Source organism: Humulus lupulus, chromosome 1 (genome assembly GCF_963169125.1).
Source record: "Humulus lupulus chromosome 1, drHumLupu1.1, whole genome shotgun sequence".
Taxonomy (NCBI): domain Eukaryota; kingdom Viridiplantae; phylum Streptophyta; class Magnoliopsida; order Rosales; family Cannabaceae; genus Humulus; species Humulus lupulus.
In genome coordinates, this window is record NC_084793.1 from 14083739 (window position 1) to 14155827 (window position 72089).

The window sequence follows — 72089 nt, forward strand, 5'->3', positions numbered from 1 at the left end:
GGAAGAAGGCGTACAAAAAGCGGTCTACTATGTTAGCAAGAGGCTGATTGGGGCAGAACTAAGATATCCACCCATTGAAAGGTTAGCATATTGCTTAATCCTGGCCTTAAGGAAGCTGCGTCCTTACATCCAAGCCCATTCAATCACAGTTTTAACCGACCAGCCCCTTCGGCAAGTCCTCCAAAAACTCGAGGCGGCTGGGCGCTTATTAAAATGGGCAGTCGAACTAGGGCAGTTCGATATCACATATTCACCGCGAGCAGCGGTAAAAGGACAAGTCTTGGCTGATCTTATTGAAGAGTTCACAGAACTCCCATACAGCGAGCAGTGCGAACAGCCTAGTGCGCCTGAGCCTCAAGAGAAAGCTCCTTCCTGGAAGTTATTCATGGATGGGTCGTCCAATGAATCCCACGCAGGAGCGGGAGTGATATTGATAACGCCGGAAGGGCATCGATTTCACTGCGCCATTAGGTTCGACTTCATCGCGTCAAATAATGAAGCCGAATACGAAGCCCTCCTCGCTGGACTGAGAATGGCCAAAGACATGGGTATAAAGACGCTTGATATTTACAGCGATTCACAGCTGGTGGTGAATCAAGTTCTAGGGGAATATCAAGCGGGGGGCTTAAAAATGGTGGCTTACTTGAATAAAACCAAAGACATGCTAGCCCAGCTCACGAAGTATACCCTCCAGCAAATACCGCGGGATCAAAATTCAAACGCAGACGCCTTAGCCAAACTCGCGAGCGCGAAAGATGCTGACACTTTGAACATTGTGCCAGTAGAAAGATTAAGTGAGCCAAGCATACAAGCGGTTAAAGCTAGTATGGAAATTCGAATGGAGGATACATGGATGGCACCTTACTTGGAGTATCTGACAAACGGTGTGCTACCAACATATTGAAACAAAGCCAGAACTCTACAAAGGCAGGCCGCTAGGTACATACTGATCGATGGTGTTATGTACCGGAGAGGATATTCAATGCCACTACTCAGATGCGTTACACCAGAAAAAGCTAAGGAACTAATGAAAGAGGTGCATGAAGGCTTCTGTGGAGATCACGCTGGGGGGCAGAGTTTGGCAAAGAAAATTCTAAGGCAAGGCTACTTCTGGCCGACTATGAATGAAGATTCGATGGAGTTTGTACGAAGATGCAATAAATGTCAAAGGTTCTCCAAAATTCCACGAGCAGCTCCAAACGAGTTGAAACAGATGCAGAGTCCGTGGCCTTTTGCGGTATGGGGGATAGATTTGATTGGATCCCTGCCCACGGGAAAAGGTGGAGTGAAGTATGCAGTTGTGGCAGTCGACTACTTCACCAAATGGGCCGAAGCTGAACCACTCGCTACCATAACAACCAAGAAAGTTCTTGACTTTGTCATCAAGAACATCGTTTGCCGGTATGGTTTGCCCCGAAAGATCGTTTCAGACAACGGAACCCAATTTGACAGTGACTTATTCACCGACTTCTGCGAAAGGCACGAAGTTATTAAAATCTTTTCGTCAGTTGCGCATCCCCAAGAAAACGGGCAGGTCGAGGCCGTGAATAAAACTCTTAAGGACACCCTGAAGAAGAGGCTTGAAGACGCTAAAGGAGCATGGCCAGAGCAGCTGCCTGAAGTCCTCTGGTCGTATAGAACGTCTCACCGAACAGCGACAGGTCATACCCCATTTTCCTTAGCCTACGAATATGAGGCTATGTTACCTGTTGAGTTAGATTCCCCCTCACATCGATGTATAACATACGACCAGGACCAGAATAGCCAACTGATGATGGAGTCCCCAGACTCAATTGATGAGCTACGAGAAAAAGCCCAACTCCGAGTTGCTGCGTACCAGCAAAAGGTCGCCTGGTACTTTAACTCAAAAGTAAAAGAAAGAAAATTCAATGTCGGTGACTTGGTGCTACGACGAGTTTTCTTAAATACCCGCGACCCCACTGCTGGAGTACTCAGACCTAATTGGGAAGGACCTTACCAGATTGAAGAAGTCCTTCATCCGGGCACCTACAAACTTGCACGCCTAAACGGAGATCTCGTTCCACGTTATTGGAATGGAGAACACCTGCGCAAGTACTATCAGTGAACATTCCTTTCTAAAGGACTGGCTTGTATTAAATTTTACTTTTGACAAGTTTCGCAAAAAGTGTTAGCCACGTTGTATGGCTAATCGCTTATATATGTAAGATCTTTTTTTTAGGATCACTCGTAAAGACATGTTTAGTCCATTTTTAATACGAGATTATAAGGGACTGTGCGCAGCCAGTCATTCTTGCCAACCTTTGTAAATTTATTTTTACAAGTATTTGTTCACTACGTGTGTTGTTTTGCTGTATTACAAGTATTACGTTTCCTACCGAGCAGAAATGTTCGAACAGGTCGTGGTCAAGGCAAGTGACCCAGGACCTAAAGCTCCTCGATCACTTGGGGGGCAGATAAGGCACATCGATAACAAAGCATACCATTAGGTATGTAAACACATGAACAAAATAAGTGAAAGCATGCTAGGGTACTTAGAGTATTTTTCAAAATTCATATTTTGTTAAATCAAACCAAAGTACTATGCTAAGTTCGGTCATACGGACATATGTTATAGTAAATGAAAATATTGTAACATTATAATGCAATCTTTTACACTGCAAGCATCATTGCTTGGATGTAACTGTTCGAATAAAAGGAAAGTTTGCTGCCCATGCAGCAAATCCAAAAAAGATAGTCTTTACATCACGACCCGTGGGTCGTGTAATTGAAGAAAAATAAAAAGAAAATAAGTTTAAGGAGCAAGAGGGTCTTGCTCAGCAGTCTGATTGGCCTCATCCTCAACAACTCCTCCTTCCTCTCCGCCAGCGGCCGGCTGGATGCTTGGGGAAGCAGGGATCCTTGCTCTTTCCTCCTCTTCGGCCAATCAAGCAGTGCAGCGAGCCAGTTCAGCATTCATGATATCTTCTGAAAGGTAGTCGAAGTTGGCACCCTGGTTGTGTTTCCAGAAGTTATAGAAACACCGAAGCGTCGCATTCTTATACCTTTCCAGATTCTTGGCATTGTCAAGCTTCAGCTGCTCTATTTGGCTCTCAAGATCAGCCACGACCTTGTCCTTTGCAAGATTCTCCTCTTTGAGTCTCTTGCATTCGCGATATTGGACTCGGCTGGCCTCCTGATACTCCTCCCTCTGCTTCCTCAAAGCTGCCATCGAAGCTTCGACCTCTGCCAGCTTTGCCACCGCAACGTCCTTTTGCTGGGTGACCGCCTCCAACTCCTCGGCATGCCTGGCTTCTGCAGCCTGAAGCTCCTCCGCAGCTTTCGCCTGGTACCTCTAGATGGCCTTTGCCCGAACCTGGTCGATGGTAGCCTGGGCACGAGTACGAGCAGTAGTTGCGGTCAGCAAGGCCTGTGGACAAAGGATAAAGTTAGAATATGTTGCAAAGAATAAAAGACTAAGGCCAAAGAGATAAGAAGCACTTACGCTGGCCATTTCGTTTAGGGCCCTGTTCAGAATTTGGTCGACCCCCATTTTCTCTGCCTCAGCCATCGCATCCTTACAACGATCATACTTCACGATGTGTGCAAGGCGGTCCTTGGCCGCTCGCAGGGCGCGGTTCAAGAGTTTGGCCCCAAGAGCTTCGTCCCGCTGGGTTTGTTCTTTGGCGGCTGTAGGTGGAGGGTTCGTCGTAGCAGGCGGGGTTTCCTTCTCGACAGGAACCGAAGGCTGGGCAGAAGTTTGCCCAGTTGGCGCATCCTTGGGAGGATCTTCTGTTCGACTCTTCTTGGCAGGAGGTCCTTAGCTCGATTCGCCGTTATGCCTCCTGGACATCTTTCGCCGAACCAGAGGAACTTCTACTTCCTCCTCGGTCTGATATAAATCGAAGACGTTGGGAGTGGCCATATCTGCAAGCAAGTAAACATATGAAAATGATAAGATAAAGGCAGATAAGAACGCTTGATAAAACAGGAAAGAGGTCACAAAGTTTAATACCCGAGCTACAACTACTGGTCGCTATATTATTGACTCTATTAGTCACACACTCACTGTCTGGCATGAAGAAGTTTGACCCTAGATTTGGAGTATACGTAAAGTTGCCCTCCCCGTCAAACAAGTGATAGGGAATTGGCAAGCTATTTAAAAGAAAAATAACTGTACCGTTTTCATCGGAGAATTCCCCCAAGTTCACAACGGATTATGTTGCCTTTTGTTTCCCCTTGCCTTGGGGTGCAGAAGGCCTTTCTGCGGAAGGATTGCCAGTGGGTTCCCTGATTGTAACCCCCGTCGGCCTCCTTCGCGGAGGGGACGCAGGGGGTTGCTGCTCGGGAACCCCTTCGGCAGTGGCATCGGCTACCACGGGTCCTCTTGTTTCATGGCGAGGAGCCAGGAGGCCAGATAGCCTCAAATTTTCATCAGTAACCAGGGACTTGACGCTTTTTTCTGCGTCTGTCATCCTGGCCAATGCGGTGGACCTCAACACCATGTCTGGTGTTGGGGTCAGACGTAACCATGGGCCTGAAAGACAAAGTGTACTTTAAGAAAAATGAAAGGAAATTCGTTGATGAAAAGTATCGACCAGTAAAAACAGCATTTACCTCCTCAGGCGAAGGCCAGGTTGTTGCTGCTCATGTCCAGAGTAAGGAAGTACTCCTTGCTGTACTGCCCCACGTTGGATATGTGCGTGGTGTCTCTCAGGAACGTCCAGTTTGTCTCCTGGTGACAAAGATGGAAGAAGTCTGTCCCATACTGTTGAGGGTTGGACTTGAGGTCGAAGAGATAATTGACCTCATGGGGGGTAGGTTCTGGCCATTTTTTAAGTTTATACAGGATATAGAGTGCGACCAGCATTCTATATCCATTTGGAGTAATTTGGAAGGGGGCGACACCAAAATAGTTGGCCACCCCCTGATAAAAAGGATGTAGAGGGAGGGTAGCCCCCGCCTCTATATGATACCTAGAACAAGCACTGTATACACCTCCGGGAAGGTTAACCCTTTGGTCTGCAGCAGGAATCTTGAGATTGACCCCTATGAGAGGATACTTCCTAAGGTAGTTGGCAAGCATCCGAGGAGTGACTTGGCTGGTCGGGGAGAGATACCACTCGACATCAGGCAGATTCTGATGACGATGGCGGGCTCTAGTTTGGATATTAGGGTCAGGAACGGGATTTTCTCGATCGCTGGTCGAAGGAACCCTAGCCTGTGAATCAGGCTGGGCAGGAGAGTTTGGGCTATCTTCGGAGTCAGGTCTTTTCTTGCCTAAGGATTTAGAACGGGCCATTTGAGGAGGAGATGGGCGAGGTCTAGGAGAAGATCGTGAAAAAGGGATCTCGTGAATTCTGTCAGTCAGTTGTTCTTCGCCTTCGAGCAGCTGGGCAAGAAGATCGTCGTCGATGGGCCGTTCACCTCCCCACAAATCTGGCATTAAAGTCTGCAAACAGAAGAATGAGGAGGTGAGGATAGAGAATTTTTAAGGCTTTTTAGAATAACGCTGGTCGAGTATAAAAGTTAAGCTTTTATACAGCAGCATTCTAACAAAAAGCTAAAATTTTCCACACAAACAGTTTGAGAAATAGATCAAAGGGTGAAAGCAAAAAGTTTTTCATAAAAGCTTTTTCAACTCCCCTTAGGGTGGGAAAAACCTATTTTTCCGGCTGGCCTAAAAATCGAATCTTTACTTCGGTTTTACGTCCTAAAAAGTATGATCTCAACTATCAAACTAACTCATAACATTTTTTCACCCACAAGACATTCTACTGACAAGCATCTCAACCCAGAAGTAGATAAACTCAACAGTTAAACATACAGGAACATGCATTACAATAATACGAAACAAAAAGATTCAAAGACTTACCAGAAAGAAGGTCGAGAAGATTGGCAAAAGTTTTCGAAGATCAGGGAACTCTCGGACTGAGTTTTGAGAACACAAAGGGACGGTCTCCAGAAGAAAACGGAAGCTCTGGTTTTAGCGTTTCTTGAAAGAGTAATGGCGTGTGTAAAAAGAAAAAGGGTTCTTCGGAGATGTTATATATAAGTTTGTCTGTGGCATTAAAAGGGATTAATCATCAGTTTCCCCTTTTTCGAAGCATGGGGAAGTGGGATAGCCGTCGAATTATTGCTGGGGAAGCGAAAAGTCATGATTAGACAAGAGTAGGTTGCTTTTTCCAAGAACACACGAAGGGTTCTGACACGTATGGCGGGGTCACCGAAGGGTCGTTTCCTCAAAAGTTAATTTATTGCTCGTAATAAATAAACTTGGGGGGCAAATGTTATCCAAAAAACTGGCATAGATGACGTGGCAAGTGATTCCTGGACACGTGGTTGACACTTGGAGGAACTCTGCTAGGATATCGACCAGAAGGCACATTATAAGCAGTAGGCGGCCTAGTCTTACCTGCGACCAGTCTGGTCGATGGTTCCGCATGCAACATGATGTTTCCATAAAGATCTTTGTAAATCCTGAAATTGACTCCCACAATCTCCTGAATATCCGATTATTTAGGAGAGAATATCTGTAACAAATTCATGTAATCCCCCTTGAGCCTATAAATAGAGAAAGATAGCTCAAGGAAGGGACTTTTGGCTTTCGAATCATTTGAGACTAGAGTAATTATATTTGAGATATTGTATTGTTCTTCGGAGGTTAGTGAAACTCATTGAACCCTAGTTCTTTGATCACTCCTTTGATCCTCACATCAATAACAATCTAAGTGGACGTAGGTTATTACCAGATTCTGGGGCCGAACCACTATAAAATATCGTGTTCTTATTATTTTCGTCATCACATTCTTTTCAACGCATTCATCCACGTCAAGCGTATTTTGACTCTGTGTCAGTTGACCAAAATCAGGGTCAACAGTTACCAATGATTAATTAGATGTTTATGGAAATAAAAAGGAGATTTGGGAGTTATTTGAGTTGTTAGAGCCGTTCAAGAAAATTGGCAGCCAACCCTCCTGGCTGCGGCCACGGACAATTCTGGCTGCGGCCGTGGCTCTCTGTCACCTAGGCCGCGCCCACCAATGCCTTTGGCTGTGGCCACTGGATCTTTTTCAGCACACAATTTTGTGCTATTTTTTCCAAACAATTCCCAATTGATTTTGTAACCCCCAAACACATTATTGGGGTTAAAACTAAATCTCCAACAACCATTTCACTTATGGCTTTGAGAAATTCACCTCAAAATTGTGTAACAACAAATTTACACAATAATGGGTAATATGTAGGAGTTACAAATTTGTTACTGAAATTGTAACTCTCAAATATATTACACATTTGTATTACACACTATACAAAATGTTGTAACTCCCATTTGTATGTTACAACATGTGACACTCTTTGTCACATTTATTTTATTTAAAACATTATATTATAAAGCAATATAACATTCCCCCACTAGATTAAATAGTTATCTATTGTAACAATTATTTAATCAATCAACATTATATTTTAAAAATAAAACATATACACCACTTGATTAAATAATAACTCTCTCTCTTATAGAAGTCATTACATTGGTGCATAAAGTAAAGTGTTCTTCAACTTGAACTTTACTATAGTGTAATCACCACAAAATTTGTTGAAAATTTGGTTGCACTAGGAATTGAACCATTTTTCCATGATAACACATACACCTTTGCCATGTTCACTTGAGACCTCTATGTCTCACTTTGCACCGTTAATGGCCATGTGCACTTTCCATTCATGGATGTTCTTGAGAATACTCCAAATTCTTATAATAGGCGACACCACTCCTAGGTCCATATAGGTAGAATTCTTACAGTATTTTGTTACAAAAAATACTTGTCTTCAAAGGCTGAATTCTATTAAAAAACCTCTTTGTTTTAGCCCTCAATTTGGTAACTCACAAGTACTCAACATCTTAGATGAGACTGTTTTGAGTACAACTAATATTCACTTGATTGACTTGTTATTACCTAGTGTTAAGATAGGTTACCATCAATCGTGAATCTCTTTAGGGAGTTTAAGTCCCATCCCTCGAGATAATGTAGCCACTAAATCTCTCATTAGTGGCTTAGTAAAAGGATCCGCCAAGTTTTCACTTGTTCTCACATAGGATATTGGGATGACTCCTCTTTGAATTAATTCTCTTACACATCCATGTCTTAGACTAATGTGTCTAAACTTCCCATTATACACTCTGCTGTATGCTTAAGCCAATGTTGCTTGGCTATCACAATGTATCGATATGGTGGATACATTCTCTATGATTAGGGGTATCTCCATCAAAAGATCCCCTAACCATTCGACCTCTTTGCCGGTAGCAGCTAGAGCTATGAACTCTGCGTCAATAGTAGAATGAGATATACATGTTTGTTTCTTGGAACCCCAAGAAATCGCACCCTCACCAAGTGTAAATACCCAACCAGTGGTGGACAAGTTGTCCCCAAGATTAGATATCCAGCTTGCATCTGTGTATCCTTCTAAGATTTAATGAAATTTGGAGTAGTGAAGACTTAGTCCTTTGGATTTCTTGAGATAACCTAGGACTCTCCCAATAGCCTTCCAGTGATCTACACTTGGATTACTTGTAAGCCTACTAAGTTTACTTACCACAAATGCTATATTAGGTCTAGTACATTGAGCGGTGTACATAAGACTCCCTTTAGCACTTGCGTACTCCAATTAAGCCACCGCTCTTCCTTCATTCTTCTCTAATTTTACACTATGGTCGAATGGAGTATTGGTATCTTTAACCTTGAGATGGTTAAATTTGTTCAATACTTTCTCAATATAGTGGGCTTGCCCCAACACAAAACCCCTACTATGTTTCTTCACTTTAATACCAAGTATGGTGTCAAATTTTCCAAGATTTTTCATCTCGAAGGTTGATGATAGAAACCTCCTCGTTTCTTCTATCCATTTCATGCTATCACTTAGAATAAGCATGTCATCCACATATAAGTAAACAATGATCATATATCCCTTACAAGTTTTGGAATGCAAACACTTGTCTCCATTGTTATGCCTAAACCCATTATACATGATGGCTTGATCGAATTTCTCATGCCATTGCTTAGGAGCTTGTTTCAATCCATATAAGGATTTTACAAGTCTACACTTCATATCTTGGTAGGACAAACCCTTCAGGTTGTTCCATATAACCTCCTAATTGAGGTCACCATTAAGAAATGCTGTCTTGACATCCATTTGATGAACATACAGGTTGTGTATATAAGTCAAAGCGAACAAAATTCTTATAGAAGTTGTTCTTGCAACATGTGCATATGTATCGAAATAATCAATACCCTCTTTTTGCCTAAACCCCTTAGCTACTAATCTAGCTTTAAAGGTTTGGATAATGTCATTAGTGTGGTATTTCCTCCTAAATACCCACTTACACCCAATTGGTTTAGACCCCAATGCGAGGTCTACCAATTCCCAAGTGTTGTTGGAAAGAATGGAATCCATATCATCATTGATGTCTTTTTTCCAAAATGCACTATCTCTAGATTGCATGACTTCTCTATAAGTCTTACGATCATACTCAACAAGAAGTACAATATGAATTTTCCTAATGAATTCCTCTCTATTTCCTTCTACCATGTAGAAAGAAATTCGTTGAGAATCTATCTCATCCAATCCTAGACTTTTCTCCTTTCTAACCCTTTGACTTCTTCTAAGTTCAATGAGTTGTTTTATATTCCTTTGAGAATTCTCCTCTTGAGAATCATTTTTGGATGTAGATGCTTGAGAATTGTTCTCATATAACAAATTCTCCTTTAGAGATGTTGAAGCTTGAGAATTGTTGTCATATAATATGTTCTCAAAGAATTCAACTTCTCTAGATTCAATCACAACATTAGACTCTAAGTCTAACAGCCTACAAGCTTTTCTATTGTTGGCATAACCAACAAAAGCACACTTTATGGCTCTTGAACCTAACTTTGATCTATGAGGTTCGTTTTTCTTGCAATATGCAAGACACCCCCACACTTTGAAGTACCACAAGTTGAGTTTTCTTCCTTTCCACAACTCATATGGATATATCTCATTTTTCTTCATCGGTATTCGATTAAGAATGTGACAAGCGGTTAACAACGCTTCACCCCATAAGTTGAAGTTCAACTTAGAAAACACAAACATTGAATTTATCATCTCTAGATAAGTTCTATTTTTCCTTTCGACAATACCATTTTGTTGTGGTGTATATGTCATTTTCTTCACAAAATGCATTGAATTCATTAGAGAAGTACTCTCATCCTCTATCATTTCTTAGCACCTTAATATTTTTATTGAGTTGATTTTCAACTTCTAATTTATATACTTTAAAAGCATCAAAAGTCTCATCTTTGTCCTTTAAAAGAAACACATAGGTATATCTACTGAAATCATCTATAAATGTAAGAAAATACATTTTACCACCTCTATTTAAAATACCATTTAATTCACAAAGATCACCATGGATTAAATCTAGTAAATTTGATGACCTTTCTACACTTGGAAATGATTTCTTAATCATTTTTGCCTTAACACAAGTTTCACATTTTCCATAGTTTTTAATATTGCATGCAATCATACTACATTTTACTACTCTTTTCATGGTTGGAAAACCTATATGAGATAGTCTAAGATGCTACAAAAATAAAGAATCATACTCAACAATATAAGCGGAATTAATATTTTTATTGATAACATTGAAAGTTACATCATTGGTGCACAACTTAACCATACCCTCACAAGAGTACCCCTTTCCCAAAAATACATTGGATTTGGTAAGAATAAGTTTACTGGACTCAAAAATGGCTTTAATGACGATTTTGCCAAGAAAATCACCACTTACCAAGTTTCTACTCATTTTGGAAACATAAAGCACATTCACTAATGTGACTTTCTTGCTGGAGGTGAAAAAGACTTCAATGGTACATTTTCCAAGTACCTTAGATTTGCCCTCATTGTCCATTTGAATCTTATGGTTGCCCTTTGACTCTTCAAATGTCTTGAACAATGATTTGTCATAGGTGACATGGACTGTGGCACATGTGTCATACCACCATCCCTTCACTTTGCCTTGGACCGCATTCACCTCACTAAGGGTAACAACTATATTCTCCTCTTGAGTTACATTTACCTTAGGTCCTTGTTGGTCTTTTCTATACCTACATTCTCTAGCATAGTGACCATTTTTTCCACACACAAAGTAATGACCTTTTTCGCCTTTAAACTTGTTTGGGTTGGTTTTTGGACCCAAATATGTCTCATTACCTTTTTTTCCTTTCCTTTTGTTTTTGGAATGTTTTGGTTGTGAAACCACATTTGCTTTGGAAGTCTCTTCATTAGACCTCTCCACAAGTTTGTCTCTACATATTGATTCTTCCTCGATTCGAATATGTTTTTGGATTTCATCCAAAGAATAATCCTCATTTTTATGAAGGATTATTTTCCTATAGCTCCTCCAAGTTGGTGGTAATTTTGCCACTATAGCATCAACTTGAAAGGCCTTGAGATGCTCAATTTTCAAAACTTTCAATTTGTTAACAATTATTTGTAGCTCATGTATTTGAGGAAGAATAGGTTCATCACAAAAAAAAAAAAAAAATTAAAATCAATATATTGAGAAATCAAAAACTTTTTGGTACCTTCCTCTTCTGCCTTGAATTTTGTCTCAAGTGCATCCCATATTTCTTTTGCCGACTTGGTCTCGGTGTAGAGGTCATATAGCCTATCAGATAGAGCTTTGAGGATATGACCCCTACAAAGGAGATTGCACTCCTCCCTTTTCCTTCTTTTCTCCACCACCTCGGGAGTGTCCTTGTCGGATGGCTTTGGGAGAGGTTCAAGTGTGGACTCTAGGATGTAGGCGATCTTGAGAGTGGTCAAGAGAAACCTCACCTTGTCTTGCCACCTAGTGAAATTGGATCCATCAAACCTATCCAACCTCACTAGGTCTTGGTTCATGATTTTGATAGTCTCACCTTCCATTGAAACAAACAAGGGGTTAAGCTTTTGAATGTTAGAAAGTTATAAATTGCCTCAATGGAAATGGTAAAAACCCCTTACAACTCTAAGCAAAATATACAAATAAACAATGATTGATTAAATAAGGTTACAACTCTGTAACAAAAGATACATGTAAATATAGAAAATGGTAGAAGAAGATAGTAATGGAAAATACAACTCTATGACAAATGTTACAAATAAACTAGAAGTAGTAGTAGAAAAGATGTAGATGAGATTACAACTCTAAAACAAAAGATACAAGTAAGAGTAAATAGAGAATAATAGTAGAAGATAAAAAACAATAGAATAAAAGAAAAGAACAAGAACCATGAAAGAACACTCTCACTCACACCACCAAAGTAAAGAGTATTGAGAATCACCAACTTGAATAAGGTTTGATACCTTTGTCCAAAATCTTAGTTCCCCTAACTCAAGCACTAAGGGAACTTTCACAATTTAGAAATAACTCTCTGGAATTATCAAGCCTTTAGGTGTTTTTTAGCCAAGTGCTCTAATTGATAGAAAATTGTGTCCTACAAGTAAGCAATAGACTCCTATCTATAGAGTTTAGAGACATAATTTGAATTTCAAATTCCACCAACCCTCATGGCTGTTACTAATGATTAATTTGATGTTTATGGAATTAAAAAAAAAAAAGAGATTTGAGAGTTATTTGAGTTGTTAGAGCCGTTAAATTTTTTTTTAAAAAAACTGAAAATTGGCAGCCAACCCTCTTGGCTGTGACCACGGGCATTTCTGGCCGTGGTCGTGGCTCTCTGTCACCCAGGCTGCGGCCACTGACCCTTTTTTAGCACACAATTTTGTGCTATTTTTTCCAAACGATGATTTCAAACAATTCCCAATTGATTTTGTAACCCGCAAACACATTATTGGGGTTAAAACCAAGTCTTCAACATCCATTTCACTTTTGACTTTGAAAAATTCAACTCAAAATTGTGTAACAACAAATTTACATAATAATGTGTTATATTTGGGAGTTACAAATTTGTTACTGAAATTGTAACTCTCAAATATGCCACACATTTGTATTACACACTATACAAAATGTTGTAACTCACATTTGTATGTTACAACATGTGACACTCTTTTGTCAGATTTATTTAATCTAAAACATTATATTATAAAGTAATATAACACTTAATGTATATAAAAGCACTTCCAATAGTTTCTCTATTTTATTCTTCATAATACATCACTAGATTTTTTTTTCTTTTACTTCAAACTTTTATTATATAATACGATATCTTAACTTTTCCATTTCTTCTCTACTATACATTGACAAAATAGAAATAAATATTATTTGAAGTATTAATAGTACTTTACACGGTAGATTGAGACAAAAGTTATGTAAAATGAAGCATTAATAAAGTATCTAATGGATGACTCTTTAACTATATTTTTGAATGCGTAGCTATTTTAGGTCATTGGCCATGCTCTAATAAATAATTTTTAGGGTAAGTATTATGGTTACGTCTAATATTTATCAATCAATAGTTACATTAATTTTAATCATTAAATCATTATTGAATGATTGTGATTAATTTAGTAGTTAACTAAAAATATTCAATGAATAACCTGTAACTTGATAATAATTTAATTATATATTATTTTCTTATAAAACATAAATTAAGATTTGTTTTATTTTCAAAAAAAATAATTATAATCACTAATTAGCAAAAAGAAAATTTAATCAAAATGTTGTTAGTGCAAATTAAATCTAAATTCAAAGTACTAAAGTGTTTGCACCCAATAATCCCTCTATATCCCCAAAGTCGGTGCAACACTATTTTTATTTATTTTTTGGGTTTTATCTCTATTAATTAGCATGTATTTTGAGGACCCAGCTGCTTTGTAGAGCTTCTTTCTGGTTTCATTTCATGAAATTATAACATATAATTTCATATGTATACAAAGAAAGAAGAAAAACTATATATCGAATATTTATAAATATGACATATAAAAATAAAATAAATAAATATGGGGCTGGACATTTTCGAGTAATGTAGAAATGAAAAAAAAAAATCAATTGTTGTCAAGATTGTTATTTACTCTAGCCATTTATGTGATTTGATGATTGGTTTTATATTAATTATTTTTTTATTCTTTCATGTTTGTTTGTTTTTTTAGAACTTTCTTCATGTTGAATTTGCTACTGAGTACTGGGTTTATGTTTACGTTTGAGTACTGTGAATTTGGATTCAATTTGATATTTGCACTAATTAACAATGTAGAAAAAAATAATTCAGAATATAGAATTAGGAATATATTTAATTTGGCTAACTTGTGGCCAAGAATAGAACTAAAAAAAATATATTTTTTATTTTATTTTATTTTTTTAGTAAAATTTAATATTTATCTTATGGTGTAAGTTAATTATTTATAGTTAAATATTATAAATTTAAATAGGAGTAAAATATCAAATATACAATAATTGAAGGACGTAAAAAAATTAATAAATTATGAATTACATATTTATTATACTAATAAATAATTAGTTTAATTCTTAAAATAGATACTGCAATAGTAGGACACTAAAAATGTAACAACCATGGTTATGTAACCATTGAAAATTTCTTCATTATTTTTAATATTTAATTAGATATTATATATAATTATTAAAAAATTAAGGAATATTAATGGATTTTTAATGTTTTTTATGTAATAAATTTTATTTGAAATGAATTATTTAATAAGTATAATTTTAATTATGGTAGAATATTGAGTTTGTTATTATGAAGATATATTTATAGTGCATATACTTACATATAATTATATAAAATGACTTCTTACAATCACATTCACTTTGAATTGGATTAATGAATTAGAATCATAATAAGCTATTTACTTTACTAACAAAAAATGAAATCAGAGTCATTTGTATTCCCATTAATGTGTTTACTTCGGTTTATAATATGTTGAAATAAGTTCCAAATTACAAAAATACCCTTAAATAAAATTAATACAAAAATAAATTTAAATTTTAATATAAGGACAGATTTATCAATGTATTATTTAAAAAAGATAATGAGAATGAGAATGACAATCCTAATTACTTGAAATTGCCAATCCCATTCCCTAATCCCAAATTTATGTGGGACCCACACAATTCATTCCTATTATCTAATCCAATAAGTAAACACAGCATAAGTGGTATCTAAAGTATGAATACAACCTAAAATTAAGTTTTTTTTTAGCAACCTAAAATTAAGTTAATAATTCCTTTATTTGTTTTATTTTATTATCAACAAAAGTATTGGTAAGTACGATTTTTCTTCATCATTTGTTTGTTAAAGCAAATTAATATAATTTTCTAGCTAACCTACGGTAATAGTAATTAACCATCCCGATCCTAACTATTGCCATTGCCCATTGATTTGATTTATGATTATATATCTATAGACATATGATAGCGACTATATAAATATATGCACTGTTAATTGGTACTATTTATGAAGAGTTAATATAATGTTAATCATTGAATTAAGATGAATGATTTATATTTATAGTTGTTAATTAATATTTTTAAAAATAAATTTTAATTTTTTTAAATTTTTGAAAAGACTACTTGATGAAAAACGTGTATTTATTATGAAAATATAATATTATAAATTTTTCATTTTTCAAATATATATTAATTTCTAAATATAGTAAGAGTTTTTTATTAATTGGAAATACTATTAATTATGACAAAAAATAAATTTAAATTCAAAATTAATGTAGAAAAAAATATATTGTTGATAACTTGCTATATCAAATTGATGTCACATCATAATAATTAGTACCATATTTATATATTCATGAGAGTAGTAACTATTAAAAAGTCTTTCCTGTATATATAAATAACTGTATAAATGGGTTAAATTAAAATAATAAAACGATAGAACTTCTGCTCAACCTCACATCAAAATAGTACTTACTCCCATTAAAACTGGTACTACAATATTCCCTCACGTACGTCGATATATATAGATCGATTTTAATTAAAGCAAGAGCTAAAATCCATAGATTTTTTTTCATATACATATATGTACATGTCCATATATATTTATATAAAGAATAATGGAGTACAAAAGTTTAATTTACTTTAATATTTTAAGTGTAACTATCAATAGGTTGTTATGTCTATTAGCCCCATAAATTTAAAATCTTAGAAAGAGAAAAATAGTACTAAATAATTATACAATAATATATACATTCTTCTCTCGTTTCTCCGGTCTATCAAATTAAAAAGAGAAAGACCTTTATATAAGTATTATCTTTTTCATTCTATGGCACAAAATAAATATTCAATATTTATTCTATTCTCGGCACAATTAACCAAATTCGATTTATATATATATATATATTTGTTTGAAAATTGGTGAAAATATTTTAAGTTATTTTGTATTCTGGTCTACTTTTAATAATTTTTTGCAAAATGATTTCTGTTTAAAATTTGACTAGTTGTTTAAATTTTTCGATCAGTTGGCTAAAATTTTTGATTTGCTGTTTGAATTTTTCGACCAGCTGTCTAAATTTTCGACTAATTGTTTAAATTAAAAAAAATTATTTTATAAATAATTATTAAAACTAGACTAGAGTGCAAAATAATCTCGTATTTATATTACTAGTTCGATCGTTTGGCACAATAACGAAATATCTTAGCATGAGTTACTATGGATGACACCTAATAGCTGAGTCAGAAGCGATTAAGTGGTCCTAAACCATAGTTAAGATGTCAAATATATTGTATATATATATATATAAATATTAAATGTGGAGAGAAAGATATATTATATATATATTGTTAATTAATTATTCTGAGCATAAAGACTAATTATGAGTCGGTTAAAGAGTCTAATTCTAAAAGCTTACACTTAGTGTGATGAGGCAACCCCCTTGGCCCACCCATGTTAGTTTCTTCACTTTGCTCTTCTCACCCTATCTTTTGTTCCTGTAAGCGATTCTCATTTGTTTATGTCTGTCACTACTGTCTTGTTTTTTTTTAATTATTAATTAATAATATATAATTCCTTTTAATTAAAAGGAATCAAAGGGATGAGGAGTCTGTTCGCAGGTATCATGAGACGCAGAGTTGTCTAGTTGAGGTGCTTACACAAAAAGAGATCTTTTGGCGGCAACGCTCAAAGCAACTTTGGTTACAGGCTGGAGATCAAAATACCAAGTTCTTTCATGCGTGTGCCAGTACCAGGAAACACACGAATCAACTTTCTTCCCTTAAAGATGATCGTGGTTCGTGGGTGGGTTGGGATAATGGTTTGGATGGTGTCATCTGTGATTACTTCAGGAAGATCTTCACTGCTTCCCACACTGATTGGGAGCATGTCACTAGTTGTGTCCCAGCGAGCATCTCAGAAGAGGTAAATTTGGAGCTACTTGCCCCAGTTGAGGAGGGAGAAGTAAAGGCAGCCTTGTTCCAGATGCACCCCGACAAGTCACCGGGCCCGGATGGTTTCAACCCAGGTTTCTATCAGAAATACTGGGACATTGTCGGTGCTGATGTGGTGCGGTTAGTACAACATTTCTTTATGTTTACTGAGTTCCCAGATCATTTAAGTGATACTCATGTTGTACTCATTCCTAAGAAACCTAAACCTGAAACTATGGGGGATCTTAGACCTATTGCTTTGTGTAATGTTATTTACAAGATTGTATCCAAAGTGGTGGCTAATAGATTGAAGAAAATTTTACATAATATTATATCTGAGACCCAGAGTGCTTTTATTCCTGGTAGATTGATTACAGATAACATTATGGTCTCTTTTGAAGTCATGCATTATCTGAAGAGGAAGGCATCCGGAAAGGATGGTTATATGGCAATCAAGCTTGATATGAGTAAGGCATATGACAGAGTTGAATGGGGATTTCTTCAGGCAATGTTAAGCAAGATGGGCTTCAGTGAGCATTGGATCAGGATTGTAATGAGGTGTGTCAGCTCAGTTTCATATAAGATCATCTCTGGTAATCATGAGTTGGGGCCGATCATTCCAAGTAGGGGTCTGCGACAAGGAGACCCATTATCACCTTATCTCTTCATTATTTGCGCAGAAGGTCTTTCCGCTCTGATCTCGGACTATCAAAGGCGAGGGAAGATTAAGGGATGTAAAGTGGCAAGGAGGGCCCCTGCCATTTCCCATATGTTTTTTGCTAATGATAGCTACCTGTACTGCAAAGCCACTGAGATTTCAACAAGTAGTGTGATGGAGATTCTGGACTACTTCCAACTGGCTTCTGGTCAACAGGTGAATCTAAGTAAATCATCTGTCTTCTTCAGCTTAAATACCAAGCCTGAAATCAAATCCATAATTTGCTCCGTGCTAAAGATAAGTGAAGTAGGGGAAGCTAGCTCATACTTGGTTCTCCCTAATATCTTAGGCAGGAACAAGACCACTATTCTGGGTTTCTTGAAAGAGAAAATGAGGAGAAGAATTCAAAGCTGGGAAGGAAAATTTCTCTCTAAAGCTGGCAAGGAGTTGTTACTGAAGACAGTGGCCCAATCATTACCAAGCTATGCCATGAATGTCTTCCTTTTGCCAGTAGGCTTGTGCAATGAAATGGAGCAATTGATGTGCCAGTACTGGTGGCGGTCATCCTCTAAGAACAATAGAGGCATTCATTGGAAGAGTTGGGAGAAACTGACACTTCATAAATCTCGTGGGGGTATGGGCTTCAGAAACCTTCGTGAGTTCAATTTGGCCTTACTCAGTAAACAAGGGTGGCGGCTATTGTGTCAGCCCCATACCTTGGTGGCGAAGGTTTTTTCTGCAAGGTATTTTGGAGATGGCGATTTTTTAGCAGCAGAATTGGGGAGTAATCCCAGATATATTTGGCGCAGTATATTCGAAACAAAGGAGCTTGTTCGTGCTGGAGCGAGAATTCGAGTTGGGAACGGGTTGCAAATTAATATTGAACAAGATCCTTGGTTACCCTGTGTTGAGAACCCAAGAGTTAGTACTATCCGCCCGGAGTTAGCCAATCAGAAAGTTGCCTCTTTGTTGGACACTGGGAGAGTTGCCTGGGACGAAGACTTGGTGCGAGATTTGTTTAATAATAGGGATGCGCTTCTCATCTTAAGCATTCCTCTAAGTTCAAGTCGTCTTGATTCGTGGTTTTGGGCTTTTGAGTCCTCTGGCCAGTTTTCAGTTAAGAGCACTTATCGATATCTACAACTTGGGAAGGATGATGGGGCTCATACTATTCAGGAGTGCTTTTGGAAAAAACTCTGGAAACTCCGTGTCCCTCCTAAGGTTAAAGATTTGCTATGGCGGGCATCCACAAATTGCCTTCCCACTAAAGCACAGCTAGGGCGATGTAGACACAATTTGCCCAATGTGCCATTCTTCCAGGGAGTTAACCAGTCATTGCTTGGTGGAGTGCCCTATAGCTAGGGCGTGCTGGGACCGTACTGGTATTGGTGTCATCACTCAAGTTCATGACACATTTGCTGAGTGGCTAGAAACTTTATTACAGACTCTTGATGACGACCAGTTGAAGATTGTGGCTATGATCTGTTGGGCACTATGGAGGGTGCGCAATGATAGTGTGTTGAAGGGTAAATGTGCGAGGGTGAACATGGTTTGTAATCTAGCCCATAGCACCCTAGTTCAGTGGACTAGAGCTCAGGATAAGTTTGAGGCTCCAACCGCAGCTTTCTTGACCAGTGATGATGGGGCAGAGAAGTGGATTAAGCCTGCGCCTGGAGTGATCAAAATCAATGTTGATGCAGCTTTGTCCATCGAGGCCTCAACTTATAGCTTTGCTTGTGTTGCTCGTGATGATCAAGGTCACTTTATTGAGGCCATAACTTGTTGTAGACAGGGAGTCGTGTCTCCTGAGATGGCAGAAGTTATGGGGGTGAGGGAAGCACTGAGCTGGCTCAAGAAGAAATATTGGAGCCATGTAGTGATTGAGACTGACTGCCTTACAGTGATTCAATCTCTCCGCAGTTCAATCTCAATAGATTCTTATTTTGGGGGCATTATTTCTTATTGTAAACAATTGATGGAAGATAAGAATATTAGTATTGTTTTTGTTAAGCGATCTGCGAATGGTGTTGCTCATGTTGTTGCAAGAGCATCCCTTTCACATGCTGATCGTATTATCAGGAGTGTTGATTTGACTCCTGCCATTGTGGATGTAATTTTGAAGGATATTTGCTAATAAAACTCCTTTTTGTTTCAAAAAAAAAAAAAAAAACCATTAATTTTTTAATTAATGTCATTAAATTGAGAAAGGGAAAACAATATATATCTCATATTGACCCACATGTCCTCATACTTTCATATATATAAAACTAAACAAACACAAAGCAAACATATATATAACATAAGCTATAAAAGTAATCTTTATTTTTGTCTGGTTGTTCCCGTGGGAATTTTCATCAGAACCGAACGACAAATTTAACAATAATATTTTAGAGTGTTAATTAAGCAGATGCATTTTAAAAAAAAAATAATATGTGTCTCTTGCACGAGCTATATAATCAAATGTATTAACTTTATGTTCCATCACCTAATTAAACACTGATGTAACATAGTTGTGTTTTCTATTTTTTGTACTTATGGAAATTATAAACCAATTATTTTTGCATGATGATAAATTATAGTTATAATAGAAATTCTGTCAATTTTTGAGAAATTATGAATAATTTACAGTTCTAAAATTAGAGTTCAAATAATTAGTTGCACGCATGATTAATTTTTTTTATATGCATAGAAAACAAACTATTTGAATTCAGATTTAGGCACTGTAAATTATTCGACATTTCCTGAAAAAATTGGCGGGATGCTTACTATAATTATCATGTACGCTGTCATATAAAAAAATTGATTATAATTTCCCAAAGTATCGAAAATAAAAATATTCGTATGGTAGGGGAAAAAGTAATGCCCCTACATAAGAAGCTCCATATACAAATATATATAGAAAAATTCTATTGTAAGGGCTTCAAAAAGAGCCCCATCGGTGGAGCTTTTGTGTATTCCTGACCAATGAACAGTTTTCAGAGTGATTTTTTTTTTGACCGTGTATTTTGCAGTTATTTAGAGCATCCTACATATTTTCATAAAATTCCAAATAATTTACAGTGCCGAAAACTAGGTTCAAACATATTGTTTTCCATGCGCATAAAAAAATTAGTCATGCGTGCAACAACCTGTTTTGAACCTAGTTTTCGACATTGTAAATTATTAGGAATTTTCTGAAAATTTGCAAGGATGCTCTAAATAACTACAAAATACACGGTCATAAAAAAATCGCATCGAAAACTGTTCACGGGTCAGGAATACACAAGAGTTCCACCGGTATGACTCTTTTTGAAGCCCATATAGTAGAATTTCCCTATATATATGGAATTTCTTTGGTGCAACCCATATAGTAGAATTTCCCTATACATAAACAGTTTTCGACGCGATTTTTTTTTATGATTGTGTATATTATAGTTATTTAGAGCATCTTTCAAATTTTCAGAAAATTCTAAATAATTTAGAGTACTGAAAACATTGTTCAAATATATTATTTTTCACTCGCATTAAAGAAATAGTTACGCGTGCAATAACATGTTTGAACCTTGTTTTCGGTATTATAAATTATTCAAAGTTTTTAAAAAATTTGCAGATGTTCTAAATAACTACAATATACATGGTCATAAAAAAAATTTGTGCCAAAAATTGTTCATGAGTGGCAAACAAAAAAATGTGGAGCTCTTTTTGTGAGTTGCACCATAGAAATACCATATATATATATATATATATATATATATATATCTTTAAAAAAAATAAATCATCAAACGAAACACTATACCAAAAATCTACACAAAATTCAATCAACGCAGTATATATATACCTCTTATTGCATGCATACAAATTAGCTGATAGAGAATATATATTATTCAATGGAAATATTAACCAAAATACAACTCTATGCAAAAATATAATAGCACATAATGTGTTTGATTAAGATAAATGTTATAATTCAATTACTAAAAATACAAATAAATAGAAAGATGTAGAAAAAGAGGTATTCAAATTCAAAACAATAAAAATACAAGTAAAAGAAGAACAAAAGAATAAAAAAAACAATATTAAGAACACAAATTCTTACACAACTAAAGTGTAGAGTAGTGAGGATCACCAACTTGAACAAAGTTCAAAATCTTTGTCCAAAAACGTATTTATCCTATTCTCTAAGCACTACGGGATCTTACAAGGAAATAGCTCTAGGGAATTATTAAGCATTTTGATGTATTTTCCAGCCAAGTGCTTTGTAGATAGAAAATAATGTGTCTTACAAGTGAGCATTAGACTCCTATTTATAGAGTTTTGAGACACTCATTGAATTTCAAATTCCACCAACCCCCATTACTATTACCAAAGTTTAATTGGAAGTTTATAGAATTAAAATGAAGATTTGGGAGTCACTTGGGATGTTAAAACCGTTTAAATTGGAGAAAAGTCAAAATTGGATTTGGCTGCCAACACCCGATGTAACGCCCTGGTTACTCCTGATAATTTTACAAAATAGACAAAGGAGATTTGAGAGATAATCAAAATGGAGGCTAGGTTTTCATTATGTCAAAAGAGATGAAAATAAGAGTACAAGAGCAACAAAATATATAACCAAAATAATGAGAGGCTAAAAGACTAAACTACCATTACATAATAATAAAACTTATATTATTAACATCCCCCCTCAAACTCACGATGCATTTGCGGGAAGCATCGAGAGTTTGCTAACTAAGAAACGAAAACGAGAACGAGAAATAGTGTGAGCCTTCGTAAACAAGTCAGCAATCTGCATAGCAGAAGTGACAAATGGTAAAGTGATGGTCCCATTCTGATAGTGGTGACGATTAAGATGACAATCTATCTCAATATGTTTCGTGCGCTCATGAAAAATGGAGTTGCGAGTAATCTGAATAGCACTAACATTGTCACAATGCATCAGAGTGGGATCTGAGAGAATAACACCCATATCAGCAAGTAACCAACGCAACCAAAAAATTTCAGCAGTAGTGGAGGCCATGGCACGATATTCTGCTTCTGTAGACGATCGAGAGACAACAATCTGTTTTTTACTCTTCCAAGAAATAAGAGAATCTCCCAAAAATATACAAAAACCAGTGGTAGATTTGCGATCAGTACAATCACCACCCCAATATGCATCTGAGTAGGCACGTAACTCTAAAGTAGACGTAGATGGAAAAAGCAGACTCTGAAATTGAGTTCCCCGAAGATATCGAAGAATACGAAGCACAGCTGCCCAATGAACGGTAGTGGGAGATGCAACAAACTGACTGACAATGTGAACTGCATAAGCGATGTCTGGTCTGGTGATAGTAAGGTACACTAAGCTACCAACCAGAGTGCGATATAACAAGGCAACACCATCAGATGAAGAATACTTGGCATTAAGCTCAAGAGGGGTATCAACAGTGCGAGCATCAGAGAGACGAGCCTGATCGAGAATATCAGCAATGTACTTAGATTGAGAAAGAAGATAGCCACGAGGAGAGTAAGCTACTTCTATCCCTAAAAAGTACTATAGGGAACCCAAATCTTTCATCTCAAATTCACGAGTCAAGTGAGTTTTCAACTCCGTTATCCCATTCGCATCATCGCCGGTGATAATCATATCATCAACATATAAAGAGAGTAAAGTGCAGCTAGAAGAAGTACACCTAACAAAGATAGCTGAATCATGTGCACTGGGGTGGAAGCCGAGAGAAGTAATCACGATGGAAATTTTTTCAAACCAGGCTCAGGGAGCTTGTTTAAGCCCATAAAGAGCCTTCTTCAATCTGCAAACTTCTCCTGAATTATGAGGAACACCTGGTGGAGGAACCATGTAAACTTCTTCTTGAAGAGTCCCGTTCAAGAAGGTGTTTTTAACGTCCATTTGAGAAATGGACCACTGTCGAGCAGACGCAACAGCAATGAGAGTACGAATAGTGGTATGTTTGGAAATTGGAGCGAAAGTTTCCTCATAATCCATCCCATACTCCTGAGCAAAGCCTTTAGCAACTAAACGAGCTTTGTACCGCTCTACTGACCCATCAGACTTAGTCTTGATCTTGTAAACCCAACGGGAACCAATAGCACGCTTCCCCACAGGAAGAGGAACAATATCCTAAGTACCTGTCTTGTACAACGCAGAGAGTTCTTCAGCCATTGCCTGTTGCCAAAGAGGGTCAAGAATAGCCTCTTTATAGGAAGAGGGCTCAGAGAGTTGGTGAATAGAAGTAAAAAAAGAAGAGAAAGAATCAGAATAAGTGGAGTAGACAAAATTAGGTAACTGTGTGGACTTACGAATTCTATGAGGGTAGCGAGGAGGAGGAGCAGGATCCACAATCTCAGAAGCATCTTGGGAAGTCATAGGGACAGAAGGGACTTCAACAGGCTGAGAACCGACATCTGCAGAGTTAAGAGTATCAACAGTACAAGAATCAAATGGATCAATACGAGTGAGATCAGATTTGTGTAGATTGGGGGTGTCCAATGGAATAGAGTAGAAAGGTATATGCTCAAGAAACACAACATGACGAGAAACATAGAGTTTTGGACTAACAGGATCATAACATCCATATCCTTTTTGACCTTCATCATAACCAAGAAATACACAAAGAGCGGAACGAGAAGTAAGCTTACTACGTTCAACATGAGGACGGAGAACAAAACATGCGGAACCAAAGACTCTCGATGAAGAATAATCAGGAGCGTGACCATAAAGATTTTCAAAGGGAGACAGACCTGAAGTGACAGATGACAGAATTCTATTAATTGAATGAACTGCAGTCAGAATGGCTTCCCCCCAGAACTCACTAGGAACATAAGCAGACAATAAGAGAGAACGAGCAATTTCAACAATGTGTCTGTGTTTTCTTTCGGCAACCCCATTTTGCTCTGGTGTATCGGTACAAGAGGTTTAATGTAAAGTACCATCTAAAGAAAGAAATTCAGAGTAACGATTGGAGGTATATTCACCATCCAGATCACATCGAAAACATTTGATAACAGCATTATGTTGAGTTTTAACAAAAGCACGAAACATATGATATATCGCGAGGAAATCAGAACGATGTTTCATAAGATAGACCCAACAAAAATGAGTATAATCATCAATAAAAGAGACATAGTAACGTGATCCACCTTTTGTTAGAACGGGTGATGGCCCCCACACATCAGAGTGAATCAAATCAAAAGGTGCAAGAGAAACAGAAACACTCTTATAAAAAGGTAAAGCAGAAAATTTTGCCAATTTGCAACCACAACAATCTGAAATATCATGGGTTTGTAACTTTCCTAATGCTCCTGTGGAAGCTAAGTACTTTAAACGTGAACCAGATACATGTCCAAGACGAGAATGCCATAAATAAAAACTAGACGAAGACGAACTTAAACGAAATGAAGACAAATCAACACTAGAAGCTGCAACATCAGGAACTCTCAGCTCATCTAAAATGTAAAGCCCCCCTGCCTACAACCTGTCCCAATCAGCTTCTTGGAATGAGGATCCTGCACATAACAACAAGAATCAGAGAAAATAACTGAGAAACCAGAGTCACATAATTGACCAACAGAGACAAGATTCAAAGTAAGATTTGGAATATGATATACATCAGAGAATGACATTTTTGGAGTGCAAATTGAGCCAATCCCTGCTAATGGCATGGGAGTTCCATCAGCGATCATGACAGATATAGAGGGTGCTGATTTAATGGACAAGAAGGAATTGGAATTAGGTGACATATGATGTGAAGCTCTAGAATCAAGGACCCATATAGAGGAAGATATACCTGGTGTACTACTAGAAGGCAAACCTATGTGTGAGGAGGCTGACATGGCGTGTGGCTGCGAGGCAATGAACTTCTGAAATTGCTCTGTGAGTGTAGCAATAGAGGTACTAGGAGTGCTTCCAGAATCTGCAGGTGGAACAATAGCTTCCATGTTCGAAGAGATAGAGTGAAGAGGTCGATGAGGTTGGTTGCCAGATTTCCAGTGAGGAGACTGATTCGGTGATTGCGCCATGTTCAACAGTTTGGGACATTGAGCCTTCCAGTGTCCCTTTTGCTTGAAAAAACTGCATTCGTCGTAGCTAACCTTGGCTTGAGTCTTGTGTTGATTCTTGGGGGCTGGCCAATGAGGAACTGCAAAGATAGAGGGATTCGGATAAGGAAGAATCCCCTCCCCCCCCCCCCCCCCCCTTAATCAACACGAGACTTCAAGCAAATCTCTTCTGGTAATAACTCATTAACCATCGAATCAACCAACGGAACAGGAGTGCGATGCAGGATTGTTCCACGAAGACCTTCAAACTCATCTCGAAGAGCCATAAAAAATTGAACTAGACGTTGTGTGTCTCTCCGAGAAATGTAAGGGGCAAATGCCCGTAACTCCACTGATTCAGTCAAAGCAAGCTGATCCCACAAATTAGACATAGCAGAATAAAATTTCTGAACGTTCATGCTATTCTATTGAAGGGCCCGAATGTCAATCTCCAACTGATACTGCTTTGCGAAATTAGACTGTGTATACAGCCTTTCCAAGTGCTCCCAAACTTCCTTCGCCGTCTCATATTTCGCCAATTGGATACCGATTGATTGTTGAACTGAGTTGTTGATCCAAGTGATGATTTTCGAATTATTGGCATCCCAAAGATCCAACTGTTCTACAAAACTCTCATCCTTATCGTTCTTCGGTTTCGTGGAAGTTTCAGAAACATAACCCCACATATGTTTCCCTTTCAGAATTTTTTTCATAACATAATGCCAATACAAATAATTCTATCCATTCAATTGCACATTGATGGACTGAAGCGAATCATCTTTTGCGCCAGCCATGTCGAACAATCGAAATCCAAATAAATAGAACCAAGTGCGAAATCCTAGTGCAACCAAATCGAGGGTACTCAAGAACATTGCTCTGATACCATGATAATTTTGCAAAATAGACAAAGGAGATTTGAGAGATAATCAAAATGGAGGCTAGGTTTTCATTATGTCAAAAGAGATGAAAATAAGAGTACAAGAGCAACAAAATAAATAGCCAAAATAATGAGAGGCTAAAAGACTAAACTACCCTTACATAATAATAAAACTTATATTATTAACAACTCCATGGACCATTATTGTGGACTTTAAGCCGTGCTTAACTCGCTAAATGAGTCATTAGGTTATCCAGATCATCAAAGATAGAAAGAACTCAATTTTGACTCCAACTCAAGCTGCCTACTTAGGTGAGGTGCTTGGGCATTAATCTGTAACAAAATTTGAGAAAGGATATTTAGCATCTTGACAAGGAATTTATTTTTCTAAGCAGCAGTCTCCACAAACACCTCAATAGAAAGAAAAGATGAAACAAATTCCTTCTGCATTTTTAATTAGAAGTATAATGCATGTAATGCCCCAAATTTCCTAATAAGGTTTAGGACCTTGATTAGGAGGCCGGGAGGGCCATAATTGATTTATTGTAGTATTTAATGATTATATGCATGTTTACGTGGATTATATTATTATATGATGGTGGATGCATGCATATGGGAGTATTTATTATTATAAGGGTATTTTGGTAATTTGGCCGATGTGGGCGTAATTGTGTATTTTGGGTGCATGGTTGTGATTAATTAACATAGCCACATTATAAGGTGGATTGGTTCGAGCTAATCGACATGAGACGATCATGAGATGTAAGTGTTCGGTCTAGTCATAACGGGTTTAAGTTCGGGGCTCGGGGTGAGTCTCGGGGTGAATTTAATGATTAGACCATTACCGAGAATTAAAGGGTAATGGGATATGATTTATTGGTATTTGGGAATATTGAGAATAGCGGGAATTGGAGAGCGTTAATTATAATTAACGAGATAGGCGGGAAAGGACGGATTTACCCTTGGAAGCCTTTAAAGGGGTTTATTTGGCTTAAGGGTATTATGGTCTTTTGACCTTAAGGATTTATATTAGTTTTGGGGTTTGGAAGGCTGTAGAAAATACAGAACCAAAACAGAGAGCCCCATCCTCATCTCTCCCTTTCTTCCCGTACAAGCTTCTTCCTTCACTTTTCTTTGAATTTTGAAAGCCCAAATTGAGGAGTTGAGCTAGGAGATCAAAGGTGGGAGCTAGGGAATTTGATTCAGACATTTAAGGGGATTCAAAATCGTTTTTAAGGTGAGTTCTAGCCATTGAATTCAGGTTATGCTCTGTTTTCCTTTTGGTTTTCAGCTTGTGGTTTTTGATGTAGAAAGTGGGAATCAAGGGGAGTTTTTGTGTATGTTTGGTTGGGTTTTGATGAGGGGAAGTTATGGGTAATGTTTAGAGTTTTAATTGTGTGTTTGGAGAAGTTTTGGAACTGGTTTGAAGGCTTGGTTCTAGGGGAAAATGCAGGGGAGGTCGAGCTGGTGCGTTGCTGATTTTTGGCTGATCTGGGTAATGAGTCGCGGCCTGGCTTTTGTGTGCCGTGGCCTAAGGTGGCTTCAGAGGCAGAAATGCCTCTGTCAGGGAGATGAGCCGCGGAATGGCTATGGTGAGTCGCGGCCCATCAGGGCATATTTGGCTGAAATTGTGTTTTTAGCTAAGGGATGCTTGCCATAGGCCTCGGGGTTGATCCTACAACTTGGTTAAGTGGGGATTGATGTCCCGGAGGCTAGATATTGGTTTGGGAACTTGTGTTGATCATTTTTATTGATGGTATCCTATATTTGGTTATGACTAGGGGACCGCTAAAGGACTAAAAGTTGTTCGTTCTCAAGGGTCGTTCTTTAAATCATTCTAGCTTGAATCTGAGGTAAGAAAACTGCACCCTGTGTATATGTGACATGCATGGCTATTCTTGATGCATGTGGGATGATTATTAAGTATGACATGCATGGTTATTCTCGATGCATGTTGATTGATTGTTGAACGTGGCATGCATGGCAGTTATTGGTGCATGTAGAATTGTTGGATATATTGCATATGATGCATGAGAAACATGTGATTAGGACATGCTTTGTATACTGGGTATGATATCGTCCAGAGCTTAAGCCTCTGTGTTGTGCATGGTTCAAATTGTGATAGTACCTATTAAGTAAGCATGCTGAATACCTTGTTTATGGATATTAGACATGTGATATATGTTTGGTGGCATGGCTTACCTGTGTATGACACTGGCTTATTAGTCAGAACCGACAATGGTGTTAGATCCGTCTGTGAAGCTGTGACTTATTAGTCAAGTTCACAACGGGCTGAGCACTGGTCGTGTTTCACTGACCCAAGGGTCAGAAGTGGCAGTGCGTTGTAAACTCCAGGTCAAATAAAGATTAGATCTAATCGAGGTTGGCATTGAATGACTCATATGGGGTATTAATGCTGGACCGACCGGAAGGTCAATGAGAACTATAAGCGCTTTCCTGGTCTATGACCAGATGTTTATAGCCAAGGTATATGACCCCGGTGACTGTTTGTCACATGGCTAGGGGACGCTGTCCATAGCACGACTTTAGAGTCGGGAGGAAGGTTATGTTAGTGACTATTCACCATGCACCTGTCCTAATCAAACTTATGAAAGGATCACTTATCAGTTAAGCCCTGGTGACCCTATCGTCACATGGCTAGAGGGAGTGATGCTCATTATTGTGACTTTTGGCTATTGTCACCTATTTTCCTGGACTGATAGTCCTGAATGGTTATTACGATCGTTGTTGATATTATACCATGCTTTACTGTGTTTTCTTGCTGGGCTTCGACTCACGGGTGCTACGTGGTGCAGGTAAAGGCAAGAGGAAGTTGGACCATCTTTGAGTTGGAGAGCTTAGGTGATGACGTATACATATGCAGCTGCTCGTCCGCCACGGCCGAGGTTTAAAGTGGAACTAGGGTTGAACCCTGTTTTGCCGCTTAGAACGGCCTGTAGTAAATATTTTTCTGTAATAGACTCTGAAACTTTATTTTCGGGATCCCAATGTATATATTAAACGTTCTAGTGAAACATTACCTCCTAACCAAAGTTTTTAATCCCTAAATCGCTAATCATACCTAGTTCACGATTTTGGCCAAATGACTCGATTAGCGAGTTTAGCACTGTTTACAAGGCACACCGTAACGGTCCCTAGAGTTTGGGGCGTTACAATGCATGCTATGTTGTGTGTTGTGACCAGAGATCTGCTATGCAGTGGGAGTGGTGAGCAACTGCCAGTGAAACCTTGGAAATAAACAATACATAGCGGTCAGATCTTTGAAACTATTAGGCTGCACAGATTAAGATTTTAGACTGATGTTGATGAAAGGAAGTCTACTTCTAAAAAGGGTGTTTACTCTTGGGGGTGGAGCTATGATTTAGAGATGCGATAGGCTATCTTCCATCTCAGTACCTGTGATTTGGAGAAGTGTTAGGCTATCTGCCATTTCAGATTCCACCTTGGAGGTTGAGTTCATAGCTGCGTCTGTGGAGGCTAAGGAAATAGTCATGTTGAGGAAGTTCTATACAGATCTTGGTGTTATTCCAAAAATTGATAAACCACTCATTTTTTCTAGTAACAATAATGAGGCAATAGAGAATTTGAAAGAACCTCGAAGCCACAAAAGAGTAAAGCATATAGAGAGAAAGTACTACATTATCGGGGATGTGTGACAAAGTACCACTCTTAAGCCAATACCATATAGAGAGAAAGTACCACTCTTAAGCCAATACCATATGACCAGTGCTCATATCACCACTGAACTTGACTGATAAGTCATAGCTTCAAGATCAATACTAAACACCATTGTCGTTCTCTGACTAGTAAGTCAGTACCATACACAGATAAGCAAATCTACTATGCATTTACTATGCAATCAATGTCAATATATAGAGCACTCAACATGTTTCATCAATAACCACGTATGTCACATACTGGGTGCAGTTTTCTTAACTCTGGTTCGATCAAGAAATAATAAAAGAACGACCTTTGAGAACGATCGCTCCTTAAGTTCCTTAGCAGACACCTAGTCATAACCAATATGAAATCCCATCAATAAAAATAAATAATAAAAGGTTCATAATCCAAAACCTGGCTCCCGGGACCTCGAATCATACTAAAATGGTTTGTAGATAGCCTTAGGAAATGGAACCCCCCGAGCCTAAGCCCTTGAAAAACTCCTCCCTGGAACAAAAGGAAGGGGCGAGCCGCGACTTGGCCTAGTGAGTCGCGACGCGCCCCCAAGACAGAGAGAAATCTATCTGGGGTACCAGGGGCAGGCCGTGACTTGGCCTAGTGAGTCGCGGCGCACCTGCCTAACAGAGCCCAGGGGAGGCTCTAGCTTGGGTCTAACCTTAATCTCCTAGCTTGAATCCTTAGGTTAAGCTTCAAAATTCCAAAGGAAATGAGAGAAAGAGGGATGATCGAGAGTTAGAAGGAAAGAGTCTCTGTTTTGGCTGCTGAAATCTTCTACAACCAGCCACTTAAATCTATCCCATGGTCAAAATACCAAAATACGCTTAAACCCATTTAACTCCTAAACATCCACCCAAGGGCAAAATAGTCATTTCCCACTTATCCCAATAATTATAATTAACGTCATCCAATTCCCGTTATTCTCAATATTCTCAAATAATAATTAAATCATATCCCATTACCCGTTCATCCCCGATAATGTACTAAGCATCAAATTACCTCTAGGCTCATCCCAAGCCCGAAAATTAATCCTGTTATGACCAAACCGCTAATTTGCATTCTAAGATCGTCTCATGCTGAATAGCTCGAACATATACGCATCATAATGTGGTCTCATCCATAATTCATAAACATGCACATAAATATACAGATATGCCCTTAACGGGCCAAATTACGAAAATGCCCTTCTAATGATAAGTGAACCCACATGCATGCAATTATCATCATATAATAATATAACTCGCATAATTATGCATTTAATCACATAATTGCATAATAAATCAATTATGACCTTCCTGACCCCCTAATCCAAGCATTAAACCACATGAGGGATTTTTGGACATTACACCTGAGGCTGCGGCCAGGAACATTAGCGGTTGCGGCCACTGGTCCCTACCTCCCAGGCCGCGACCTGGGATGTGGCCGCTGGCTTGTTTCAGCACCCAATTTTTAGTTTTTTCCAAAACGTCACAAACTCTTTCCCCCTTGATTTTATAACATTCATACATATAATGTGAGTTAAAATCACATCTTCAACAACAATATCACATTTTGGCTTTGTGAAATTCAATCTCAAATGTGTAACTCTCAGTCTACACATTATTGAGTAATATTTGAGAGTTACAAATTCGTAACTGATTTTGTAACTTCAAAACATATATATGTTACACTAGGACATACACATATGTCTAATTTCGTAAGTCTCAATCTTATGTTACAAAGTGTCACACATCACATTTGTGAGACAAATCATGTTTGTCACATTATTTAATCTAACATTATATTATAATGAAATAATATAACACTAGCTAGAAATTTATGTATGTATATGTATTAATTTAATAATATTTTGATACAATGAAATTAAATAGCATTAATTTCAGTTGTGGTGAGAGAATTTCAGGTTTGGAAACTGTCACGTTCCCTAATACAAGCCACATAATCTGGTCCATGATGGGTTACTTTTTTCACCAAGAATTAAAGTATCTTTGTCTTCACAAGTATGATAATATATATATATATATATATATATATATATATTTTGCTAGCTAGCTAGCTAGGAATTAATGGATGGGAGATAGTAACCTTACATATGTCGAATTTTCTTCTTATTCTCCTATATATGGATTATTGATAAAGTGAAGAAGAAGATGACGATAATTATTATCATGAATAAATATATGCTGATATATCTTTTCTAAAAATAAAATGCTGGTTTGCCCATTTCTAGGAATATGTCGTAGACCATGAATTTGTATACAAAATACAATCAATACATATCTTATTCATTAATTAATGGTATATGTCACCATGCATGCATTTAGAGAATTTTCAAGATTATATACATTTATAGTACTCTCTATTTCTTTCACCCTTTTGACACAAACACTTGTAAATGTTTCAACAATTGACAAGAGCTAGTAAGCAAATAAGGTGGATTTCTTTATAAACTTTTTTCTTTTCTGGCCTGTTTGGGATTGGGTTGATTTTTGCGAATATTTGGCTCTATTTTTAATAGCAACTCATGAAACATTATTATTCTAATCTAAATAATAGAGGCTGATATACAGTACTCTCTAGCTAGCTAGTAGTGGTTAATTTTAGTAAATCTCAATAACTTTTTACGACCAAATTAAGAAATGAGTAATATTATCATTAATTTCCTGGATGGCTTTCAGAATTTCAATCAATACAATCCCAGTCTAGCTAATATAATTAAATTTGCACATTTGTATTTAATATTAGAAGTTGAAAATAGCAATAAATACTTTAAATGTTGCTTTAATTAGTTAAATAAATTAACTTGTTTCACATACAATTAAGCATTTTTTTATAGAGATATATATCATTTGTGTTTAATATACACATCTATATCTCTTCTTTGTAAAAAAATGTATAGATAACAGAAATTTTTAGTTTTAACAGTTTTTTTATTTTTTTAATATTAACTTTAGTAGAATATTCTTATATTTAACATAATATTCTTATATTTAATGGTAGATTGTAATCATCACTTAAACTTAAATAAATTAAAATAAAATATTTTTGAGATATTTTACAATGATAACTATTTAAAAATAATAGATAAAATAAATAATTAAACAAATTAAAATATGATATTTTTGAGATATTTTACAATGATAATTATCTAAAAATAATAAAATCATGCGTTTTATAACTTAAAATAAATTTGAATTAAACTTAAACTTAAACTCAATTATTAGAATAATATCATATTAAACATATAATATAATTTACTGTTAAATAGCAACAAATTGGTTTTAAAAAAAACTAGCAAGAAATTTAAATTTAAAATCCATGTACAATATTTAACTCTACATTAAACATATAATATATAATTTTTTGTTGTCACTCCCAAATTCAAAAACTAAAACAAACATAGACTTAAATAAAAATATATAAATTATTTAATTAATATATGATATTTATTTGAAATTTATATAACATTAATATAAATTTAATAAAAATAATTAATAAATTCTACAAATAAAAAAAAATAGTGCATTGCACGTTATTTGTATATTGTAAATATATATACGTGTGCCATATCTTATTATTGTGGCTTTCTTTACATAAAGGCAGTATCAAATATACAGTTTTAATAAATGGCATTGGCCGCTAGCTCGACTAAACATGATGTTATATATTATATAGTTTCAGAAAAGACCAAATATTAGAGCAGTTTCATAACAAAGATTGTTTTTTGATAGTTATAATGTTATTTATTTTAAAATCTGGAAATTAAAAAACTCATTAAATGTCAACCAAAAGGCATCAAATTTCTATTGGTAGAATAGACCACACAACATGAATATAAAAGATTGATTAGATATATGGCTTATCTCTTTCTATCTTTCTAGAAAGCTAGTGAACTAAGTATAAACATTAAATTTGGCCAGCAATCTCAACAAAAAAAATGTAGCATTTGGTACATCTTTTGGCCATTTTTTCCCAATCTATATATTTAGGTATATTAATTATAATTAATCCACATAATTTGTAACGGTAATCACGATATCTCTTTTATATAATAAGTGTGTAGATAACGGAAATTATTGATTTTAATATTTTTTTTTCCGTTAACTTTAACAGAATATTCTTATATATAACAAAATATTCTTATATTCAACGGTAGATTATAAACATTATTTAAACTAAAATCAAATTAAATAAATAATTAATTAAACAAATTAAAATATGATATTTTTGAGATATTTTATAATGAAAATTATTTAAAATTAATAAAACCATACGTTTTATAACTTAAATAAAATTTAATTAAACTTAAACTTCATGTATTAAAATAATATCATATTAAACATATAACATAATATAATCTACTATCCTTAGTATATTATAATAACAACTACATAAAATTCAAAATAAGTAAATTAATTAAAATATGATATTTTAAAAATATTTTATGATAATTTAAATAATTAAATCATATTTATTTAAAAATAATAAAGTTATACATATCATTTTTTTATCTTATAAATTTGTGTGATAGTTTATTTTTTATCAGGTAATTGAAGCTCCTTTTCTTCATCAAATTCACTAAAATACATTGCGAGTTACATTAGAAACTAAAAATAGTTGATGCATGTATACTATTCTACACTAGGACTTTTACTATTCTTATTTTATTCTATTATTAATTTCTTTTTAAATATTATTGTAATTTATATAAGCAAATATATATCATTGTCAATGTTGTGTTTATAAGTCATTTATGTAGAGATTATTGATATAAATATTTATATATATGTACTATAGAACTGTAATTCATTCTATTATATATTTTAAAAAAAGTAACCAATTTTTATTAAAATTATAGACAATATTTTGCCCAAATTTTTTAATACATTTATATATTAAAAAAACATATTTATAACTTTAAAATTAAGCAAACATAAATTTTTACCAATTATATATATATATACATATATCTCTTCTATATAATAAGTGTCTAGATAACGGAAATTCTTGGTTTTAACGGTTTTTTATTTTTTTAATGTTAACTTTAACAGAATATTCTTATATTTAACTGGAATTTATAAACACTTAAACTTAAATAAAATAAATAATTAAAAAATATATTTTTGAGATATTTTACAATGATTATTATTTAAAAATAATAAATACTTAAACAAATTAAAATATGATATTTTGAGTTATTTTACGATGATAATTATTTAAAAATAATAAAATCATACGTTTTATAACTTAAATAAAATTTAATTAAACTTAAACTATCATATTAAACCTATAATATAATCTACTATCAATTAGTAACAAATTGTTTTTTTAGAAAAAAACTAGTAAGAAACTTAAATTTAAAATCCATGTGTAATATTTAATATTACATTAAACATATAATATATAATCTCTTGTTGTGACTCTCAAATTCAAAAACTAGAACAAACATATACTTAAACAAAAATAAATAAATTATTTAATTAAAATAAAATATTTATTTGAAATTTATATAATATTAGTATAAATTTAATAAAAATAATTAATAAATTCTATAAATAAATAAAATTAAGCAAACATACACATTACACATTGTTTGTATCTGGTGTATATATATATATATATGTCACACAATAAACCATACATCAATTGCCGTACTACTAGCTCTCAACTACTCACTTTCTTTCTTTCTTACATATGATTACAATAATATACAGAATAATATAAGATTAAAGATAAGAATTATATATTTATATTTATCTAAGCATTAAATATATTAGCTAGGTCTCAATTACACACAAAATGGGTGCCAGGGTCAGCACCATTACTGTTACAATGGCCAAGAAGTTGACACCATTTGTTTTTTCTCTGATTAAATATTCTTATCATTATCATGTGTCTTTCTTATTTATCATTTTCTAAAGCAAAATTGCATACAAATCGATTAAGCTTGACAAAGAAAAGAAAACCATATGAAGCAGGTATGTGGTATGAGTGTTTAGTTTGGTCGGAATGAGAATGTCAAATTTAACTTATGTTTAGTAAATTTATTTTCAATAATTTCGAGGTTTGTGGGTCCGTTTTTAATTTGATTTGAGAGTAATCTTAACTCTTTTAAACACCTAAGCTTCATATTCCCTTAATTTGAACTCCATCTAATTTTACTCTCACAAACTCAAATCTCATATTTTGTTGAACCAGTGAAAAATTCTACGAGAGAAAAATGTAAGAAAATATTTTTCTAAACTTTAATGATAAATTTTTTTACGATATTTTTTCTTTTTGAATATATTATCAAAAGTTCTAATTTGATCAAATTAATTACATTAAATTTAACCCAAGCAATAGAAAATGAGATTATTTATATTTTTTTTCTGCCTAACATCCAATATTAAAAAAGAGTAAATAAAATAATAAACTTGTGAAATTAATAAGTAAAAAATGACACAAAACAAAGAAAACAATACCTCCTTTATAAGATTTTAATTAAAACTAAATAATAGCATACTGTATATCCATGTAGGATAATATCACGAACTAATATAATACACATGTAGACACTAGCCAATTGCTTGATAACAAGATATTTAAAGTTGGAACAATATATTTTGTCAATTTTTTTAGGGAAATATATACTAATTAAATACAATATTAATTATCATATTTTTATTATCTATAAATGAAGCTTAATTTAGTGAGAAAGAAAGATGACTATAAATATAACATCTATAGAGATAGAGGGTATGTAACCATTTGATACCTTGTATTTATAATAATATTCATTTAGTATTTAATATTTTGAAATCGTACATATTTGACATTCTGTATTTTAAAATTGTACATATTTAGTACTCTAAACTCAAATTTAATTAATAAAATTTTATTAATTTAATCAAACTGCTGTTAATTATATAAGTTCCAAATTTTAATTTAATTACTTAATTACATATAACTGATGACAGTTTGATCATATTGACAAAATTTTATCTATCAAATTTGAGTCTAGGGTATCAAATATGTATAATTTTAAAATAAAAGGTACCATGTAAGCATTATTGAAAATAGAGAGCAAAATGATATTTTGTAAAAATATAAGGTAGCAAATAAGTAAATCCCCAATATAAATATAAGAAAGAAGATAGGAAGAGAAGAAAAAATTAGGTCCCACAATTTCCAAGTGGGTAACGGAACCATGTGCGCTCATATGGTGGTTGGCCCATTGTAGTCCCACGAAACGAAGCCTTCTTTTCATCTCCAAAAACTCCATTTTTGAAAACGACTTCTCAAGCCTCTATTCCTCTAATTATTATTATCTTAATATATATTTTTTTAAATCTAATATTCTATTAATTCTTTTAAATATTTTATTTGTACACATTATAAATTATATATAGTTATTTAAAAGGGGTTTTGATTCCTTTTGATATAGTATTATAGTCACCCTCTCCTTCCGCTTCACACCTCCCATTTTCAATCTTAATTATTCCCTTCTCACTCCTCTCTCTCTCTCTTATAACAATTTACCTTTCCTCTTTTCTCTTCACATTTTCTTTACCTCTTCTTCTTCTCCTTCTTCCCCAACAAATCTCTCTCTCTCTCTCTCTCTCTCTCTCTCTCTCTCTCTCTCTCTCTTTCTCTTATATATATATATATATGTATATATATGTGTGTCAGAATTGATGTACTAAATCCTGTACTTTCCTTTTCTAAGCTATAGGACCCTCAACTCAAGTGTGTCAGAAGAAAATCTCTCTCAAAATTATCTTTCAACGGTTCCTTAATTTGTAGTCTTTGATCCCTAAAAAGCACACACTCTCATCGTACTTCCCCAGAAACCCTAATTTTCCCAAGTGTCTAGGGTCTGATATATATATATCTCTGTGTATGATGGATTATTCCCAGAGCTTATCTAATCCAAACCCTAATTCACTCAAGAATAGGTTTACCAAGGGGTTCATTAGGGCCTTGATGAGAATACAGAAATCTCCAGCTTCTAACTCCCCCGGAGAGATCTCAAAACGCCGTCGTAAAATCAAGACCGCTGCCAATGCGGCCATGGCGTCAGCCGTAGGCTCTAGGAAAGTATGGAGTCAGGCGGTGCTGCGGAGGATCCGATCAAACCGAAGCCAATCGGCCCGTCGTCACCGCCGCTGCCGCGCCTTATTTAAAAGGATCGGAAAGATTAATAGTAATTCCATGAAGAAGAAGAGAGGTATCATCAATGGAAGCAGTAGTAGTAGTCATGAAAAAGACGAAGAAGAAGAAGAAGAAGAAATAGTTGGTTTTGGGCAAGAAAAGAAGCTTAGGAAACTGGTTCCAGGTGGTGCAGCCATGGATATCTGCAGCTTATTGGATGAGACTGCCCACTATATAAGGTGTCTTACCACTCAGGTAAAGGTTATGAAAACGATAACTGAAATTTGCTCAACTTGATGATGATGATGATGATGATGAGTTCTTCTTCTTCCATCATGTGCAGAAATTTTTAGTTGATGGAGTCCCCAAAAAAAAAATAATAATAAGGGAATTAAAGAAACCAAATGTTTATGTTTATGTGGTTATTTATTATTATAGGCTTTAGCCATAAATATTTACTCAAAAGAAAAAGAAAAAAAGGTTTTGAATTAAGTTGCAAAATTATATATCGGAGGAAAAAAAAAAGAAAAGAAAGAAAAGTCACAGGAAAAGTTCATAGCAGTACTATATTTTTTTGAGCCAGGTGTGCTATATATTTATGTATATAGATTCTGCATAATATTGTTCATGATCTACCTGTGTGATCTTGCTCTTTATTTATCAAATAACTGATGTTATCTTTCTTATTGATAATTATGTATAATATTTATATATATATATGACGTCAAATATCTTCTTTTATTTTCATTATATTTCATCATCAGCTTTTGATCAAGAAGTACATTAATTGAAATATATAATCTGAAATTAACTATGCAAATTGACTTATTAACATGAAAATTCTATAATAAGACAATATAGCATTTGCAGATATAATCAAAAGATTAATTATAAAAGGTGATGTACATGATCAATTTTAGTTAAAATTTCTTATTCACACCTTTTTTTCTTTCTTTCCCAGATAGGCACATTAATTAATATGTCTAAAATGCATATATAGTAATTAATTGTTAGCTATACCTTTTTCTCGTGAATCCTTATTTTGGTTGTCTCTCTAAATGCCTATAAAGCTAGTTTAATTAGTTTCACCCTTGTCTTTTTAAATAGTCTTTTTCCTTTATTACTTCACACACACACACACATATATATATAATCATTTTCATGTCCCTTCTCTTAATTAATTATCATTATTATTAGTTTAACAAGGTCTATTAGTGTATATAGAAATGGAACTTATTAAGTAATAATAGGCGTTCTTTTCTTTTTACCTTTTGAGTTTTGGAATATATATAACTTTATTTATATAGCTAATTAAGATTCAATGCTTGAATAATTACCCCAAGCGTCTTGGCTATTATATATATATATATATATATAAATTGTCCTTGTAATCTTATATATATATATATATATAATCCATCTAAATGGTATAGTTTGGAATATTTGTTGAGAGATTAATTAAATATTTAATAATCGATATAAATATATGTATGAACTATTAATGTATATATAATATGTTTAAATAATAATACAATCTAGGGAGAGCTAGCGTATGTACAAATTAAGATCGCAGAGTATTTTTTGGAGTGAAGTAATATGAGGTACTCAATCTATAAAAGTCTATAAAAGCTTTTGATGGAATCACATCAAAGGAATTTAAGGTCTAGGTTTCCATACCTTAATTTTCACGAGTCATTTTCATTAGAATAGCTCTATCTTGTAGAACTTTTGACTTTTATATATTGTTAATTTCAAGATCTGATGATGAGGAAAAAAATAGATCCCTCATTATAATTTATACTAGATTTTCCAGGAGTAATATGTGTTTGTATGTGTATATATTTCATTCTTGGATTGCATGTCATGATTTTGATTTTCTTTGAGCTAGTATTTGTGTTGCCAGCCACACAAACACTTTTATATAGAAATATCGGAATTTTGTCCCTATTAATAATTTAATGCTTAATTAGTACATATAAATCAAACTTTCGTAGTACATTAAACTTTAATCTCATTACATAAAACAAAACATTTAGTACAACGATAAGATTACAAAATATCCAAACCTAAATATATAATGTGACAATAAGAACATACACAAGTTTGTAGTTATAGTAAAGGAGCTAATTGATTTTGTGAGCTTGATGTGATGTTTCGTATGTATAGACTATTTAGTGCAATCTCCAAATCATCTATAAGGTAATATTTATATATATATATATATAAAAAGAAGTAATTGATGTTTTTGTGCTTGCACGTATATATGTACACTAGACATATTTATATATATGTATATGATGTTGGATTTTACTGATTTGTCAAATGTTGGCTGACTTTGTTAAATTTTATTTTGTCTAGTTAGATTGTGGTCGTTTTCTTTCTGTCGCTCATGCCTAGCTCTCTTGGCATGTTCTACATGCCAAAGCTCCAACAGGGTATAATTAATTTATTCTTCATTTAACCATGAAATAATAATTAATTAAGAAGACCGTACACAATCCAGCTAATAATAATTGATTAGATGCAAAAATCCTCATTTTATTGACTTCAGATAGCTAGTAATTAATATCAAAATGTTGAAATGAGTTGTGATCATGAACATATATGTCAAACTTGTCTAAAAAAAAGAAAAAGAGAGAAAAATTGTACACATGTAGCTGCATGCTAGACAAAGTAAAATTATTATTAGAACTTTTTTCTCCTTGAGATATAAACAGTTTAGGAGAATATGACATTCGAGTATAATTAATATATATATATAACACTTGTTTATGCAGTGTTAATTGAGTCTATTTAATTATAAACCCTTTCTTAAAAGTGTATTTGGTAATGAAGAGGGAGAAAATGAGTGATTGAAAGGGTTTGGGATTGTTGGATTGCTTTGCGGTAGAGTAATTATATAAATGTACATGTGTGTTCATCACTAGTAATATATATAAATATATATATGATGATCATATAAAAACGAAAAAATGGGTCAATAGAGAAAAATAAATTAAATAAGAATTTTATTTCAAACATCAAACGATGTACAAAATCTAAAGAAATTATGTATATAAATATATATATATATATTATATACACACAAAGCAACAGATAACGTACGCGTGCTTTACACTTGGTACTTTTGCATATAAATATAATCATCAGCTTATTATTAATTTTAGTAAGAAATGATTTTTTCTTCATCTGTGAATTTCATTTTCTTTCTTGTTGCTTCTCATAATGTATATATAAATTGAAATAAAGTTAAATTACTGTAAATAAAAACTTGAGTATAACATAATTACAAGCACTATTCTAGTTTTATATTTGTCTTTATCTCTTATTTTAATAAAGTGAATAAATTAAGCAATAATAATATGAAATATATATACATATATATTTTCAAATGAAGCAGATATAAAATAATGTTGGACACTAGAACAATCATCTCATTGTCATTATTTGTTTAAGGAAATTTGTGAAGGTCAAGCTCAAAATTAAAGAAAAAAAAACATAATAATTTGTTTTTGAATCTACATATATATATATATATAATTATATATGCATGTACTTAGTTAAGAGACTAGATCGACAAAAATATCTGGTCGCGGGGAACATAAACAAAAACAAAGAAAGACAGTGAGAGAGAGATATAAAACAAGAAAATGCAAGAAAACCTAGCTATATATATATATATATATTTATATATATAGCTATAGCTATAGCTAGTGGCCATGGTAATAATTTAAATTCTTTGGCTCTGTATTAACTATTCTCTGGATCCTTGAAACTTATATTTATATTTATATATATAGCCAGCATATTATAGTATATTTAGAACTCCAACAAGAAAAATTGTGCATCCAAATTTGTCAAAAACAAATTTTATTTTAATATATGGGGTTAATGTATTTAAGATATTTATATATAAAGCAATGATAATTTGAGGGTCCACTCTAGTTCTGAAATCGATATACACGGGACATAAACTTGTAATGCGCAATATGCAAAAAGGGTATACTCTTAATCATTTTCATGAGTATTATTCCATTATATATCATTAATGCTTATAAATTAATATCCGATATACAAATATATATATATATATATATATTTATGTATATTTATATAGTCAGCTTTCATCTATGCTGAAAGGTGATCTCATTTGTAATTCTTCCTTCTAGACTTTAACCACTTTTTTTTTCTATTGGTCAAGTCACTAACCGTCTTTTTCTTATTAGTCAAGAGGGTTAAGTCGGTTACGGACAAGCCTAGTAACTATAAATATGTGTTGTAATAGTCATTTTAAATATTCAAAATCATTTTGTAAACTTTAAGAGAGAGATAGAGTAAACTTTGTATTTGTTTTTATCATTCAAGAAAGAGAGAGGATGAGTTTAGTCACAAGTGAGGGAAAGCTCCAAGAAAGCAAGCACGTGGTTGAGTTTAGTGTACAAGAGATTGTGTATTGTCACTTATTGCATGTGTGCTCTTCTCAATTGTGAAGAAGAACTACTCTTGTACAAAACTGTTCGAATATTAATCAAAAAACATTGTAGTGGTGCTCAACTGGATGTATGACAAATTTATCCAAACCAATATAAATCTTGGTGTTTTCTTCTATGTTTATTATTTTTTTATTGTTTTTGTTCGAGGTTTAATTTCTTTCTTAATGGTTCTGCTCGCATGTTGTGCTAATTGTATTTGTTTTTACAATTTAATAATTTTGGTTTCTAGTCATGTGTTTTCCGTTGTGGTTTTTTCTTGAATTATTTAGGTGAATCTTGATTGAGTTGCAATTTACAAGCTAACATAATGCATATAAGGACTCTTTCCACCTAGATCTAATTGCTTTTTTTTAAGAAAAAAAAGTAATGCAAATTTCGTCAAAACATTGGATAATCATCATTTAAGAGTACAAACATATACTCAAGCTATATCTATAAATATATTTGATAAATTATATTAGAAATTATCATTTAATTAAGTGTTAAAAAGACTAAGAATTAAGCTACATAAGAAAAAACTCTCTAATTAATATATATTTATACACGTATATATGAGCAAGTGATTACAGTCAAAGTTTTCAAAACAAAAATATAGACCAAGGTTTTTAGCTAACAAAAGAAGAGACAAATTAATGATGGCATAACTAAATTAAAATAAGTTATGCTCATCACTAGCTAGCTCCCACTAAAGTAAATAACATGAAGATCGAGAGAAAGAAAGAAAAAAAGATAATTTGATAATTGGTTTGAATAAAAAGGTATAATAAAGTACGCATTAATTAGTAATTAATTTGAATAAATTGTTCTTTGTCTCAATAAAGGATGACACCAGATGCCAAGTGAGAATCCATTTGAGTTAGTCAAAACATTATTAAAAGCAGCATGCATGCATAGTTTTGCACAACTTGATCCAGCTGCTTATTATACATTTGAATAATATATTTCAACTAATTACACTTTATTATGATCAGTTATTAGTTAATTAAAACAACCCTTTATTCTAAGCTTGATGTATGGTCTGTCATCACATAAATATATATATACATATATATAGTCAAGTTAATTAGGCCCCACCCATGTTCTTTTGCAATAAAAGCACACACACACACCCTAATTAGTACAAAACTCCAAACTTCCTTGAGCGTTACCTGATCTTGTTGTTTCCAAATTGTCTAGGGTCATTTTTGTATAATATATAATAAGATATATATACGAAGAAAATTCCCATTTAAAAAAAATCATCATATAATTTTTCAAACTTGGTAGATTATTTATCAAGAAAACCGTGCAACTTTATTAAATATATCCAATAATGATATAGAAATAGACGTAACACAATTCAATGAGAGCCAAGAAAGACTCGTGATGAAACTTCTCTAGACTCTCCTTCAAATTTTGTTAATTAATTGTATAAATATATACATATTTATATATGCTAGAGCTACTCTTCATTATTACTCATTAGATTGGTCCCATGCAAAAAGGTGTAGCTAGCTATATAGGCCTTTTGCATATATATATATGTTAGGCGAACCAAACCGATCTAGATCGATCTTCCCCAAAATTATCAAAATTATAGACTAGTATACTAGTGAATACTTATACTATAATACTACCAGGGCCGGCTTATTATTGAAAGCTATAACTTTATATACATATATATATATGTATATATGTATATAGATGTTATCTGGTACTCTTCTGGTCCTACCCTATAAGTATTCGTTTTCGTTTGGATATCCTTTTCGTTTAGTTTTCAACAAGTCCAATAATCAAAGATCGAAAGCAGCAACTCGTGAAGTAATAAGCAAGGCAGTAGATGCACGCCACATAACCTTATTAGTGTTTTGATTACGAAAGCTAGGTTGTAATTAATCATATCATCAAAAAAAATATATTGTATAAGAAAAAGAGGGTATTAGTAGCTGGATCAAGTTGTCCAAAAGAAAAATATTTATATGGTTTACGAAAGCACGCCACGTAACAAAATAATATTAGTGACTGAGAGCAAAGATATTTGAAGTAAAAGGAAAAAAATAAAAAGAAAAGTGACTTACATATAATCATGGAAAGTAATTTACCATTATTTTTAACAGAATAATACCAAGAAACTTGATGATAAAGTTTTCCCTTGAAGTTTTTAGTTGAATGGTTACAAATATTAATCCCACTTTGGCTGTGGTCCTTAAAGAGAAAAATTACTTTATAAATTCGGTGTCAAGAAAATTCGCTTCATGATGGAATTTTAGAACAATGGAAAATTAATATGCAGACCATTACTTGATCCTTATATAAATATATATATATATATACATATATTTATATAATTTGTGAAGATAGAGTTTAGCAAATCTTCCATTTCTAAATTATACATCTCTCTACCTAAAATTTGACAAACTATAGAAATGTAATTAATTTAAATATATATGTGGGAGATGATGAATTTGGGTAAATAACTTATTTGTCGAATTTTGAGTGGCAAAACAAAGAACAAGACGTGTGAGATAATTAATTTGGAGAAAAGATTTTTTTTTTTCTGTAATGAATGCACCACAATGTTATATATGTATATACATATATAATATTTATTAGTTTTTTATAATTATTTTGCACTTTAGTCTAGTTTTGATAATTATTTACCAAAAGAAATATTTAACAATTTAGATAGCTAGTTGAAAATTTTAGACAATAGGTCGAAAAATTCAGATAGCGGATCGAAAATTTTGGATAACAGGAAAATTTTATACAGCTGGTTGAAAAATTTAGACAACTCATCGAATTTTTATACTGATGTCATTTTGCAAAAAATTATCAAAAGTGTGCCAGAGTGCTAAATCACTTAAAAAAAAAATAGATGATTCTCACCAATTTATCTATTTATTATTAATTTTTATATAAAAAATAAGTTGAATAAATAGAATCTGTACTACAATTTGTTCTCTTTAATTTGAATTTGCGTTAGTACTTAACTAATTAATTGTAACCTCATTATTACCATACACACAATATATACATATACATATGTACATATGATTTTCTCGATTTATAGTGTGTATATAAGTACTTATCTTTCATTGCATCATATAAAAAGCCATAGCTTTAGATAATCATCGATACTATTATGTCTGAAAACAGCTGGATTTATATTTACTTTTTTCCAACAACTTCATTTGTGTTGTGTTTTGTTGTGTGTATGTGTATATTATTCTTTCTAATAATTAAAATAACTTTTAGTGGGAGTGAATTTAAACATGTGATCTTTATTAGATTATTGTTTTATTCAACATCCCCAAAACGACACAAAATTTCTGGTCGTAGCCATCGGCCCGGTGGCTTAGTTCTAGTAATGGCCAGCCCCTGTATCTGGCCCAGCAGGGACCCCCAACTATTTTGGTCACCCAAAGAAGAATACAAAACTGATTAATTATATATATCATTGGATATATATATATATATATATCAATCAACAACTAAATGTCATGAAACATTGTTACTAGCACACTAACCAATCGTCCAAATAAAATACAACAAAGCAAAAAATACAAATTGCCCCCACAGTCCAAGTGGGTAATGGAACCATGTGCATTCATATGGTGGGTTTGGCCCACTTCATCAACCCCACACATGTACTAACCCTACTTTTTCACCTCATACACAAATCTACCTATTATAACACTACTTCAATCTATCTATAACATTAACATTAACATTATTATTGGTATACCCTCTTCGGTTCTTGACCCATCTCCCCTTTCCCTTCCTCCATTTTCAACCCCTCAGCTGATCTCTATCTTCTTTCTCGCATATTGTGTCAGAATTTGTACTTTAATAATTCTATCTTTTTGTTCTTAGAGTGTCACAAGAAGATCTCTCTCTCTCTCTCTCTCTCTCTCTCTCTCTATATATATATATATATAAACATAAAGCAAAGAAAACCCTAGCTGGTATAAAAGTGCTCATCATGAAGACACATTCTTATCGATCCTCTTACAAGTATAGATTCGTTCAAGGATTTATCCGAGCCCTGAAGAGAATAAACAGTCAAAAGCAGCGGCTGGTTTCATCATGGTCTTCTTGTTCTTCTCCTGCAGAGATATCCAAACGATATCTCAAAGTGAAGTCTGCAGCTGATGCTTCCATGGCTGCGGCTGTTGGGCCCAGGAGAGCTTGGAGTCGAGCCATGCTTCGGAAGATCATAGCGAAGAATCGAGGCAGCCCAGATCAACTCATCCGCCGCCGTAGTCGATCGTGTAAGAAAATAAGAAGAAGAAGAAGCAATGTTAAATCAATAATGAAGAAAAGGTACAAAAATAATGAGACAGATATTGATAATAAAGAGAGCTTTGAAGCCATGGAGCTTCGGAAGATCGTACCAGGTGGTGAAGCCATGGATTTGAGTAACTTGTTGGAGGAGACTGCTCACTATGTAAAGTGTCTCGCCACTCAGGTAAAAATGATGGAAAAAATCGTCCATTTATACTCTGCTGCTTAATTAATATGTTTATATATGTTGATTATTATAAATAATATTTATTGTGTAAAGCATATATATATATATTTTATGGCTGTGTGAAGCATTTATTTTACACTTTATAGTATTGTAACTGGTTGTAAATTGTAATTTTAATATATATTAGTGATTTGTTGATACTAATAATTTAAATCTATAGCTTTCTAGATTTTATTTTAAAGGAAAGAGCTTATTAGTGTAGCCTCTAAAATCGGAAAGAATTTCTTAAATTCCAAAAAGAAACCCGAACGAATTGCTTCATTATTTTTTTTTACAATCCATCTATATTCTCAGCTCTTCCCTCAAAATTAAATAAAAATAGAAAATTGTTTCTGAAAAAAATAAGAACTAAAGTAAATTAAGAGATACTGTGTACCTATATACATATGATTTCATAAGTATATTATCTATTTGAATTTTTAGATATATATATATATATATATATAGATAGATAGATAGTTTGAACAATATGAAGCATATTATACTTTGATTGAAATAATAGTAATTATCTCATATAAAGAAATTGATGACAAAAAAATAATGTCTTATTCTTTTATTGAAATTCATTTATTTATTTATATTATTGGAAAACGATAAACAACATATATGATATTAATTTATGTTTTTCTATAGCTGCTTCTTTTAAATTTTATCCCTAAAAGTTTGGGTCAAATATTTCCTAGTACGTACAAAGTATAAACCAGAGTAAAAGATAAAGTAAATATATTGAGACAAAAAATATATAGTTCAGTTCAGCTCGAAGTTATGGACATTTTGAAAAGTCAGCAGTCATGACTCATTGATGTTCATAATTATAATATGATATATTATTATAATATATGTATTATGTATATATGCTATGAGTCGTATAATTAAGTTAATTATTAAAGTTTTCTTATTTTGAAATAATGTATATCATGTATATTATCATTATAAATCTATAAGAGATAGCGTTCAAAAATAAAAAAATACAATAAGAATACGTCATATTATAATATTCTTCTTCTTATATATATATGCATGCTTTTAGTTTGAGGATGAGAAAGCAGGAAAAGTAGTGTGATGAGCGTTATTATAGGGGACGATGGGTCCAAATATTTGATGATTGTGCTCCCTTTGTTGGCCAAAACGGCAAAACCAAGAACAATTAAAGACCAAGACCAACACCTCTCTACATATACATATACATCATGTCTTTAGGGTTGTCATCCAATTGCTTCAAAAGTAGAGGCAAACACCATTTCTTCATATCATTCATGTCTCCCCTACCCTCCTTTACATTCTTAATTTGGCCCTATTCACCTACTTCTACATTAATTATAAACAACCAATTAACACACATATGTATATATAACGATTTCAAATATATGTTTTTAATCCTCCTTTGCTTAGCTATATATATACATACCTAACTTAATTTCACCAAAATATCAATATATTGTACGAGTGCTGTTATTTCACATATTAAGATGCCCAACAACACTATATGATGTGACACTTTGTTAGTGATATCTCATAATATTTATAAAATTTAAATATATGAAACCTGATATTGATTACATCAATAGCGATATGTCATCTTCTTGTGGTATTGGGCACCAATATTAAGTCTTAGCAATTCTTGTATTATATATATACCTTTATTAATTTGTCTTATTATATCCACCTACTTTATGATATCATCCACTTTGATTTCACTTTTTTTTTAAATATGTAATTTGCACCTATGGGTTTCTTGATTATAAACTAGAACATACCTTTTCTTTTTTTTTACTTGATCCTATCTTTATTATTGATAGCTAGGTTTTTCTTCTTCTTCTTCAAGTGATTGAATCAATTAATGATTGAAAAGGTTAAATGCATTATATATATTAAGTAAAAGGATTTCTTCCATATCTATAAAAACTTATTTTCTAGTTTAAAAGCATGCAAATCAATTCATAAACTACTAAAAGATGCTCCAAAATTTTTGACAATAAATAAAAAAAACTTACCCAATAAAAAATATAAAAAATTGAGTCCAATATAGTCCTGCCAAACAGGCGCTATCAATTCATCGACTTATAAAGAGTCGGTAATAAAATAAAGATTAATAAGTAAATGTACATAAAAATTAAAATTAAAAAATAAACAACTAATTACTTGTTCACTTAAAAATAATTATAAATTAAAGTAATATAATTATTCTAAAATAAATAAACAAAGAGAATAAAAGATAATTAATCAATTTAAATACCTTTAGTATATCATAAATAATTATATTGAAAATTATAAAAAAAGAATCTACTATTAAATGGCTATAAAGGGCACTTAGAATATATAAAGTAAATGGGTAGAAAAAGGTTAATAAAGCTAGTCTCAAGTGGTTGGGGGGGGGTGTACGTATGTGGAATGAGGAGAGATCAAATCCCATTATATTAAAAAAAAATTAAAAAAGAGCTAATAAAGATTGAATATGTACCATTAAAATTAAGTTATAAGCTGGTAAATGATCTATATAACTTAAAAAAAAACATTTGACTTTGAAATTAATATACCAATAAACTCTTTCCATAATACTCAAGATTATCTATTCATCCATGAGTTATCAAAAGGACGAAATTAATGAAATGTCAATCTTAGTAATAAATAGAGTTATATAAAATAAATGTGATCCATTCAAAATTATTTAGGTTATAAATTGGTAAATTAAGGGTAAAGGAGTCACGTATATCAAATAAATTGCTCTAAATAAAACTTACGAGAATAAAGAAAATACATAAAAAAAAGTAAAATAAATAGAAACATAAGGAATTTGTAGAAAATAAGAAAGTGCAATATATGCTAGATACATGTCTATAGTTGAGACATATAGTTATGATGTTGCGACATCATTTTAATTAATTATTTTTATTTTAAAAAGAAAATGAATTTTATAATTTTTAAAGACTTTTTTAATCTTTTGAAATGATTTTTTATATTTTTTTATTTAAATTATACATGTGTGTCGCTAATGTCACGCCAATACTCAAAGTGTCAAATCATTTTAGGATGAAATTTAACAGAAGTCTCATAACTTAGTAACGTGCATAGTTTGGGCGATTTTTTAACAACTTGAAAAATTCAGGGTCACAATTTGATAGTGATTAGGGGTGTTCATCCAATCTAATCTGTTATATTTTGCTCATAATTTATTCGATATGTACAAAGTATGGAGTTACCAATCCAATCCGCAATAGTGCGGAGTGGATCGATTATTTTAATGCGAATTTTTTTAATATTAAATTATGTAATACTTTTCCCTAAGATATGTTTTTTTTTCTCATAACCAATAAATCACATAAACATTGAAATAAAATATTCTTTTTAAATTTAAATATTCATTAACAAATAAACAAGCTTCAATTGCACATAATATCAAGCTCCTTAAAACTTAAATTTTCAACAACAAAATAAATAAATAAATACATATATTTATATTTAGAATCAATAGTATTTTTGCCTCTCGGACTATGACCACTATATAATTGTGCCTCCTGAATGATTCGCGATGTTAAAAATCCCCCCGAACTATACATGATACTGAAATATGAGACTTCTATTAAATTTTATCATAGGTGGCTAACAGATTGATGATGTGGCATTTTGTCTATTGATGTGACAATGTCATTTGTATAATAATTAACAATTTTACCCTCAAACTTTGACCACTACCAAATTGTGCCATTTTTACTAAAACTAATATATTTTTTTAAGAAAACCAATTTTTTTTCTTAAAAATAATAATTATATCCTTAAAAAAATTTAAAAATCATTTCAAAAGATTAAGAAAATAAACAATACTAAAAGTTTGAAATTAATTAAATAAATTTTCAAATACTCAAAAATTAAAAATCTAATTAATAACAAATAACTTTTTTTTTTTACTTTTTCTTTTCTTTTACAATATAAAATAAATATATCTTAAATAAATCATAAAACAAAATTTGTTCCTCTTCGTCTTTCTTCTCTTAAATTAAAAGTTTTTATTTATTTAAGTCATTAGTTATTCGTCATTCACTTTAATTAAATGATTTTTCTTTGTTTTAGTATTTATTTTAAATTTTCATTATAACATAGATTTATTTTATATTGTAAAAGAAAAGAAAAGTAAAAGTAAAAAAGAGTTATTTGTTATTAATTAAATTTTTAATTTTTTATATTGTATGTGATTTAATATTTCTATATATGTATGATCTTGACTAATATTAATAATTTTTTCAAAAGTCCAAATTTCTCCGCTACGTTATCTCTAATTTACACTTTTAATATCATTAATTGGTATGTGTTTAACGCCCAAATCGTGACAACCACTAAGCGGTGGTTGTAGTATAATCGGGCGGTCGATCCATAAAGAGGTAATCTAAACTCAAAAGATTAGTAGAAAATAACACAAAAATTAGTAACAAGAAATAAATAAAAATATGGAAATGAAAAGAGATTTGAGATTTTGATGTTGTCTTTTTGATGAAATGATAAAATGAGATAAGTGAAATAAATGTAAGATGTAATCAAGAGTTTGAGAAATGGAAAGGTTTCAAGAATCATCCATATGCTTGCTTAGTTACTTGGTTACTTTATTTACAAAAATACACAAGTAAATAGTTCACATCCCAACATTTACTTGGAAAATCTAACATTAAAGTCCATATTCTCTTCTAACAAAAGTTCATTTGAGTTATAAAGTTCTTTACTTTAAAAGCACAATGTTAATCTTATGAAAAATTTAAAAATGACAAAATACCCAAGGGCAATAATGCAATAGAAGATTACACATAAAATTATGTATTAATGTTACTTTTACTAATTAGAAGCACATAGAAAGAGCATGACTAATCCTATATACTATTAGCATAAGTAAATAAAGATAACAAAATAGAGATAAGGATGAAAGAACATAGTAACTCAAAGTAGCAAAATAACATCACTAGCCAATGGAATCATCCCTAACATTCCTAGGAAGATTAGGCCATTATGCTCATGATTATCACAAAATTCTAGGAAGAAAATATGAGAAGAAAGTGAGTAGAAATTTTAATATAGTTTCTTTTCTCTACAAATTCACTATAAGAATTTCAAGTATTAGCGGCGGGGGACTCCGCCGCTAATAAGGTACCAATCCGTCGCTAATACACCGCGACTAAAACTTTGTCGCTAATAATGATTATTAGCGGCGGACTCCGCCGCTAATAGCTATGTCCGAGGCATTATTATTAGCCGCGGGTTCGCTGCTAATATTTTTTTTAATTAAATTTTAAATAAATTAATAAATTAATATTTATTTAATTTAATTATTTTTAAAAATAATTTATAATATAATTTAACAAAAATAAACATTTAATTAATTTAAACATAACTAACATTAAAATTAATATAGATAGTTTTAATATTTATCAACCTAGTAAATATCACTATAGTCATTAAAAATAAATAAAGTATTAATTCAGTCCAAATATATAAACTAGTAACTAAAGAAAGTCATTAAGATTAATATTGAAATTGTCCTCATCTTCAACATTTTGGTTTGGCTGTGAGGACGACGGCTGTGACGGTGGCGGTGGCTGTGGCGGTGAATGAATATAAGGTGGTTGTGATGATCGTCAGAGCGTGAGGTCCCCAAACAGATCTCGAGGTTGTGGATGTGGCTGCGACCCGCCTCCAACCTCCCAATATCTAACATTAGGTGGTGGAGGCTGCATCGATCCTCCTGGAAAATCAGTAAAAGTAAAATATTGTGGAGGAGACTGGGAAGAGGGTCCAAAAGTGTATTGGTTTTGATACTGAGGAGGTTGTTGCGACGACACATGTGGCGGATACATTGGGTGAGGTTGGTACAGCTGCTGTGGCGGATACTGTGAAGGAGGCTGGAACTGCTGCTGTGAAGGAGGCTGATATTGCTGTGAAGGAGGCTGATACTGCTGCTGTAAAGGAGGCTGGTGCTGCTGTTGTGGCGGTGTATGAAGGTCAGGATTGGCAATGTTACTCTGAGAAGATGAACCACCTTCGGATTGGGATGCACAGTTGTCGAAGTCTCAAACGTCTCACGAATTGCCTTCATCATCAAAGCCATAACTCTCATATCTTCATTAGGCGAAGCAGCAGTATTTGATTGGGACTGACTTTGATCTGTAGAGCTAGAGGATGTCTTTTTTGCCTTCCCTTTCGCCCTATAACCCACTCCTCTTTGGTAGTCAGATCTCTCCCCGAGTACTTTACTTAGTATCTCGTATTGATCAACCGGGGACGAATCAACGCTAGATACATTTAGAGATGCCTCACTCTGCTGTTGGCTTTGCCTCTCAAGCTGTGTCCTCTGAACCTCTGCCGCCATTTTTTCCTGTATAAAGATAACATTATAAACAAAAATTAGAAACATTATAAACATTAGAAGCAAGAAAACAATACTATTCACTTACATAATCTTGTTGAGCTGCCTCATTGACAAAAGATTTTGTCGATTTTCTCATATGAGCATCCTTCCCGCATCCGGGTTCTCCTATACAAATGCAAACAAAATGTTTCAAAATGTGTTATTTTATAAAATTAAATTAACATCTTCACTTACATATTGGTGACGCTTAGCTGCCAACGACTTTGTGCCTTGTGTTGTTACATACTTCATTTGTCTTCTGTTTGCTTGATTTTTAGCGGAACGAGCCAAAAATCTTTCGCTCAAAAACATTTCACAAATAAGTTGCCAAGCCTCCTTAGTGCAATGGTCAGGTGGCTTAGAGAGGACATTCTCATAATCTTCTGGTCCAGCATAATGATTTTTGAAGTGTCTATGTCTAGTTCTTTCTCTCGCGATATCTTTCCCCCATCTCCTTGTTGAGAGTTGCCAGAACTGACTCACGTTGTGGATGACCGTGTATATTATAGTAATATTGCATTAAGAAAAAAAATATTAGATAACTTGTAAATAATGGAATTAAATAATGAAAAGTACAAGATTTGTAATTTTTTTACCCTCATACGATCAAGCACTTGATCCTTAAACTGTTGAGGTACATTAGCAAAATCCAAATAATGCCCCGGACACAAAATGGAAACTAGAGTGCCCAACATGCGAATAAAAGCTTGATCCTCCTGCCCAACCACTTTGTTGGTCACAGGATCAAGCTCTAGATCCAATGGTTTCCCAGCTTTTTTCCTTCGTTCTTCAAGAACATTATTACTAGCAGGGCCACGACCTTTTCTTCTAGTCGGCGGGGCTTTAAAATTTATTAACAATAATCAATATTAGTATTGATGTTATATTTATCTAACAATATAATTTCTAAAAATAATTTTGATATGCAATATTTAGCCTGACTCGCAAGATGTTGGTACCCTAAAAGGATCTGGCGGGTCTTGACCCCCACCATCTCCGCCGTGATAAGTAGCTATATCAGCTGACATTATACTTCAGTTTAAAATTTATTAGTTAGTAATTAGCATTAAAATAGAAGTATATCACATTGAATTCATAATAATAATAATTACAAAAAAAACTTTATTATATTTAAATATATAGTTCTGTTACACAAATAGAAAAAACTAAACAGAGTAATCACTATCATTTCCATCAGTAATCGGAGATACATTTTCATCTTCACAAAGCTCAAATATCTTATATTATAATTACAAAAAAAAAAAACTTCATTATATTTAAATACATAGTTCTGTTACACAAATATAAAAAACTAAACAGAGTAATCACTATCATTTCCATCAGTAATCGGAGACACATTTTCATCTTCACAAAGCTCAACAACCAATTCATCTTTTGCATCTACAACGTCCTCATGTTCTGACATATCAGCTTCGTCGTCACCATCTTCATCAACTCCAACATATGCAGCAGGTTGATCAGATTGCATAATCAACTCTCCGAGGTCCACAGTCAACACAAAATTTGATGAACTTGTTTCATGTACAACATCAATAACATCATTAACCTCATCAGAATTTTCCTTAATGTCCCAAATCTGTCGATGATTCACATCTTCTACAACTTTCCAATCACGACCTCTAAGTAAATCATCGAGATAGAAAACTTGCTTAGCTTGAGTAGCAAGTATGTACGGCTCATCTTTGTACCATTCACCATTGACGTTATACTGGTGATATTATTTTCAATGACTGTTTTCTTCATTCTTGGATTTGTATTAAACCATTTGCACTGAAATAATGCTACTGAATATGCACTAGTGAAAGAAAGTATCACTACTTCTTCTAGCGTGCCGTAATAATTAAAACCTTCTGTTCCGGCAACATACACTCCACTATTCTGTGTGGTGCGCTTTTTGTCTTGATCGTGTGCAATAAATCGAACACCATTGACTATACAACCTTGGTAAAAGGTTGACAAATAATCTAACCCAGATGCTAAAGCTAACAGTTCATCACCATTTTCCAAAGACCCAAGCTTCTGCAAGTCATATATCTAAATACATAGAATGATATTAGATTCACAAAATATATCATTAATAAAATCACTGTTCAAAGTTCAAAGTTCAAAGCTACCTTTTTATGAAACCACGAACGAAATTTTTTCCTATGCAAACGATCATGATCACCATCTGGGTATTTTTGTTTAATCTCTTGTAGGTGTTCGCTGTTAATTAGAATAGTGTTACGATTCTTGATAACAAAAAACTGATAATAACCACACATGTTCTAATTTATAAGAGAATAAACTTACTCTAAATAAGGCTCAATTTCAGGAGAATTCTCAAGTATGAACCACTCAACTATTTCACGAGTATTATGATCGAGAGTCTTCAAAGTTCCCTTTGTGAGTGGACGACATTGAGATTGGAAAACTGCAAGATTTCGTGGGATATAAGTTGCATCTTCATTTCGATCAAGACGATTAAATCTTGTTTCAATGCCTTTGAAATACATTGAACAAAAGGTCAAAGCCTCATCTGCAACATAGCCTTCGGCGATCGACCCTTCAGGGGGAGCTTTATTTCCCACATAATTCTTTAATTTTTTCATGTACCTTTCAAAAGGATACATCCACCTCATAAATACCGGGCCACCCAATATTGCTTCTTCTGGCAAATGTAATACCAAATGAATCATTATGTCAAAAATAGCTGGAGGAAAAATCAACTCCATCTTGCACAATATCTGAATAAGATCATTTTGTGCTTCCTCCATATCTTTAACATTTAAAGTCCTCGAACATATTTGCCTGAAGAAATTGCACAATTCTGCAATAGTGGTCGATATAGATTTTGGAAGAAACTTGCGAACACTGAGAGAAAGTAATCGTTGGATTATCACATGACAATCGTGTGACTTCAACCCAAGAATATTTGTATCATTCTCGGACACTTTCTTCTTCAAATTTGAACAAAAGCCATCTGGAAATCTAACTCGTTTTATAAACTGACAAAAATGTTGCCTCTGCGCCGAAGTTAACACAAAAGGAGTGTGCGGCTTCATCAGCTTCCCATTCTCATCTTCATAAATCCACAATGATTCTCTCACACCCATCTTTTTTAAATCATGTCTGGCATTAGTGGTGTCCTTAGATTTATCATTGTCTAAGATGGTGCCAAGGAGATTATCACACACATTCTTCTCAACATGCATGACATCTATATTGTGTTTTAATTTATTTGTACACCAATACTCAAGCTCGTAAAAAATACTTTTTATCCTCCAATTACCTTCATCTACTCCTCTTTTACGTTGCACACCCCCAAACTGGACATGTTTTCCTGGAACTTGCGCTGCAAGAGCATTAACTTGTTCTAGTATATCATCACACGTAAACCATCTCGGAGGACGTCTTCTCTCAACTTCTCCATTGAATTCTTTGTCTCTTCTCATTCGATGAGTACTTGGCAAGAATCTTTTGTGACCAACGTAAGATGTCTTACTGATCACTCGGATGGAAGTTGTGTCCTCATTACACGTAGGACAAGCTTTGTAACCCTGACCACTCCATCCAGACAAACTACTGCGAGCTGGAAAATCGTTCCCTGTCCACAAAAGGGCTGCCCGCATCTTGAACATCTTGTTGGTCGTACTATCTCTTGTATCAACTTCGTTAACCCACAGATACTTCAACTCATCCACCAATGGTCTCAGAAATACATCAATGTCCTTACAGGGTGATTTTGGCCCAGGAATAAGGAGGGTCAACATGAAATAATTGTCTTTCATGCACAACCAAGGTGGCAGATTATAGTTTGCCAACACCACAGGCCACATGTTGTATGCAAGGTTCATGTTGCCAAATGGATTAAATCCATCAGCAGCTAAGCCCAGACGAACATTTCTGGGATCCCTAGAAAAATCAGGATGCTTGGCATCAAAGTCCTTCCACGCAGAGCCGTCCACCGGGTGTCGCATCACCCCTTCATCTTTTGATTTCCCGGAGTGATGCCATATCATGTGTTTTGCTGTAATCCTTGAACTGTATAATCTTTTCAACCGAGGGATCAACAGAAAGTAACGCATCACCTTGTGTGACACTTTTTTTCCTTTTGTCATTTCGGAAGTAATCCATCTACTACTTCCGCATACTGGACATGTCTCTTTAGATGCATGCTCATTGTAAAATAAGCAGCAATCATACTGACACACATGAATGGACTCGTATCCCAACCCTAATTTTTTCAATCTCTTTTTCGCCTTGTAGTACGATCCAGGGATTTTGTTTTCCTTATGAAATGCAAGCTTTAGCAACTTTAGCAATTCATCAAATATGTTGTTAGGCATCTTCCCTCTAACTTTTAGATGCAATAACTTTGCTAAAAATTTCAGGGATGAAATCCAATCACATCCAGGATACAACTTCGCTTCAATCTCCTCAAATAACTCGTCATAATACTGACTCCCACCAGGATCCCTTTATACTTCCTCAGTTGTCGGTAAAAGGAAGTCTTCCACAACGTGAATCATCTCATCGTCTTCATTCTCATCAACTGTAACGCCCTGGTTACCCCATAACAGTTACGGTGAACGGTGAACCGGAAATTTGACCCGCTACCCGAGTCCTTTGGTTAAAAATGTGATCTAAGTGTTAATATCAGGTTAAGATGAAAAACCAGTAAAAAGGAAAGGGTACATTTCATTAAGTAAATAAACTGCTCATGAGCCTTTCAAAATATTTACAAGTGGTTCGTAATACAAAAGAGTCGCTACAGTTCCAAGTTTACAATCCCCGCCGGCCTAAGCGGCAAAAATAGGGTAAACCCCTAGTCCCTCTGAGAACTCCTTGACCGTGGCGGTCAAGCGGCCCTGTATGTACATCACATCGTCCAAGCTCTCCACTCAAATTTGGCCAAGCTTTTCCTTTCCTTTACCTGCACCACATAGCACCCATGAGCCCAGCAAGAAAACATAATAAAACATGATATAATATCAACAACGATCATAATAACCATTCAGGACTATCAGTCCATCAAATAGGTGACAATAGCCAAAAGTCACAATAATGAGCATCGCTCCCTCTAGCCATGTGATGATAGGGTCACCAGGGCTTAACGGTTAAGTAATCCTTTCATATGTTCGATCAGGACAGGTGCATGGTGATTAGTCACTAACATAACATTCCTCACGACCCTAGAGTCGAAGGTATGGACAACGTCCCTTAGCCATGTGACAAACGGTCACCGGGGTCATGTACCTTGGCTATAGTTATCTGGTCGTGGACCAGGCAAGCGCTTATAAGTTCTTCGACCTTAGGGTCGGTCCCGCATTAATGCCATAGAGCCATTCAACGCGTGATCATCGACTTTAGAGTCGGTCCCTGACTAGTCAGTGTCTCAAACAGGTAACCAGCGTTCACTAGCATTTAATATGCAATCCATGCCCACAAATATCAACCAACATGCCTTAATAGAAAACCATGCATGTCATATACCTGTACAGGGTGCAAATGTATTCATACACTGTTTTCTTACCTCAAGTTCGAGCGAGAAGTATGATAAAGACGACCCCTGAGAACGATCGATCTTTTAGTTCCTTAGCGGTTACCTAATCACAACCAATTATAACCTCCATTAATGAGAATCCACAATAATAGGGTCTTAACCTAAGCACCACCCTCGGGACCTCGAAACATGCCCACACGGTGAGTAGATTCGATCCTGGGCCTTAAGGATTGAAACCCCAAGTCAAAAACCCTTAAAAACACTCAAAACAGGGTTTGGAAGGAACAGGGTAGCGCTACAGCGCTCAACCCCTAGCGCCACAGCGCTCTACACAGAACCTCCCAAGCGCCAGAAAGCCTCCTGAGGAGCGCTATAGCGCCCTAGGGTGGGCGCTGTAGCGCTACCTCCAGGCCCAAACTCCCCTGAACCGACCTTCTTCAACATCTTCGATTCTAACTCGATTTCCAAGCTTTCAAAGCCTATTCTTGATGCCAAATAAACCCAAAAACCATCCTAACACACCCCAAACATCACAAGCATGGGAACCCTAGCCAAAACTTCCAACAAAACCATGAATTCACCCTAGAAATCTCAGCTGCAAAAGAAAACCAAAACAGGGCAAACCAGAGGAAACCATGGTTAGAAACTTACCCAAAGCTTGGCTTATGATGGTCTTCAATGGTGGAACACACTCCCAAACTCCCAAGGCTTGCTTCCTAAGCTTGAATCCTCAAAATTGGTTCAAAAACCACAAAGAATAGTGAGGAGATGAAGGTACGGGAGAACTCTTTTGCACACTATGTTTTTCCACCACTTTTCTCAGCTATCAAAGGTTATATCTATCCTAGGGGTGAAATGTCCATTTTACCCCTAGGTCAATTAATACTTTCTAAAGGCTCCCAAGGGCATATTTGGTACTTCCCTCCTAACTCGTTAATCATGATTAACGCTCTCCAATTCCCGCTATTCTCAATAATCATAAACACAAATAATTCACATCTCGTTACCCTTTATCTCCCGGTAACGTTCTAACCATCAAAATCACCCCGAGACTCAACCAAGTCCCGACACTTAAACCTGTTGTGACTAAACCGCTAATCAATATTCTACGATCGTCTCATGTCGAATAGCTCGAACAAACCCACATCATAATGTGGTCTCAACATATATCACCGACATGCATACAATTAACATTATATTATAATGTAATTCTCATAAACATGCATAAACACATTTAATGGCGTAATTAAACAATTATGGCCCTCCCGGCCAACTAATCCAGCCATTAACCATAATAGGGAATCCGGGGCATTACAACTATCCCCTCCTTACAGAAATTTCGTCCTCGAAATTTACCTGAACAGCTCAGGATACTGACTCCGCATATCGGACTCCAGCTCCCAGGTCGCCTCCTCGACCTTGCTGTTCCTCCACAACACCTTAACCAAAGGTATTGTCTTGTTCCTGAGGACTTATCTTTCTGATCAAGTATCTGAACAGGCTGCTCCTCAAAGGAGAGATCTGGCTCAAGCTCTAGATCCTCATAACTCAAAACATGACTCTCATCAGATACATACCTCCGAAGAGCGGAAACATGAAATACATTATGCACGGCCGACAACGCCGGAGGCAAAGCTAGCCTGTAAGCCACTTGACCAATCCTCTCTAGGATCTCAAATGGACCTACAAACCTAGGACTCAGCTTGCCTTTCTTCCCAAACCTTCTCACCCCTTTCCATGGCGAGACTCTGAGGAAGACGTAGTCCCCTACCTGGAACTCTACGTTCCTGCGTTTGGGATCCGTATAGCTCTTTTGTCTACTCTGAGAAGTAAGCATCCGAGCTCTAATCTTGTCAATAGCCTCATTGGTCCTCTGAACTGCCTCAGGACCTAAGTATCTCCTTTCACCTGTCTCATCCCAATGAATGGGAGATCTACACTTCCTACCATACAGCATCTCATAAGGTGCAACACCAATGGTAGATTTATAACTGTTATTATAGGAGAACTCTATCAAAGGCAGATACTTACTCCACGATCCACCAAAGTCCAGTACACATGCCCGCAGCGTGTCTTCTAATATCTGGATCGTCCTCTCAAATTGCCCATCTTTCTGAGGATGATAAGCTGTACTGAACTTCAGTTGTGTACCCATGGCCTGCTGTAAACTCTTCCAGAACTTGAAAGTGAATGTAGGGTCCCAATCAGACACGATCGACCTAGGAGCTCCATGGAGGCGCACGATCTCTGTCACATAGAGATCTGCGTACTGATCAACAGTATAAGTAGTCCTCACTGGTAGAAAGTGAGCTGACTTGGTATAGCGATCCACTATCACCCAAATGGAGTCATGCTGACCAACAGTCCTGGGCAAGCCCACCACAAAGTCCATTGTGATGTCTTCCCACTTCCACTCCGGGATATCCAGAGGCTGCAGTAACCCTGCCGGCCTCTGATGCTCAGCCTTGACCTGCTGACAAGTCAAGCACTTAGCCACATACTCCACTACATCTCTCTTCATCCCTGGCCACCAATACAACGATCTCATATCCTGGTACATCTTCGTGGTGCCTGGATGCAAAGAGTAAGGTGTAGTATGAGATTCATCCAGAATCTCCCGCCTCAACACAGTGTCTAATGGAACACATATTCGTCCCTTATATCTCAATAACCCCAAATCAGACACTATATAATCCCTGGATGCTCCAGCCAAGACATCCTCTCTAATCTTGATCAGCTGTGAATCACCCAACTGACCCTCTTTAATCCTCTCTAGCAGCGTAGACTATAGCGTAACATTGGCCAACTGGCCCACCAGCAACTCTATACCAGCTCTGGTCATATCATCAGCTAACTCTCTGGCTATCAGCCTAACACCATGAATCTGTCCCGGACCCTTCCGGCTTAAGGCATCAGCTACCACGTTGGCTTTCCCTGGGTGATACAGAATCTCACAATCGTAGTCTTTTACTAACTCTAGCCAACGCCTCTGTCTCATGTTCAAGTCTTTCTGGGTAAAGAAATACTTTAGGCTCTTGTGGTCTGTATAAATCTCACACTTCTCTCCATAGAGATAGTGCCTCCATATCTTTAAAGCAAAAACCTCCGCTGCCAACTCTAAATCATGGGTAGGATACCTCTTCTCGTACTCCTTTAGCTGACGAGAAGCATAAGCTATAACCTTCTCTGATTGCATCAAAACACAACCCAAACCCTGATGAGAAGCATCGCAGTATATCACAAACTTCTCCTGGTCTGTAGGAAGACTCAGAACTGGAGCTGTAATCAACCTCTATTTCAACTCCTGGAAGCTGTTCTCACATTTGTCTGACCACACAAACTTTTGACCCTTGCGTGTCAGCTCAGTCAACGAAGTAGTAATCTTTGAGAACCCCTCCACAAAACGCCTGTAATACCCTGCCAATCAAAGGAAACTTCTAACCTCAGAAGCATTCTTTGGCCTTGGCCAATCCCTGACCGCCTCAATCTTTGCTGGATCCACTTTAATCCCCTCCTTACTGACAATATGCCAAAGAAAGGACACCTGAGACAACCAGAATTCACACTTCTTGAACTTTGCATGGATGCCTATTCTGGATATAACCAGATTCCCATGCATGCCCCCGACCAAGAACATATGAGCTTCATCACAGATAAAGGGCTCTACTGCTATAATGCCATGCCATTCGGACTCAAGAATGCTGGAGCCACGTATCAGCGGCTCGTAAACATGATGTTTTCAAAGCAGATAGGGAACAACATGGAGGTTTATGTTGATGACATGCTTGTCAAGTCTCAACTTAACAAGAACCATGTTGATGACCTCGAAGAGTGCTTTGGCATGCTCAGGAAATACAACATGAAGCTAAATCCTCAGAAGTGCACTTTTGGGGTATCTTCGGGAAAATTTCTGGGGTTCATTGTAAACTCTCGTGGAATAGAGGCTAACCCCGACAAGATCAAGGCCCTGATTGACATGCCTTCACCTCGGAAGCACAAAGATGTTCAAAGCTTGACCGGTAGGATGGCATCCCTAAGCAGATTCATCTCGAAGTCAACGGATCGTGGCCTTCCATTCTTCAACTTATTGAGAGGAAGTAAGAAGTTTAAATGGACAGAGGAGTGCGAGCTAGCCTTTCAGGAGCTCAAAAAGCACCTAGCTGAACCACCCATCCTGTCAAAACCTGAGACGGGAGAAGTATTGTACCTATACCTCTCAACCACCGAACACGCGATAAGCGTGGTGCTCGTTCGAGAAGAAGAAAAAGTGCAAAAACCCGTCTACTACATCAGTAAAAGATTACTGGGGGCAGAGTCAAGGTATCCATTGATGGAAAAACTCGCCCTCAGTCTAATCCATTCATTTCGTAAGCTCCGCCCCTATTTTCAGGCACATCCCATCCATGTACGGACAGATCAACCGCTTAGGCAGGTCCTGTCTAAACCAGAGGCTTCAGATCGACTTCTTAAATGGGCTATTGAGCTCGGAATGTTTGAGATCACCTACCATCCAAGAACGACCATTAAGGCACAGGCATTGGTGGACTTTATAGTGGAATGTGCTGGTATAGCCGACGACGAGGTAATAACCACGGCCCACGAGCTGTGGAAACTTTACGTCGATGGCTCGTCAAATGAAAATGGAGCGGGGGCAGGGGTTATTCTGATCACCCCTGTAGGGAGCAAATTTCACTCCACTTTGAGATTCGGCTTTAAAGCATCGAATAATGAGGCCGAGTACGAGGCTCTACTCGCGGGACTACGAATAGAAAAGGAGCTCAAGGCTAAAGCCATACATTGCTACAGTGACTCCCAGCTCGTGGTTAATCAAATCTTGGGAGAATACCAGGCTCGCGGCACAAGAATGGCAACTTATCTGGAGAAGGCAAAATCTGCATTGGAGTATTTTGAATTTTATGCAATCGAGCAGGTTCCCCGAGAACGAAACTCAAATGCAGATGCCTTAGCTCGACTCGCCACCTCCGTCGAAAATGAAGAGCTGAATGTTGTACCCATAGAACACCTGTCAACACCCAGTATTACTGAGCCAGACGAGGAAGATGTGTGTATGATCGAGATGGAGCCGACTTGGATGAGTTCGATAGTTGACTATCTCGAGAATGGAATTCTTCCAAAAGATCAAAATCAGGCTCAAAAGTTGATGTATCAACTTCCTCGTTACACCATTTTGGACGGAAAGCTATACAGAAGAGGATATTCCATGCCACTGCTCAGGTGTGTAACCCATCCCGAAGCAAAGAAGATCATTGAAGAAATTCATGAAGGGTTCTGCGGAGACCACACCGGGGGGCATAGCCTGTCCAAGAAGATCATACGACAAGGATATTTCTGGCCAAGCATTAAAACAGATTCTTTCGAGTATGTGAAGAAGTGCGAGAAATGCCAGAGATTCGCCATGATACCCCGAGCTCCACCATCCGAACTGACCATGTTGACATCCCCATGGCCTTTCGCAGTATGGGGCATCGACCTCATAGGTTCTCTCCCGACTGGCAAAGGCGGAGTAAAATATGTTGTAGTCGCCGTTGATTACTTCACGAAATGGACGGAGGCTAAACCATTGGCAACCATAACTTCGAAAAAGATCCTTGATTTCGTGGTAAAGAACATCGTATGTCGATACGGAGTGCCGAGAAAAATCGTATCCGATAACGGAACCCAGTTCGATTGCGACTTGTTCACCAGCTTTTGCGAAAAGAACGGCATAATAAAGAGTTTTTCATCTGTGGCTCACCCTCAGGCGAATGGCCAGGTCGAGGCTGTTAACAAAACTCTCAAGAGTTCTCTGAAGAAAAAGTTGGAAGAAGCAAAGGGACGATGGCCTGAAGAATTACCTCAAGTCCTTTGGGGGTATAGGACCACAGCTCAGACCTCAACAGGGCATACCCCGTTCTCTCTAGCATACGGCTGCGAGGCAATGTTTCCCATCGAGGTCGAAATCCCAACGATTCGAACTCAGATTTACGACCAAAGTTTCAATCACACTCAGCTCAAAGAAACCCTAGACTTGATTGAAGAAAAAAGAGAAGAGGCTCAGCTGAGAAATGATGCTTACCAGCAACGAACTACAAGATATTTCAATAAGAGGGTTCGAGATCGAAAGTTCGGAATGGGAGATCTGGTCTTGAGATGCGTATTCTTGGCAACCCGAGATCCAGCAGCTGGAGTGCTCGGGCCGAACTGGGAAGGACCATACCAGATAGAGTCAGTCATCCGACCTGGCGTATACAAACTTGCGAGATTGGACGAAAGCCTATTACCCCGAGCATGGAACGGCGAACACCTTAGACCTTACTATCAGTAGTGTAGGAAGTGTGTTGCCTGTAACCATGATTTTCTATCTGTATTAGCTTGTCTGTTTTTGAATTCCATCAAATAAAAGATCTATTTTGTTCAATATGTAATCTCTTTTTGTTTTTTTATTTTTGCAATCTCTCTTAATTTAATAACCTATGGTCAAACTCATAGGATATTAAGGGGGCATCATTGGTATACATACCATTAGCTTGAAAATTAAAAAATTAAAAATATATATAAAGTATTTGGATATAACCAAGTACACGAGCTTAGATAGTTCGGACATAACCGACTTATTAAAAACATAAAGTATTTGGAGATAACCAAGTACACGAGCCTAGATGACCGAGTTATCTAAAACATATAAAGTATTTGGATATAACCAAATACGCGAGCTTGGATAGTTCGGACAAAACCGTACTAGCAAAAACCTAAAACGTTTGGAGTTAACTAGATGTGCAAACTTAACAGGTTTGGAACAAACCAGCCAAAAAACTAATCGATGATAAGTAGGAACCTAAACCTATTTCGAGACAAGTAGGGATCGAGGCTGGAATATCTTAAGAGAAAAATAGTTTCAAACTCTTAACCTCGGAGCAAAAGCTGAGGATGAGTAAAAGTGACTAAACAAAAAAGATATAACCAAATCATCTACGTTACATACCATAAGTACTTCCGGGTTCATGGTTAAAGTAACATCCGACCTTGATAAATAACGAGATCGAAAGTGGATAATTCGAACAAACTATGCATGAATGCATCGAGTTTCGAGCTTAAAATCCAAACTATGTTTGTACGAATAAATAAACATAACTGATTCACCAACATAAAATGTGCAAAATATTTCGAGCCAAGAAATGTAAAGCATGTAAAAGAATAGTTAAACTGTATCAGCCCCGTGGGCATAAATTAAAAATAATTACAAAATAGGGGGACGCAGCCCCAATAAATGACTCCCCCGAGGTCAGATTTAAGGAAGAGGAGTATCCTTGGCCTTCTCAGCATCAGTATCACCGGACCCTCCAGGACGAATAGAATGACTATCCTTCTGAGCCGCCTCTCGAGCGGCCACACTTGCCTCAAGACGGGCATTCCACCGCTCAACATATGTGGCCTCGAGAGGGCCCAGGAAGCTGGTATCGAGGTCGGCATTATCAGCCCAAAGTTTGTACATGGCTTGGTCGACCGCTTTCTCCTTCTGCTCCTTATACTCGTCCAGGAGGCGGGCCTTCTCGCTCTCCATGAAGTCGAAGGTGACAGATTTCTCCTTTTCGAGCTTGGCATTGGCCTTCTCGAGCTCGGCATTCGACTTTTCCAGCTCCTCGAGACGGGTCTTCATTTTTTCAAGTTCAGACTTTGAATGCTTGAGCTCGTCAGCCATCTTGAGCTCGAGATCCTTCGACTTTTGGGCTAGAGACATGCTCGTTTGCACCTCGTTGGTCAGCTTATAGTTGAGCTGTGCTGAAACGACAAGGGCCTGAAACACAAAGAACGAATCAGAATTGCGAACTGAAACATAGATACTTAAAATAGAGTTGCGAAGGATACCGCAGTGGTGAGTTCGATACTCTTATCATAAAGAGTATTGCAGTCCGAGGCCTTGTGCACGAGATCTCAGTGGTCGGCGTCGAAGCCAGCAAAGCTCTGACCCACTCGAGAAAGGACATCCGAGCTGAGCACAGCCCCTCCTGTCCCAGCGGCGCCATCAAGCACGTACTCCTCAATATGAGTTCGGGCCGTTGGCAGCTGAACCTTGGAGGTAGAAGGTTTCTTCGGGGGCTGAACAACTGCTAATTGGGTTTCGGTGGGAGGCAGCGAGATAGGTGCGGTCGAGCCAGACGCATCAACCTGAATAGTCGGTTCCTTGGCTGTGCTCGCAGTAGTTTGGGCCGTGGGGGTCGTCTCGCGGCGTCTGGGTACCTTGGACGGTCGGTCGGACCTCCCTGGTATTCTCGGACGCTTGCTCCTCTGGGCGCCAGCCCCCCCATCGCTAAAGAGCACAGCGTCGAGGTCGGGATTCATGGCGCCTGCACAGTTAAAATGAGTTAGATAATAATAATAAGTTTGAAAAGAGAGGGAAACCAGGTAAAGAAAAAAAAAACCTAACTGGAACTCTCCCCCGAGCTCGAACTTGGGGACCATGAAATTCCCCCGTCTTCAGAGGAGGCGGGGGGAGTGCCTTCCCTGTATGTGGGTGATAACCTCGAGAGGTCCCTATAATCGTTGGTCCCATACTGAATGGCTATCCCGTTCCACATCTCGTCCGTGGTGTACATGGTGTCGTATTTCCCGAGCCCACTATCACACCTATGGACGCAGTCGTCTACCCAACTCCATATGTAGAAGTGGTATCTTTCCTGTGGGCACGAGACTAACCTATTGGGCCTGTATTTCAGTAAAGTCGGGGACCACATTCTCGAGGTAGGAAGGACTTTACCTTCATCCGAATCCGAGTTCGAGGCTTCATCATTAGCCTCATTCCCAGACAGCAGGCTCCTTGGGCGAACTGGAGGTGGCGGCCTCCTTTCTCTCCTCGGAGGAAGGGCGCCTGTGGGCAGCGGCACCTCCTCCCAGTGTTCATATTTTTTACTGGACCAGTCAGAGGTTGACTGGCCCTCTCCCAACAGCCCACAAGCTCGAAGCTTGCCCTCATGTAATAGGTACGAGAGAGACCTCCTGCCATAAGGGAGTTGGAGCAAGGCCTCTCTATGCCTCTTCATCGCTTCATTAGGGGTGGGACGCTGAAAATTAGCTGAAAAGCGAAACACGTTTCATCTAAATATGGATTTAAGAACTAAAGTCTCGAGCACAGAAATAAAGGTAGCGAGAATACTTACGAATCCGCCTGAACGAGTAATGTCGAGACGGGGACAGACCATCTGTCCAAAAGAAGGCTCTTTTGAAATCAGGCGGGTGGTTGGGAAGGTCCCCAAAAACCTTCGTCTCCTTGGGGTAGCTCGAGAGGTAGTAAAAGCCATCCCCTCCTCGAGCTCGGGAGGGGTTACTTTTTAAACAAAAGAGATATAAAATCTCTTGAGGTGAAGGTCCTTCCCACCCCAGCTCGTGGTACAAGGACCTCAGGGCAGACAACACCCTGTACGAATTGGTGTTGAGTTGTAACGGAGCCAACCCAACGAAATCAGTAAAGTCTTTGAAAAAAGACTTCAAGGGCAGCAGTGCTCCTGCCCTCATATGTTCTTGGCTCCATGCCGCATATATCACTGGGGCGTCACGGCCACCAGGAGCAAAGCAGCTCCGTTCTTGACCAATCGGAGCTCGACACTTCAAGGTGCCTGACAAATGAAGGCCATGGAAGGCTAGGATTTCAGATATTTAACTGGTTGTGGTAACCGTGCTCCAGTAGAGCTCGGCCTCGAACATCTCTCTCCTCGGCTGTGAGGAGGAAGGTTCCCCCATTAATGAAAATTTGAGCTCTCCGGGGGGGTATGCAACAGTAACCTTTAAAGCAGGATCAAGAGGAATTGGCCTAGGGCCTGAATTAGATTCCGAATAGATGGCTTCCCAAAGAACTCTCCTCTTCCCCTCGATGACTTCATCTATCTGACGGCAGTAATGAGCTCGAATGTCCTCTTGCTCGCGCGCAGCCTCGTATTCTCTTATCCGACGTTGGTTCCAGGCGAACAGCGATTCTGGGCTCGGAGATTTCGGCTCGTAAGGGATTGCCTGCGATGACCCCCACCGTCTTTCCAGATTCTGAGACATCTAACGAGAAAGAAAAAATGGTGAGGGCCATGCATGCAAGAATCACGAGCTCGATGGAATGAGCTCGGAAATTTAGGAACGAGACTAAATACTAAGACCCTTATTGAAGGGTCAGGAGCGTCTATTCCACGAAAAAGAAAAGGAGCGTGGATAATTTTTTGAAAATCCCGAAATTCAAGGGAAAGAAGAGTGGTGGTTAACCATGAAAGGCGTCTTTGGGTTTCGTGCATTTGTCAAGGCCCATGTTTTTATCCGAAAACTTAGTGTACAAGAAACGTTGCCTAAAAATTTCAAAACCCAGAAAATGGGAACCACACTCAAACGTCAAAACTGGGTATAAACCAGAGACGAAAATCCAGAATGAAAGTCTAAAAAGCATGAAAACCTATCGGGTTAAAACTTCCTATCGTATTAGGCTAGGGATGCAAACCAGTATATACATATACACAGCAAGAACAGTTTAAATAAAAACTGGCAAAATGGAAAACAAAAATCGCTTACTTACACAATAATGGCGACTGTAGAGAGATTGTTGATTGAAGAAGAGGTTGCAAGTAAGAACTCACTGACTCGAACAAACCAGGATTTCTTTGCTTTTTCGGCCGAGAGAACATATACAGAACAGAAGTTGTATGGAGAGGTCTGGTTTCATTTTTCTTTCTTTTCTTGCTTCTGATGAAAGAAAGTGAACGTGAAGGTGAAGAGTGGAGTCTTGTATATATAGGTGGGAAAAAGGCATTAATCTGGAACGTTGAACGAAATCCTTGCAAGATCCAACGGTTAGGGATCAATGACATAATGGCGCCGAAAAGGTGTTAGAGGAGCGATCATGGGCGTGTTTCCAAGGCACTCAAGTACCAAAAATGAGCAATACCTGGTTGACGCGTGTCCATTTTCAAAAGTGTGACGGTACAGTTCTCAAAGAAAGTAGTTCAAAAGTTTCCTTCTCTTAGGATTCGAACAAATACTTTTGAGGGGGCAAGATGTTATACCCAGATTTCGAGCCATGTTAATTATGACCTCGAAAGTTGGATTCGCAAATAAGTGGACTCATAAGGTTGGAAACAAGCTCCAGGATCATATGCCGAGCTTGCAGGATATATACGATCTCGAGTATGGTGACCTCGAAGAGTTCATGATCTCGAAAGATAGCTCTGGGAACACATTCATCTTCGGGGATAACTTCGGATCAGGGTTCCTGAGCTCGACGCACATATGATCTCGAAAGGCCATGCGACCTCGGAAATATCTCCAGCTCGGAAGGTGACAGGAAACCTGGGAGGCTAAAGCCTTAGAGATACGTGATAACCACCTTGAATATCTACAAGTGTTATAAATATGAGATGTAATCCTCATTTATTATTGTAAATCCCCTGGAATCGTGGGATATTATTTGTTCAGTTATACATCTCCTGGTCTTCAGGGGACGTTTCCTTTTATATCTGATTATAGCCATTTATTTTATTCACAAAAAGAGTAACTACCCAAAATATGTGGGATAGTATTCTGCGGCCTTCTCTATAAATAGAGAATCCATGCACCATTGTAAAGGACCGAAGTTCTGAACCTTGAGAGAAAACTCTGAAGAATTCATGCTTAAGAATTTTCAGAGATAATCTTGAGTTTAATAACAGAGACTCGTGGACTAGGCAGATTTAACTGCTGAACCACGTAAAAATCGTGTGTTTGATTTGTTTCATTTTATTTGGCCATTATCATTTATTGTTTATGTGCTCTTCTTTCACTGTTTGGCGAAAAAAGGCGTCAACAACTACCAAAAACAATATCTGCATATTGAATTATGGAAAAAAAAAATTAAAATAAACCCACTAAAATATAGTATAACTGAGCATAAATAAACACTTCTTGATCCATAAAAAAATTGGTCGATTCATTCCACTAAAAGCATAGAGAACAAAATCACACATCCATATATACAAATACACAATTATATACAAAAAAACTTATTTCAGAACCTAACAGAACACCTAACAGAACCTACGAGAAATATGATTTTTTTCATAACAGTATGTTTGCAATAAAAAATAAACTTTCAAAGTGTGACAGATAAAACTCCAAACCCTCAGAAAATTTTAGTATAACCAGGGAGTAACCAAAATTTGACTCAAAACAAACAAGTAGCATTGTTAGCATTTCTAATATTTATGAAACAATGTAAAAACAAATACAAACAGCCACATCAAAATTTCAAGAAAAAAAAACAAAAGTCAGACTTGAACATTGCCTCACGAGCACCATAAAGAGACTCAAATGCAGAGCAGTTCCCTGCATAAATATGATTTAATTTGTTTAGAAATAAGTCCTCAAATAAGTTCCTGAAAAGAATACTATATGATTTACTTTGTTTACAAATAAGTCCTCAAATAAGTTCCTGAAAAGAATACTATATGATTTACTTTGTTTACAAATAAGTCCTCA

At 35.7% G+C, this 72089-nt stretch overlaps 2 protein-coding genes across 2 annotated transcripts; both read left to right on the forward strand.

Moving 5' to 3' along the window:
* Positions 1 to 38023: 38023 nt before the first annotated feature.
* LOC133785910 (transcription factor IBH1-like) lies at positions 38024 to 39347 on the forward strand. The gene has a single exon (XM_062225127.1). It carries the CDS (start codon positions 38461 to 38463, stop codon positions 39007 to 39009), a length of 549 nt encoding a protein of 182 aa, XP_062081111.1. The 5' UTR covers positions 38024 to 38460; the 3' UTR covers positions 39010 to 39347.
* A 7418-nt stretch (positions 39348 to 46765) lies between these two features.
* Positions 46766 to 47862, forward strand: LOC133785918 (transcription factor IBH1-like). Its single transcript, XM_062225133.1, has one exon. The coding sequence runs from the start codon at positions 47167 to 47169 to the stop codon at positions 47695 to 47697; it is 531 nt and encodes a 176-aa protein (XP_062081117.1). The 5' UTR covers positions 46766 to 47166; the 3' UTR covers positions 47698 to 47862.
* The last annotated feature ends 24227 nt before the right edge of the window (positions 47863 to 72089 follow it).

What these genes read in the sequence shown, in the direction of transcription:
- LOC133785918 (XM_062225133.1), top strand. Translation starts at nt 47,167, where the DNA reads ATGAAGACACATTCTTATCGATCCTCTTACAAGTATAGATTCGTTCAA.
- LOC133785910 (XM_062225127.1), top strand. Translation starts at nt 38,461, where the DNA reads ATGATGGATTATTCCCAGAGCTTATCTAATCCAAACCCTAATTCACTC.